This window comes from Vanessa cardui, chromosome 29 (assembly GCF_905220365.1).
Source record: "Vanessa cardui chromosome 29, ilVanCard2.1, whole genome shotgun sequence".
Lineage (NCBI taxonomy): Eukaryota > Metazoa > Arthropoda > Insecta > Lepidoptera > Nymphalidae > Vanessa > Vanessa cardui.
The window spans coordinates 2,778,194-2,850,282 of record NC_061151.1 but is presented as its reverse complement, the minus strand read 5'-3'; the positions used below and the strand labels follow the sequence as shown (position 1 = coordinate 2,850,282).

Below are 72,089 nucleotides of genomic sequence, written 5' to 3'. Positions count from 1 at the left end.
AATAAAATCGTCTACAGTTTCTAAACGCACCCTAAAAGTCATTGGTCCGTTTTGGTGATACTATATTTGTAACATATAATCAATAAATACAATAATATTATTGAATAAAATAATATTTTTCCATCTGACATATTAATAAAGAGATATTTGACGTATACTTTATTAATATCGACGCCTTAGTGGGAGAAATCCGAATTAATTGATGACTACTGGAAAAATATTGTATTTAATACATTTTTTTTTAATACAAAGGTCGAATGTTGCCATTAATCATAGAGAAATAGATATTTTATTGTATTATGTTTGGTTATTTTAAGTTAAACTTGTCACATTACTTTTGACACATGCTTAAATAGTTTTTATATTAATTTAAATCGTGTCCTGTCAGCTTAATAAATTTGCCATTTTTTGTGTTGTCTAGTCTGTCGTAATTCGCCGATAGATGGCGTTGATTGCCTTAGTATTATTACATAGTATAAAACAAAGTCGTTTACTGTTGTCTCTATGTATGCTTAGATCTTTAAAACTACGCAACGGATTTTGATGCGGTTTTCTTTAATAGATAGAGTGATTTAGGAGAAATGTTTATATGTATAATAAATGTATAATATAGTAGATAACACTGATAATTTAACAGTTTCTAATATTATCTTGGCTGAAGCCTACGTATATGTCGATCTTTTAGGGATAATCCCCTTTAATATTTGTTTTACTTTTAGTTTTTAGTTCGAGCCGAGATGGCCCAGTAGTTAGAACGCCTGCATCTTAACAGACGATTTCGAGTCCAAACCCAGGCAAGCACCACTAAATAAATATATGCTTAATTTGTGTTTAAAATTCATCTCGTGCTCGGCGGTGAAGGAAAACATCTTGAGGAAACCTGCATGTGACTAATTTCATCGAATTTCTGCCAAATGTGCATTCCACCAACCCGCATTGGAACAGCGTGGTGGAATATGTTCCAAACCCTCTCCTTAATGGGAGAGGAGGCCCTAGCCCAGCAGTGGGTAATTTACAGACTGTTACATTACTTTTTTTTACTTTTAGTTTTGCAAGATAATGGTTTCTTTACGAACAGATTTTGAGCATTACAACATTCATACTTATCCAATTAGGTAACTTAAATACATCATGCATTTAGTATAGATCAATATGTCAAAATATGTATTATGATTACATCATTTTGACGACCTCCGTGGTCGAGTGGTGTGTACACCGGCTTTCATGGGTACGCCACTTCCATGTCCCGGGTTCGATTCCCGGCCGAGTCGACGTAGATTGTTGTCTTGGGTATGTGGTAACGTCGTTACTTCTTATTTTCCATAACACAAGTTCTTTAGCTACTTACATTGGAATCAGAGTAATGTATGTGATGTTGTCTCATATTTATTTATTATTATTTATATTTTGACAGCGAATATCTTTGTTTCGTATAATAACTATCAACTTCAAAGCACCAAGTCAAAATATCAGTAAAACAATATCATAGAGTTTCGAGCCGAGATGGTCCAGTGGTTAGAACACAGACATCATGGGCACAACCGATGATTGCGGGTTCAAAACCCAGGCAGGCACCACTATATATATGTGCTTAATTTGTGTCTATAATTCATCTCGAGCTCGACGGTAATAGAAAACACCGTGAGGAAACCTGCATGTGTCTAATTTTAATGAAATTGTGCCAATATTAATCAATTGGAGCAGTATGATGGAATATGCGCCTAACTTTCGATTAAAGGTAGAGGCCTTAGCCCAGCGGTGGGAAATTCACAGGCTATGCATGTTGTAGTCCGCTATTCTTACTGATATTTTAAATTCGAAAGAAAATCTGTTCATAACGATTTTAGGTATTAACTAATTAATCATTATGTAATATTGCACTTACATAACGTATAGAAAACGATAAGAGGTAACTAATCGGATCATCCCCTGTGTGGGTAGACGAAACTGTGCTTATGATAATGATTTCAACGTATAATAAGTATAGGTTTATTTCCTTAATGAATACCATTAATAATAAATGAACAAATATTGGACACATACAGACATTACTCTGATCCCAATGTAAGTAGCAAAAGCACTTGTGTTGTGGAAAACCAGAAGTAACGAACTACAAACACACAAACCCAAGATAACATAGGAAACTAATGAATTTTCTACGTCTACTCGACCGGGAATTGAACCCGGGATGGAGTGGCGTACCCATGAAAACTGATATACACACTGCTCGACCAAGGAGGTCGTCATATATATAATATAGAGAAATCTAAGGTAAAAAAATTTGATGCTATGCACAAAGGGGGGAATTATGGCTTATAAGTTGGTATGTTGTACAAAGGAGGTAATAATGGCTTAAAAGTCATCCCTTCCACACAACCCAATCTGGGAGATTTTACATAACGTAATCTGTATGTTGTACATAAAATTACATAAAAATATTTACACGGTAATACTTATATTTAGTATTTACTTGGTGGTAGGGCTTTGTGCAAGCCCGTCTGGGTAGGTACCACCCACTCATCAGTTATTCTACCGCCAAATAACAGTACTCAGTATTGTTGTGTTCCGGTTTGAAGGGTGAGTGAGCCAGTGTAACTACAGGCACAAGGGACATAACATCTTATTTCCCAAGGTCGGTGGCGGATTGACGATGTAAGGAATAGTTAATATTTCTTACAGCGTCATTGTCTATACGTGATGGTGACCACTTACTATCAGCTAGGTCATATGCTCGCTGATAGACTATACCATAAAAAAAGGTATTATATATGAGTATTACACCCTAATAAATATTATATAATTATGTAAAATAATTTGTCGTATACATAAAAATGCAGACATAAATAACATATACACACCGATTTTAAATATATACTAGTTTTAATTGAATTAATGACTGATCACGGTCTGCGATCAATAATTCAATATTGAATAATATATTGAATAAAGATGTAGAGAATTTAAATAAAAAACATATAAAGTTATTTTTTAAATCATTTCCATTGGATATTTGCGATTTGATAAACAGATTAGACTGTCGTCCGCAAAAACTTGTGTCATAACGTTTTGGAAATAATATTAAATAAATATGAGACAACATCACATACATTACTCTGATCCATATGTAAGTAGCTGAAGCACTTGTGTTATGGAAAATTAGAAGTAACGACGGTATTACAAACAACCAGACCCAAGACAACATTGAAATGATAATATACGTTGACTCGGCCGGGATAGAACCCGGGATGGAGTGGCATATCCATGTGAATCGGTGTACACACCACTCGACCACGGAGGTCGTCAGAAGCGTTTTGCACATCCTACTAATATTATAAATGCGAAAGTTTGTAGTACGTATATTTGTTACTCGTTCACGAAAAAACTACTGAACGGATTTGGATGAAATTTTGCAGTAATATAGGTTATACGTCAGAATAACACATGGGCTACAATTTGTAATGATTTTATGTAATTTGGTTATTATTTAACGATATGTATTATGTATCCGTGCGAAGCCGGGTCTGTCAACAACAAACAACAACAACAGCCTGTAAATTTCCACTGCTGGGCTAATGGACTCCTCTACCTTAGAGGAGAAGGTTTGGAACATATTATGTGTATATAAAATTAATAAATAACCTGTCTTTATGTACGTAAAATTAAATGAATGTAAAACCATTTTAATATTAATGTATTGGAATAGATTTTATTATATAATAAGACCTATGTTTGACATTGATTTTTCTTCGATTCACCAACCCACTTTGGATCAGCGTGGCCCAATAAACTCCTTACAACAACAGCCTGTAAATTTCCACTGCTGGGCTAAAGGCCTCCTCTCCCTTTGAGGAGAAGGTTTGGAACATATTCCACCACGCTCTTCCAATGCGGGTTGGTAGAATACACATGTGGCAGAATTTCTATGAAATTTGTCACATGCGGGTTTCCTCACGATGTTTTCCTTCACCGCCGAGCACGAGATGAATTCTAAACACAAATTGAACACATGAATCAGCGGTGCTTGCCTGGGTTTGAACCTGTAATCATCGGTTAAGATGCACGCGTTCTAACCATCGAAGCCGGACAAGTAGGTTGGTATATAAAGTAGTTTCAATACTTTTTGTTCTGTGCTCCTGTTATAAATAAACGGTTTGACAGGGGAATGTTTGAATATACATATTTAATTCTATCACCTCCATTGATGATAATGATGTTGTCTTGATCTAACCAACCAAATATGGAGGATCATATTGTGGTATGTTGATGTGTGAAATACGCATGTACTCCGGAAATGACATGAATGACTTATGGAATAGGTCATAGATTATCAGCCTCTACTCGAGCTGTCGGAAATTCCTGTCAAAAAAAACAGATATTTTTTATGGACGCAATTGTATCCAGGACCTTATGATTTGTTATCAGGCCTCTGAATAGACAGTCATCCCTCCCATTAATAGTAATGTGATGTGGGCTATTTAGACGAACTGCAAGGTTACATTTCAAAGACAATTTTCTCCCCACAATTTTACGCCATAACAGAACATAGCGGAAGACTATATGTTATCCTTATTACCCATAAATAATATCTTGGATATAGTTCTGTCGTATTTTAAAGAGAATATTTGAATTTATTTATAAAAATATGTATTTAATATCAATCAATGATATATGCCCCGTTATTTGTTACAACTTTTTGCTATCTTTCAGGTAATATTACTACTCACCTGGTTTTTGCTTTTTCAAGAAAAATTACCTGGTTATTTCAAATATGGCAGAACTTTCCCTCCAACATAGTAGTTCCCAAACTTATTTTTCTCGTGGACCACATTCAAAATTTTATTGATTTCGTTGGACCCCTGCTGCTACATTTATACCAAATCCTTAAAGTCGCCAAAAAATAAAAATTGTGTCGCTTCCGAGTTCCGTCCCTATATTCCGATACGTCAAATAAAAGCGAAAAATAGTAAATTTTCTAAAACTTTACTTATTTAAAGAATAGAATTACCTACAAGAAAAAAATAATAAGGTAATATAACCATACTTACAATTGTGCTCTTTACTATCAAAAGCAGATAAATTTTCGGTGACCCCCATTAATATCTTATGGACCCCCATTTTTATTCACGCCTACGTAGACCCTCATCATGACTCCCGTGGACCCCTGGTGGTCCACCTGGACCACTTAGGGAATCACTTCTCTAAACCAATATATAAATAAACCCCCAAAGTCAGGTCTCCCTGACCCTGCCCGACCTGTATAGCTCCAAGGATTTTATCTTCATAAAAATAAAGAGGCATACAATGAATATTTCCAAAAAATAATCCTTCCTTTATGTTAAAGATGTAGTTTGACTAGATTGAGTAGTTTCGAATATCAGTATAGATAAAACATCAAATAAATAAATACATTTTGTCGAATCAAAGACAAGCATAAATTAAGACTTATAATATGACATCCTGTATCGTAAGATAGTAAAAAAAAAAACATTCTTATTTTTAAATCGATGTCATTTCGAATATCGAACGTATTCTTTTAAAATTCCTTCCCACAAAACATTTATATTTTTAAATGTTTTCGTAAGTATAGCGCGCTCGTATGATCGTGTACGCTTCAATTATTTGACAGCGTAGCGTGATGTAGTCGTCTTGATCGTTGATCTTTTTTTTTTTCGTTTTATTTCTCTCAAGACGGGATCTTATTGTGATTTTATTTTGTTTCCTTCGCGTCTTTCGATTTGCAATTGAGGTGTGAAGGCTGCGAATTGCAGTGTGTTATTTTTTTCATTACTTTATGATTTTGAACTGAAGTGACGTCACAGACTAAGAATTTTTATTAAATAATATTTTACTAATTGTCACCCTCGTCTTCGGTCGAGTTTTGTGGTTGGTTATTATATGTTAGGCAATAAAATAGCCTACATCCTTACTTGAAGTTCAAGTTTGCTTCACACCAGTTTACTTGGTGGTAGGGCTTTGTGCAAGCCCGTCTGAGTAAATACCACCCACTCATCAGTTATTCTACCGCCAAATAACAGTACTCAGTATTGTTGTGTTCCGGTCTGAAGGGTGAGTGAGCCAGTGTAACTACAGGCACAAGGATCATAAAATCTTAGTTCCCAAGGTTGGTGGCACGATTTAAGGAATAGTTAATATTTCTTACAGCGTCATTGTCTATGGGTGATGGTGACCACTTACCATCAGGTGGCCCATATGCTCGTCCGCTAACCTATACCATAAAAAAAAACCAAATTTCATCAAATTCGGATCAGTTTGGTCGTGACAGAGCATCAGACAGACAAACAGACTTACTTTCACATTTATAATATTAAGTATAGATTTGTTTAAATAACTTTAGCGAAATTTATAAGCTTATTATCAATAAAAATTTGAAACAAATGAATGTGTTTTATTCGTGAAGACAAACAGGTTGATTTTATATATATTTAAAACGTCTGGCCTTATCAGATGAATATATAATAATAGCTTGTCTCCTATTGAAGACACTGGCTGCTCTGAGTTAAATCTTTAAACAATTCAACGTAAATGTTTGACATCGCAGCTTTAAAAGCTGAAAGTCATATTATGAAATTTTCGGTAATTATTTGTCAGTTTATCAACTGCCTGGTACCACTCACCAAATATTCTACCAACAAACATTTTACAATACACGAAAATGTATCATACATATAGAACTATTGGTATTTGTTCCAATGTAATTTAGGTACCAAAATCAAATGCGCTTTCATAATCTTTTTTTTTTTCGCTGGAAAAACGCACAACGCGCTTCTCCCACGTGAAGGAAAGTGGGGGGGTGTGTGGGACTTCCCGGAGCCCTGGACGCCGAGAGGCCTAATTTGAAAGGTTACACAGAGCTCTCATGTGCACAATTTAATTTAACAATATATCATTCTAAGCATGAAAATCGTGGAGAAAATCGTAAAAATCTCGAATGAAAGGCATATATACGATTTAAAGCAAGTGATGGAATAAGAACTATATATTCTTAAGGGGAGAGTAAACTTGAGCCCGCGAGAATGCTCTCTTTAAATAATTAAAAAAAAAAACGGACTAAAATAAACGTCCAATATAATAGACGCATTTGATGTGTAAAATTCAACATCTTAACTTTACCAAGTTCCCATTTTCCGAGCAAGAAATTTCGCTTAGATAAGGTTCTTCCCATTCGACTACCAACTCTAACACCGCGTGCTTTCATTGGTCAATTCAAATAGAGCGGGGGAATCATGTTACATAATTCCATCCCTCACGAAATCAATCAAAGAGAGCGTGACGGCGAATAGTACGGCACAACTCAGATGTAGCATCGGCAAAATTCGTAAAACCAATCACATCCGAATTGAGTACGCTATCCCAAATTATCAATATTTATTTCTCATGCGAATGTGGTCCTTGCACAAATGTAATAACTTGTAATATCATATGATCTAATATATTCGTCAATTTGACGCGTCGATTTACATGCACTTGCTTTCTCTGACGCGTGAATCTATAGCGACGAGTAGCGTCGAGTGGCGCGATAGGGAGCTATTTCTATTGGTTGTGTAAATCGACAATAATCGGTTTTATTTTCATTCCATTGCATTTTCCGATGCTACATCTAATTTGTGTCGTACTATACCTAACTTAGATAAAAAATGATCATATAAATATGAGTTTTTGTTTTCGAAAAAATCGTGGACAAACATACACTTACGAAATTACGAAATTGACGATGTAAGGAATAGTTGATATTTCGTATAGGATCTTTGTCTATGGATGATGGTGACCACTTACTATGCCCTATGCTCGTCCGTCAATTTATATCACAAAAAATAAACAAAAGCGTTATTGGTGCCTAAATAGATCATACTCATATCTTATTCAATTCTAACAATGTTTTATATATTTATTTCGAACTGATAACTTAGTTTTTCTGAGAAGTTAAAATAAGGTCAACACTGGTATTCGAGAAATGTCGTACATGGAAAAAATGGTTTTTTGTTGTTGTTATTAGACTATTCCTTTCTTGGAGTTCAATCTTCAAACAGACAGACAAAGCAAAAGGTGGAATAAGTTCCAAATATTCTCAGAAATTAACAGGCTGTTGTTGTTTTTGACGCCAGTTCTACACCAACTGAATTATTACAAACGCTTGATGCTGACAATACAGGACTTAGCATTTGTTTTCGTAGATACATTAATGGGAGCGTATTTCTTGTGCGAATATGATCTTTACACAAACGTAATAACTTGTAATGTCATATGACCTAATATATTCGTCAATTTGACACGTCGATTTACATGCACTTGCTTTCTCGGGTTGAACTGACGCGGGAATCTATAGCGTCGAATGGCGCGATGGGGAGCTATTTCCATTGGTTGTGTAAATTATGCCAATGCTACATCTAAGTTGTGTCGTCCTTATCAAAATAATATAAAATATACATGTTATTTTTCTCAGCTTATCGTTTGAATAATAATTCATTCATAATGACTTATTATTATATAAAATTCACATCTTTTATTGCACATCAATTAACATAACAAAGACTAGTCTAGACATACAAATATTTACTATTATCTAATTTATGTAATGTCATTGAACGTGACATTCAAAGTAATATGAACTTTATACAACAACAAATACAGGTGAAATTACATTGAATAAAATTGTCTATAGAAAGCAGGTTTTTTTTTTAATTTACATAATAGAGTGCGTTTAAAAAATATGTAGAGAAATATATTATTTTATAGAACAGGGAATAATTGATTTCTGTGCTTTGGATTTCATTTGAGGATTGGTCTCTGTGCAACCCTATATACAACCTACTCATCAGATATCAGGGATAAATGGCAATACTTAGAACTGCTGTGTGCCAGTCTGAAGAGTAAAGTATAGTAACAGCCTGTAAATTTCTCACTGTTGGGATAAGGCCTCCCCTTCTTTTTAGGAGAAGTTAAAGGGTTTATATAGTGGTGCTTGCCTGCCTTGCCTCGACTCACTGATATGGCCCGGTGGTTAGAACGCGCGCATCTTAACCGATGATTGCGGGTTCAAACCCAGGCAAGCACCGCTGATTCATGTGCATAATTTGTCTTTATAATTCATCTCGTGCTCAGCGGTGAAGGAAAACATCGTGAGGAAACCTGCATGTGACAAATTGGGTTGATAGAATACACATGTGAAATTCTGTCACATGTGTATTCTATCAACCCGCATTGGAACAGCGTGGTGGAATATGTTCCAAACCTTCTCCTCAAAGGGAGAGGAGGCCTTTAGCCCAGCAGTGGGAATTTACAGGCTGTTGTTGTAAGGAGTTTATTGGGCCACGCTGCTCCAATGTGGGTTGGTGAAACGAAGAAAAATCAATGTCAAACATAGATCTTATTATATAATAAAATCTATTCCAATACATTAATATTGAAATTATTTTACATTAATTTAATTTTACGTACATAAAGACAGGTTATTTATTAATTTTATATACACATAACTTGTTTAAATTTGCACAAAGATACTATAGACTTGAAAGTCTGCAATCTTGTTCCTTATAAATATGTCGTAAGAATTATTTCGCCATCGAAATATATATTATATGTTAATAAATATATTAATAGTGATAATTTAAGTTCCGTTGACATTGATTTAAGTATATCTTAAAATAAATTGATAGGTAACAAATAAAATACTAGAAAATCGAATTTAACAGGCATATACTTTTTCAGTGTTTATATAATTGGAATGTTTAGACTTAAATAACAAAATATAAGGGCGGATATATGTATACTTGGTGGTAAGGCTTTGTGCAAGCCTTTGTAACCAAACAGTAATACTAAGTGTTCGCGCCTACGATGTTGATTGAAATGACATCTGTATTATAAAAAAAAGTATTTGCTATACAATAAAACTTTTTTTTAAACATTTAAAAAGAGAAAATAATGCGTCAAAGCGAATGTTCTGTAATTTTCTTTTGTTTTTTTGTTTTTCATTTACTGACTACTAATGCCGACGATACAATTTATATATTACTAGCTGTGCCCGCGACCTTGTACACGTTTGAATTTAACAAAAAAAAACATTGTAGCCTAAGTTACTCCCTATTATATTAGTTATCTGCCAGCGAAAGTCCCGTCAAAATCGGTCTAGCCGTTCCGGAGATTAGCCGGACCAAACAGACAGACCGACAAAAATTGTAAAAATGTTATTTTGTTATATATTTACCTCGTATAAATACGTATGCATTGAATAATAAAGGGCTATTTTTAATATTACAAACAGACACTCCAATTTTATTATATGTATAGATATGAAAGAATATTAATATTAAACTACTATTCGAAGCATTTTATTGTCTAATTGAGTTAGGTATCGGACTCCAGTGTCTAAGTAATAGTCACTAAGTAATATTATTGCTGGTTTTGTGTGTGTGTCTGTGTAATAATCGGCACAAGGGACATGACATCTTAGGCCAAAGCCATTGGGGGTGGAGTAACCATTTACTATAAGGTGGTCAATAAAAATTAAATATATCATATCAAAATTAAATATAGCATATCACTCTAGGGCCACAAATATTTGTTGACGACCTCCGTGGTCGAGTGGTGTACACCGTTTTTCGTGGGTCCGCTTCGAGGTCCCGAGTTCGATTCCCAGCCGAGTCGATGTAGATTATCATGAGTTTTAGTTTTAGTTTTAGAGTACTATGTTGTCTTGGGTCTGGGTGTTTGTGGTAGAATCGAGATGGCCTAGTAGTTAGAACGCGTGCATCTTAACCGATGATTGCGGGTTCAAACCCAGGCAAGCACCGCTGATTAATGTGCTTAATTTGTATATAATTCATCTCGTGTTCAGCGGTGAAGAAAACATTCTGAGGATACTTGCATGTGACAAATTTCATAGAAATTCTGCCACATGTGTATTCCACGAACCCACATTGTTCCAAACCTTCTCCTCAAAGGGAGATGAGGCCTTTAGGTAAGCTGTGGTATTTTACTGGTTGTTGTTGTTATTGTTTGTGGTACCGTCGTTACTTCTGATTTTCCATAACACACGCTTTAGCTACTTACATTGGGATAAGAGTAATGTGTGATGTTGTCCCATATTTATTTATTATTTAATCGGATTCTGGAGTTTCAAATATGTTACAGATAATTTAAATTGACAGCCACAACAATGATCCCATAATTATTGCCAGACGTAAAAAAATAACATACGCCTAAATTAACTACGCCCTGTTAATTATATATTGACAAAACAAATTCACGGTGAATAAAATATAAATCGGGCAATTCCATAAACTAGGCGTTACGAATTAAAAAAATCGAATCACACATTTGAAAAGTCGATAAAAAAGGTTATTTTAATTATTTAGTCGATAACGGAAATCGATGTTTTACTAATTCGTTACGTCGTTACGTTTTATTATCTGTGGCGACCTCCTGCGATTCATTTATACTACTGTACATTTTTATAGCCAAGGTTTAAAAAAAAAATGAAATCGAATTTCATTGTGTAAATGAAATATATTTTTTTAAATATACTTGTTCTAAGATGATAAATTAAGTATATATTATTTTGAGTGAATGAAAACTAGTGAAACTACATTTGAAAATAGACGCAATATCATTGGATAGCTTGATTAATTTATGATATTCTCTATGGACTTGTGAAAAATTAAGGTAGATATAAAAAGTTAAGTGTAGTAATTATATATAGTAAACTAATGTATTATATATAATTGTATTATATATAGGGTTGGTGGAATGCACATGTGGCAGAATTTCGATGAAATTAAACACATGCAGGTTTCCTCACGATGTTTTCCTTCACCGCCAAACACGAGATGAGTTATAAACACAAATTAAGCACATATAATAATATGTGCTTAATTTGTGTTTATAAGTGTGGTGCTTGCCTGGGTTTGAGCCCGAAATCATCGGTTACGATGCACGCGTTCTAACCACTGGGCCATCTCGGCTGAATTTAATAGAGAAAGGAAAGTATATTTCGAGGACAAAGGCTACTTTTTTTAATTAAAAATTATGGAATTTTATTAACTGCTCTTTAAAACTAACACATTAATTTAATTCATTTCGAAAATAAGTTTAATATACCAAGATTTCCCTACAGTTCGAATATAATCCGCCGGAATTAAATAGCTCGCAACGATTTCATTATGTTTACGGAACTCGGTACCGAATTCAATGGAATCCGAATTCCAACTCAATCGAGGCGGTTTAAATCACGTTCCTTTTTCAAATGAACTTTTTTTTTTCTATTCGATATTTGACAATAGTTGAATTCGGTTAGTTAGAGCCCAGTCACACGTATTTTTTATTTTTCGTCTTTACTTATATATGTGCAAAGGATTATGAACTTTCTGCCGTTACTTTAAATATGAATTTGGTTTGAATTTAAAATTCTATAAGAGAATTTTCGTACAGACGATTTTGTGATTTATATGCACTGTAATTAGATGCGAATTTGCTTTGGATATTGAAGTATGAATAACTCGATATGTGCCAGTCATTTCTGTGTTCATTATGAAAGGGTTGCTTGTTAAAAATAAACTTAATTTCGTTGCCATTGTAAAGTATACCTTATCAATTTGATTTTAAGTCGAAAATCATTTGACAATTAATTCTCTTTTATAAAGTACCACCATTCAGATTTTTTCCTTTATTGGCTTTTATGGGAATTTTTCTTTTGAAATGGATTTGCAAAATAAAAAAAGGCCTCACGTCATGTCTGTATTTAAAAAAGGCATTGAACTAATTAATAGTATGTCATCTGATTGCATTAAGAATGTTTAAGGTTTGTTTAAACAATACTAACCGACTTTCGAGAGGATTTGTCATGCGTTTATCATTTCTGCTTAAATTATTAATTGGCTGTTTAAGTTTTTTATTGAAATAATTTTATTTTTACGCGGGTTTTAGTAGAGTGACCATAATACCCCCTACGCGACGTTCCCCCTCCCCTTTCTAATTAAAAACATTGTAATTTAATTATTCTTACATAATTTGATTTTATTGTGTCCGTTATTTAATCTATACATATAATAAAATTGGAGTGTACCTTTGTAATATTAAAATAACAGCTGTTTACTATAGTTACATATAGGAGTTTTTTTAAACTTTTGTTTGTGTAACTGTTGGTTGTTGCGGCTCTGTAATGGCTGTACTGATTTTGAAGGGACTTTCACTGACAGACAGGTGATGTAATAACGCTTAGGCTACTTTTATTTTAGAACAATATGCACATATAAAATTTGTGTTTAATTTAAACACACAAGAAACGCGTACTTTTTTGCTAACTTTCTGTTTTTGTTTTTATTTTTAATCCGAGCCCTCATTTGTCTGTATAAATTTTAAGTTGAAACTTAAGTGATTTATGTTTTTCTTATATTTGTTTTCTATAATTGTGATTATAATTGTTTGATTCCCAAATAAATAAAAAGTACAAATGAAAGCTGGTTCCACAGAAAACGCCTTGGAAATATGTAGTGTTCTGTCATTTGCCAAGATTTATCCGAACAATTCCTCTGAGTAATAACAAGAACAGCCTATAAATTTCCCACAGCTCGTCTAAAGCCTCCCATTGAAGAGAAGGTTAGAAACATATTCCACCACGCTGTTCCAATGCGGGTTGGAATACACATGTGGCAGGTTTCTATGAAATTAGACACATGCAGGTTTCCTCACGATGTTTTTCTTCACCGGCGAGCACGAGATGGTAAACACTGCCTGGGTTTAAACCCCAAATCATTGGTTAAATACACGCGTTCTAACCACTGGTCCATCTCGGCTCTCAGTCCCTTAAAAAATGCAATGGAAGATGCATATTATTGTTACAGCCGAAGTGACCACTATATCTGGTTCAACGCACACCTTATGAATATTTATTTAAATTGTATACTTGTCTTTATTATGTTAGTAGCTAAGGGCGTGCCTCTGAAGGAGGTTCTATTGGTTTTACTTAAGGGGAAGCTCTGTTTAAGAGAAAGAAAACACTGTACACTTAATAAAACAATTTAATATTAAATTACCAATGATTATATGTAATAAAATAAAACATACATTTTTAAAAGTTTATTATATATAATTATATACGAATATAGGCCACATTTGTTGATATACAAAATCAAAATCAAACTAAGCTTTATTCGAGTGGGCTTTTACAAGCACCTTTGAATCTTCGTTTAACAATTTAGTGAAGCTACCACCGGTTCGGAAAGTAGATTCTACCGCGAAGAACCGGCAAGAAACTCAGTAGTTACTCTTTTTCAACATTTAAAAAAGACGGTTTATACTAAATCATCTATCTGTGAACGCGACTTCGAACGCGTTTGTATATAACAAATAAGTTATTGTCCTGTTGGCAGATTTTAGTATAACTTATTAATTATATATTGAGCTTAATCTATATCAATGTAGCTTTTGTGATATGAAGTCCTTGGTGGGAGGCACTCAACGTGATGGCGAGGTGGTGGTATGCGAAGGCTGCGTGCGGTACTGGACAGTATTTGAAAATTACTAATATAAAAGTGGCCTAAGCTGCTCCTTATTACATCAGCTATCTGCCAGTGAAAGGCCCATCAAAATCGGTGCAGCAATTCCAGATATTAGCCGGAACATACTGAGAGACAGTCAGACAAAATTGTAATAAAAAAGCTATTGGTATATGTATGTAGCATGTATACGTGCGTTTAGTAGAAAGCGGTTATTGTAATATTACAAACAAACACTCCAATTTTATTACGTATATATAGATTTAATTGATAAACAGCCAGACTTCTGGGATTCTTGCCGGTTCCTTGGTAGAATCTACATTCTAAATACAAATATGAGTTAATCTCGAATTGAAAATAACATGGGATACCCATCCCGTCCACCCATGGATGATAAAACTAGTCGAATAATTCAGTACATTGACCTCATTGAATAAAGTTATATACAAAACAAATCCAAGTGTCTAACTTTGTATTGTCAATAAATTATGGAGTCAACGACCTATTGATTACCACAGCGTCAATAAACGATTGACTTTTTGCTTAATCGTGACACAAAGTCAGATGTTCTAAACTTAATGGACGATCAACTCTAACTTTGGAGAGGATACACGTAAATTTATAAACAATTACCTTGTGATATGACTTCTATGACGACCTCTGTGGTGGATTTGTGTACGCTGGCTTTCATAGGTCACTCGAAGTCCAGATGACTTAGAAAAAGTTACTGTTTCTATTTTGTCTTGGGTCTGCGTGTTTGTGATATCGTTACGTCTGATGTTCCATAACACAAGTGCTTTAGCTTACATTGGGATCAGAGTAGAGGGATGTCCAATATTTATTTATATTTGTAATATGGTCTAGCACCAACTCTTCATGTAATATATTGCAATAAATAATCATTTAAGTTATTTCAGTTTTAAGGGTGAGTTAGAGTATCAGGTAAAAAATACAAATGATTCAGTTCCCAAGGTTAGTGATAAGAGGAATAGTGAACATACAAAACCAATGTATAAGGCCTTCAGTGGTTAGAACGCGTGCATCTTAGCCAATTATTGCGGGTTCGAACCCAGGCAAGCACCACTGAATAATGTGCTTAATTTGTGTTTCTAATTCATCTCGTGCTCGTCGGCGAGGGAAAACATTGTAAGCTATTTCCATTGGTTCTGTAAATCGGCAAAAATCGGTTTTATTGAATTTGCCGATGCTACATCAAAGTTTTGTCGTACTATAAATACTACTATGATTATATATATAATACCTGACTACTACTATGATTTACAATCAAGAAAGCATCATTGAAATACATTAACTTATGTTTTCAACTAATTTTACTTTTAATTTTTTCTAACCCTAAACCCACTAGAAAATAAAGTATTAAAGTAACAATGATTATAGTAAGTGATAGTGTTTTGCAATCTGTATATATATGTACATATGTATAGTAGAACCTGCGGTTTTACCCGCGTGAAATGCATAAAACTTTACTTATTGCACCCACACCTTTGAGGGGTGAATTAAAAATAGCCTGTCTCTCCCCGGAACTCGAACTATCTCCATATCATGTTTCATCTATATCGGTTCAGCGGTTTAAGCGTTAGATACTCTTACTTTTGCATTTATAATATCAGTGTAGACTTTAGTAATCACTATATAGTATAAAACAAAGTTGCTTTCTCTGTCCCTATGTCCCTTTGTATGCTTTAATCTTTAAGACTACGCAACGGATTTTGATGCGGTTTTTGTTAATAGATAGAGTGATTCGAGAGGAAGATTTTTGTATATAATAAATGGACAATATACTAAAGAAACACTGATAATTTTAGAAGTTTCTAATGTGATGTCGTATATAAACAAATTCTGTAGTATATTTAGTATCAGTATTGTACCCGTGCGAAGCCGGGGAGGATCGCTAGTATTAAAATATGCTGTTCAAAACGGTTATCCCCTTAAGGATACATTATTTATGAGTGCATGACAAAATTCAAACAACAAAAGAATATATTAAAAAGTAATTTTATTTATTATAATTATATATAATATGTTTACATTTATTTACATAACTTAAAGCTTGCTGCAACCGTTATGTTTAATCTGTGACGTTTCTAAATAACATAGTAACATATACACTTAATTTAATAATACATTTTAGTTTTTACAAAATATATAAGTATTATAATTTGAAGAGTTAAGTTCAGCTAGGGGTTAAAAAGCACCCCTATTATCAAATTAATTAGTTTTTTATTCAATTCATGAATCCCAATAATTAAAAACATAAAAGTTAATTTTAGGTTAATTGACATTTGTGTTTTTAATACTGGCAATTATTTGTAACTCTGATTTAATACATTTTTAGACACATATAGGTTATATATTATTTAATACAACAACCTCTAAAGATAAGTTTAATTTATAAGTTTGACGCTTGCATTTGAAATCGGAAAAGATTTCTCAAATGTAACAGATTATACACAACAGTCATCACATATTATACGCATTACATTCGATTCATTTGAAATTGTACAAAAATATATGGAAATTGTCTTGAAACACTCACATTAAAAGAATAATATTATATCTCTAGACTAATTTTCTTATTTTCGTAATCATTTAATTTAAACTATGACAACACACAAATGTTCAATGCCAATCGACCGCAGATTAACTAAGTTCAACGTCAAATAATCTTAAAATCCCAGACATAATTTAAGGCTCAAATTATTAAGCAATTTATTGACTTTATTTTAAGATATTAAATAAATAATATCTATTTATGCATATTATTTTAAAATCGGTTCTAAGTGTCATCATAATATCATTGGCAGAATATGTTATGACTAAATATAAAAACGCCATATTGAAAAAAAAAAGCGTAACAGAGACAATTCATCAGCGCGGGAAAAATCGTAGTACTCAAGTGTTTTCGCAAACACGGGTACATTACTTATTTCCTCAATCTGATTGGACGACAAAATGTCACGATGATTTTACATACAGGCATCGGAATATACGTTGAACCAAATTCCAAATTCAAAAACTTTTAGGATTTTTGTCTTACCATTAACCAGTTAAAAGTTAAATTAATTAAATAAGTAATTAATAGATACTATCAGAGAAAAGTCTATGTAGTCGTCGCGGAATTATCTCTATAGAAAGAGACGACACACTATATGGGCTATATCTGTCTTCTTCCTTTAAATCTGTAATGACAAATTTTCGTACTGGCTACCAATACTATCCTTTATCTTTCTTATTCAATTCATGAATATCTTTTATACCTTCTTGATTCTTTAACCATCTTAATTAAATGGTTTCTAAAACCAATTGAGTTGACAGTTGTATTAAACAATCAACTCTAAGCTTAGTGTTACGAGAGTAACCTTAGCCTTCAATACGGTTTTATCACATTTGATTATATATCATAATTTATATCACATTATTATTTCATATTATGAATATAGCAGGGGCTATTGAATTTACTTTATTATAGACAATTATTATTGTAATTAATTGATCAGTAATGTTTTAAACTGTAATTAATATTATTTTATATGGCGTAGCATTTAATACTGGCATGTACCACTATTTCATATTTGAAATATGATTGAGCTGTCATTAGAAAACAATTGGACGATAGCGTGGTATTGTAACAAAAGATAGATTGGAGCATCATTGTAAAACTATAATATTATTTTGGCCATCCGGAACTACTGAAATTACATTAGTCAGGATATTTTGATAACAATTATGATGCATTTTAAAATAAAACGTGTTCAATGTAACATCCGTTATTAAGATTAAAATCTCAAATTAGTTAATAGACTTTCAAATTTGAGCGCTTTATGTGGAGTAATTTGTCAATAAAATAGAAACGTACACGTATTCAGAGATAAAATATCATTCATTACAAGACAGCTCTCCTGTAAGATCAAATTCGACAAAACACGTTCGGAAACACACACCAGCATAAAATCGTGAAATGTCACAAAATTCAATGTGACATTTAGCTTAAAAATTATAAAATTTGAAGGATTTGAAGAATTGTATTGCAATTATTATATCAACTATTAATACATGAACATTGATTTTTGTACAATTTACAATGAAACGTTTTATAAATAAAACAGTCAGCATATTTACAAATAATTATATTATAATAACAAAATAAATATCACCGCATAAAACAATTACTGGCACATTTACAATAAATAATGTATTTGGTATCGAAACACGCTTATCAGTATCACTTGTCTTTACTCGCACTAAAATAAATAGAAACTTACACAAATATTTACAAAGGCAGAATTAAAAACGATAATTTCAAACAAAAAATTAAATTTTTAATATTGGCAACATTTTTGTTGCAACACACATTGACAGATGTAATTGACAACAACAACAACTTTAAAAATGCCATGTATTTTTAACGACTTTTTGGAAACTTAAATTATTTCTACAATGTTTTCTGAACTATATCGTTTGTTTTTAATTAGTTGTAACTGCAATACAGATAAAAAAGGATTTAGTGCGAGTTAATTAAAAAAAAAAAAAAATAGTTATCTATTAGAAAAAGTCTGTGCACACTTGTCGATTTGACTTAAAACTTTGCCTATTCTATCGTGCAGAACTTTCGCGTTCTTCTCCGGCAATGGCGGCAGAATATCTCTAATAACAGCATTGTTCTTCCTATGAAATATATCACTAAGTTTCGCACCGATCGAACTATCGTGTAAACTCCTCAACGAGTCAACAGTCCTCTTCCTAAACACACACAAATTATCCAGCATCAAACTATGATACACATTGTACTTCTTCAAAAGCCGATAGCCGTGGAGTAGTCCGGATTCATTATCCAGAAACAAAAGTAACCCACTGTCTATTTTCCTGGCCAAATTGTGCGCAGGACCGTCCATTATGTTTATATTCCATTGATAATTGAATAAATTATTTACAATCCGATCTAAATTAGCTGTTAGATAGTCAAATATAATGAGATCTGACCATTGGGCTAGTTCAACGAATAGATCTCTTGTTTTCTTATTGAGCTTAGCATCTATATAATCAAAGTTGTTCATAATTTCTGGCTTCGCTTTGCTTTTCATTCTTAGTTTGTCCAAAAGTATTTGTTTGTTAGTTTCAACAGTATCATTTTCTTTCTGTGCCATTTTGAACACATCATTCTTATTCAAATGACGAGTTGATGGCTTGAAAATCTCCGGTATCGTAGCTGATTCTAAGCTCGGTATATATTGAGTTAGAACAACTGCCCTGTTTGTGTTCCATTGTGCTGAAGCGATGTCGTTAGCGACGCTTTGCCAAAGTTTATCTTTCAAATCGACAACTTTAATGACAGACGGTGCTAGATTTGTCAGGTTCAAGAGTCTAGCGACATAGAAGCTGAATATTTCACCCTGTATCTGATCTGTGTTTTGTCTGTATCGCACACAAGCTTGGATTCCATCTTTGAATGTGATCAAGCGATTCTGCATCCTTCCGCATCCGGGCTCCATCTTCGTCACTTCGCTCTGATCGACGTAACTCTCCCAGATTTCAGCGGAATTTTCGCCGTAACCTTGTGGCATTGAGTTTTCCACTTCCGGGCCCCAGAATATGTTATCGTACAGAACTGTATCAGTATTAGGTACGTGTACGTTTGTATCAACTACGTTTGTTATGGATAGTTTGTGTTGGAATACCTTATTATCTTTGAGAATATCCTTCATATCCTCTGTAAGACCTTTGGGGTAAACGTCTATTTTATGTTTGTGTGGGTCCACAGATCCAGTGAAGGAAACAGTTGAAAAACTGTCGATACTCTTTTGTTTTTCAGGGATGATAAAGTTGTCTTCTAATTTTAAACTTTCAGAATGTTTAAGCGAATTCAAACTTCTAGAATAACCTTCTCTGGTTGTGTTCAATTTCACTATTTTCTTAGGACTAATATTGGATGTGATCACTCTTGTTTGGGGTGATCCGACGATCGCAACGCCGATTACTAATCCTAGTATGAAACTGAGACAGACACTTATAAAACAATAGTTATAAAACCCATATTCCCTTTTAATAACTCTTCTTGATAAATCTTCTTTGTAACGAAAATTATTGTAAAGAATATACGGTTTCCTCATTTTGTAGTTAATACTGAGGGGAGTTATTTTTAATTTATTATCTATGTTTGTTTTATCTGTATAATCTTGTTGTATCTGTTTTAATGTAGGTAGTCTGTCTGTTTCACATTCTGTACTCCTCTTTCTGTTTTCAACATCTGTGTCGAAAGACGCCATCTTTGTTGCATACGCTATTCTTTGCTGAAATCCATCCCGTTAAATCTGCAACAAGAAAGTAATATATGTTTAAATAAAGAACATTTATATGATTAATTATTAAAATTATTTAATTAAAAGAACACCCAAAACAATTAATAAAATGTATGTACGTGTTTGTATGGTACATAATAGCTTTTAAATCGTTAGAATAATTATATCATCCCGATTGATATAGGCTATAAATAATAAACAGTCTTAAAATGAAAGCGATTTTTTATTAATTATATATATTTAACAAAAGTAGTAAAGTATAGTAACAGCCTGTAAATTTCCCACTGCTGGGATAAGGCCTCTTCTATTAACGAGAACGTTTGGAACATATTCCACCTCGCTGTTCCAATGCAGGTTGGGGGAATGCACATGTGGCAGAATTTCGATGAAATTAGACACATGCAGGTTTCCTCACGATGTTTTGAGATGAATTATAAACACAAATTAAGCACATATATATAGTGGTGTTTGCCTGAGTTTGAATCCGCAATCATCGGTTAAGATACACGCGGTCTAACCGCTAGGCCATCTCAGCTGATTATTGATATTTAACAAACTAGACTTAATCTGTTGATTGCTAATTATCTCTTATGCGAATAATTATTTGAAAGTGACAGATGCCATCTAAAAATTAGTCGAAAATTAATTTTTACTCTTCTGATAAAATACTGATAATAAAATAAAAAAATCGACCAATAAATATATACATAAGCATGTTATATACATAAATTAATAAAAAATATATAGATAGAGATGAAATAATTGATATCGTCCGTGTTATCGAGATAATGAAGACAATAATACATACAAACATGATAGAACATTATTTATAACTAAATAGATAGTCGAGCCTTATTAAAAGGTAATTTTGTTCCGTTATATTAAAATTATTTTTATGGTCCTGTAGTGTGTACACCGTTTTTCGGTACGCCACTCCTAGGTCCCAGGTTCGATTCCCGGTTGTGCCGATGTAGAAAAAGTTCATTAGTCTTCTATGTTGTCTTGGGTCTGGTTGTTTACCGTCGTTACTTCTGATTTTCCATAACACAAGCTTTAGCTATTTACATTGGGATCAGAGTAATGTATGTGATGTTGTCCACATCGTGAAAACATCGTGAAAAAACCTACATGTGTCTAATTTCATAGAAATTCTGCCACATGTGTGTTCTACCGACCCGCACTGTAACAGCGTCGTGGAGTATGTTCCAAACCTTTTTCTCAAAGGCCTTAGCCCAGCAGTGGGAAATTTACAGGCGGTTGTTTGTTTGTCATTAATCAAAACGATTGTTTATGGTGTATTATGAAATCAATAATCCCATATACCATAACGTGTCCTAACACAATAGTTTTCAGAATGACCATTAAACAATTTCAAATAGTAAAAATATATATTCTCGTCAATTTAACAAGAAATGTTTAATTAGTTCCATATATTAAAGCGGCCCGACTTTTATGGTGATCGCTGTTAAAGTAAGCATGTGAAATACGGGGACCATAGTGAAACGCCCTGTCTCGTTCTTATTCAACGGGAACGAAAGGGATGGACTACAAATGACTTTTATATATAATGAGGCAGTTAATATCTCGGTACTCAGTTTTGTTTAATACAGGAAATATCAAATGAATATTGCCCACGCTATTCTATTTGGATTTGGGAAAATTCCTGAGTCTACTGGTTTGAAAACAAAAGTACCAAAAGCCTATTCGACGACCTCTGTGGTCGAGTAGTGCGTAAATACATGGTTTCGCTACTTCGAGATTCATGTAGAAAAAAATCATTAGTATCCCATGTTGTCTTGGGTCTGAGTGTTTGTGGTGCCGTCGTTACTTCTGATTTTCCATAATACAAGTGCTTAGCTACTTACATTGGGACTGTAATGTATGTGAAGTTGTCCAATATTTATTTTTTCTAAGAGATTGAGAGGAAAGGTAAGGCTTGGGTGTTGGATATAAGATACTTTCATTGCTAAATCAAAGAATCCTTTGTAGATACTCTCAATAACATAATTATTGACAATTGCCAAGAATCTCGAGGTTTCTAAGCTTGGACCACCAAATTGGTCAGGTCAGTGGTAGGCTTTTATGCAAGCCCGTTTAGGTAGATACACCGTAGATCACATATTCAATTAACAACAAGAACAAACAACAACAGCCTGTAAATTTCCCACTGCTGGGCTAAGGCCTCCTCTCCCTTTGATGAGAAGGGTTGGAACATATTTAATCACGCTGTTCCAATGCACATTGGTGGCAGAATTTCTATGATATTAGACTTGCATGTTACCTGGCGATGTTTTCCTTCATTACTGAGCACGAGATGAATTATTAACACATATTAAGGACATTAATATTCAGTGGTGCTTGCCTGGGTTTGAACCCGCTATTATCGGTTAAGATACACGCGTTCTAACCACAGTTCCATCTCCTCTTTTTTTCTATGTAATGATAATGATAGTGGCAAATTTTTTTAGCAACAAATATCTCAAGCATTTTGACGATTTTCCTACACGGTATTCCATCAAATACACCATAATTCCCAAAACTTCATTGATTTTGATAACAAAAGAAGATATAATAAATATTACACCCAAACAGACAACGTTACGGTACACTGCTAGTTCACGGATAAAATATTTAATTTATGACATTATAGTACTTCTTCAAAACGTAACATACACGGTTTCGTATTACGGAGACATGAATCATTTCGAATTTATTTGATTTCCCGCTCGAGATAACGAGTCAAGATAATGTGTTTATTTTTTTTTTCAAATATCATAATATGTTTTATATATATGTATATATATTACTAGTGACCCGCCCTGGCTTCGCACGGGTGCAATGGTGATACTAAATATACTTAAAATTAATTAGAATTTATTTATTTACGACATCACATTACAACGAGCTCAGATGGCCCAGTGGTAAGAACTCATGCTTCTTAACCGATGACTTCGGGTTCATACCCAGGCAAGCACCACTATATATCCTCACTATATATCGTGCTCGGCGGTGAAGGGAAACATCGTGAGGAAACTTGCATGTGTGTAATTTCATCCAAATACTACCACATGTGTATTCCACCCGCATTGGAACAGCGTGGCGGAATATCTTCCAAACCCTTTCTTTAAGTGGGAAAGGAGCTCTAGGCCAGCAGTGGGAAATAAACGGGCTGTTACTTTACTTTACTATCACATTACAAACTGCTAAAATTATCAGCATTTTTTTATTATATTGTCCATGTATTATATATAAAACCTTCCTCTCGAATTATTAAAGCTCGACCAATCACATCGCGTTGATTCAAGGTCATATTTTGTTTATTTATTTTAATTAAGTTAACACTATAACATGACAGTTCGAAAGCTTCTAAGATTCATTATTAAATACTACTTTTTATTATTAATATAACAAATCTTCATTATTGAATATAGTATAAAACAAAGTCGCTTACCGCTGTCTGTCCCTATGTATGCTTAGATCTTTTAAATTACGCAACGGATTTTGATGCGGTTTTTTTTAGAAAATAGATTGGTTCATGAGGGGCGTTTATATGTGTAATACATGCACAATGGAGAAGAGAAACAGTGATTGCGAACCCTATGAGATCATAATGACTAATTAATAGTAAAGGTTTTCAAAACAGTCAGTATAAAACAGAGTCGCTAACCCCTGTCTTTCAAATTAAGCAACTGATTTTGATGCGGTTTTTTTTAATAGATAGAGTGATTCGAGATGAAGTTTTTTGTATATAATATATGGTAAAGAAACACGAAAAATTTCGTAGTATATTTACAGGGGCGGTTTGATAGTGTACCCTAAAAATTAGTTATTAAAATTAACAAAAATAATAATGTATGTTACGATGTTATGTCGTAACATGTAAACTCACATCGTAATGAAGTGGCTTGTCAAATAACTACATAATCCTCGTTCTGATTGACACATGTACTTCTGATTGCGTTAATATTATAATTGCTCCGCGTTTAAGATAGCCTTTTTTTTCATCTTACCGGATTTAAAACACGTTTAATTACATCGTTATATATGTGTGATGTGTTTATATACAAAAGGCATTTGTGAAGTATTTCTAATAAAGAAACAATGTTGTTTGTTTTTTAAGGTAGCTCGGCAAAATGGCATAAGTAAAAGAAATTCAATTTTACAAAAACGAAAAATGCTAATTATTTACTTATGTTTATATACTTATACATACATGTTTCATTGGTCTAATAACTCTATGAAGGGTTATTCTGTGTGAGACTCGAAACTCATTACGGACACTAATGTTAATCTTTTATTAACAATTTACAAGTGAGTTACGAAGTGACTTCTTACACTGAAGGTGAGAGCCGAGGCTTTTGTTAACTAAATTTATCTGTAGTTTGTCAGTTTGACATAAGGCGGTGTCTACACTTGCGTGCATATATTTTTGAACGTGACAAATTGTCGTCCTATCGGATTGTAAGAGAATAGAGATCCTGTGCTCACACACACACACACACACACACAAACATACACACTATTATACCTTTAAAGAACATAAAAGCAAGAAACAATTACATCAGTGCTTTTTTTTCTTTGCGATTTAAGGTCACTTACAACCTTTTTCATATAAAATAGTATCTTATCAAGACATCATATATCTATATTATAAATGCGAAAGTATGTCTGTTGCTATTCTGTCTGTATTTTCCGCTCAAAATTATTAAACTCCAATGCATGCGACGACTATCCCCTTCAACGCGAGCGAACTTTCAGGCATTAACTAGTTAAAAAAAACATCTTAATACAAGTAAAATTACAAAAGATTAAAACGAATTCGTACAGAATATACCCGTAACAAACACACACACATACATTAAAATATCAAATAAAACAATAACATAAATTCGTATAAGGTATCGCTTGCAGATTTGACATTCCAACAGATATACAAATGTCGGAAATTATATGGTGCGGTTATTACCCCCCATTTTATTGGAAACCAGCAATCTTCCTGATAATAATTCAATTAACGTCACTTATTGTTTTTATGAAACAGTCTTCACGTCCACTGGATATGCTATGCTATAATATATTTTGTATAATTTATATTATACTAGCTTTGCCGAGCTTGTGGTGGTAATGTGTTACCCCAAATATATTCTGCAGGTACTTTGAAATACTAAGTATTGTGTGTGTGTGTGTGTCTGTGTGAGAGTGAGCCAGTGTAACTACAGAACTAGAGAAGAAGAATATCAAACCTACTATATAATGTATATATACAGATGACAAAAAAGCGTGGAATTAATACTTGTTGACTTCCAAGCAGGATACATTACATACATATATAATTGTATTTAACTAATATGACTGTATCTTTTAATGTTGAAAAAAGTAACTATGTAGCTTCTTGCCGGTTCTTCTCGGTAGAATCTAGAATTGTTAAATGACGATTCAAGTGCTTGCAAAAGCTTACTTGAATAAAGTATGTTTCGATTTTGATGAAATTTTAACAATTAAGGTAAGCACTCTTTTAATCAAGACAAATGATTGATATTTTTTATTATAATTATTATAAATTAAACGTTAAAATGAGCATGTATTCAGTCAAATTTCAACTAAATCCGTTCCGTGGTTTTAGCGTTAGTAACGAACATACTTCCAACATCACAAATTATTCATATTATAAAATACTAAAGACATAATATTTATAACAAGTTATTTGAAACAGAAGCGAATTAAAAACAACATATATACTAGCATCGCGATGTACGTTGGATGGACGGCCGTCCTAAGCAGAGGTCGCGTGCTAAGATTTTATAGAGATGTTATTACCACTTAAACCTTATTTTTAACGAGCTTAGAAACAAATCGTAAAATCGTAACATCTTGTATTTTAGTTCGATATAATGAGATGAGATTTGGGATTAAATTCTGCGTTATATATTATGGTTATGTATACTCTGTATGTCCGTCGCTCTTTCACGACGAAACCGCTGAACCGAATTTGATGAAATTCAGTGTGAAGCAAACTTGAACTCCAAGAAAGAACATAGTTTACTTTTTTTACATTACACATGAGAAACAGCATCCGTAGCCGAGGGCGACTACTAGTATAAAATATACTGTATTATATAGCTTGTTTTTGTTAAAATTATTGAATACTTATGCTTGGTGGTAGGGCTTTGTGCAAGCCCGTCTGGGTAGGTACCTCCCACTCATCAGTTATTCGCCTATATACCGCCATACAACGGTACTAAATATTGTTGTGTTCCGGTTTGAAGGGTGAGTGAGCCAGTGTGACTACAGGCACAAGGGACATAGCATCTTATTTCCCAAGGTTGGTGGCGCATTGACGATGTAAGGAATAGTTAATATTTCTTACAGCATCATTGTCTATGGGTAATGGTGACCACTTACCATCAGGTGGGCTATATGCTCGTCCGCTTGCCTATACAATAAAAAAATTTTTGCGATCCTGCTTTGCACGGGTTCAATACTGATACTAAATATAATACAGAATGTCTTACAAAGTTCACAGCTTCAAGTCATTAGACAATACAAACCGCTATATGTATCTGTATTTTAAATCTGTAATATCTTCTAAAATGTTTATTTAAATTAAACATAAAGGGCTATATTTATCTATAGGAACTGCACAATGTATTTAAGGTTCATTGGATTAGGATAAAGGCTGTATTGCTTAAAATCACTTCGAAAATAAACCTTTATTTCTTGTAAAATGTAAAGTAGAAAAAAATGGTCATTATTGGTTGTACCAAAGGGATATACATAATGTATATATGTATATGTAGGGTATAAATACTGTAGTACTAGTGTGTAGTAGTTTTAAATTTTAAATGAGTGTAACTACTGAGTTTCTTGCCGGTTCTTCTAGGTAGAATCTACTTTCCGAATCGGTGGTAGCTTCACTTAATTTACAATTAATGATTCCCATACCAGGTAGCTATTAGCCCAAGGATTTCTTTTGATGTACAGTCAGAGTAGGAAAACCTTCGTCGGTTTTCAAATTAATTCCTTTATCAAGCCTTAAACTCTTAGTACCTTTTGTAACTAAACATCAAATCACTGCGACGCAACATGTCATTCTCGATCGGTAAAGCAGATTATCGCTCACACTGAGCACGCGAAAATAGATCTTAAGGTGACGAACCTTTTCTTACTCAAACTGTACGAGGCTTTCTTGTTAGTCTAAGCGTTAATATTAATTATTCTATTAATTATTACAACAACACTATAGAGATATCTTTATTAATATGATATGACGTCATAACGTTGGAACTGTTTTTTGTTAGTCGTCAGAGTTTTGAAAGCTTGTTACGTCACGATCTGTTTTAGACATATTTACGATTACTAGTAATGGCCCTCGGTGTCGTTCGCGTTATATTAAAGTATTTCTTTCTTTAATTCTTCACGTATTGCTATAAGTTGTATGGTTTAAATTTTCTTATTGGTATATTGTTATACATAAAACTTTCAAAGCTTATTTTATTTATATAACTAGCTGTACCCGCGACATTGTACGCGTTTGAATTTAACAAAAGATATATTAATGTAGCCTAAGTTACTCCTTATTATACCAGTTATCCGCCAGTGAAAGTCCCGTCAAATACGGTCCAGCCATTCCAGAGATAAGCCAGAACAAACAGACGGACAAAAATTGTAAAAATGTTATTTTGGTATATGTACCGTGTATACATATGTATTGAGTAAAAAAGGGCTATTTTAATACTACAAACAGAGTCAAATTTTATAATATGTATAGATTTCTATAAATTAATTATACAGTGTATAAATAAACATGTATAATGTATATTTCTAATAAAGTTTATACAAAAGACACAAGACTTATCCACTCAAGATGATTTTAACTAGAAGTAGCCCGCGGTTTCGCTCTTTTAGGGTGTTGTCATGTGTTAGGCAAATAGCCTATGTCCTTTCTTGGAGTTTACAACAACAACAACAACAACAGCCTGTAAATTCCCACTGCTGGGCTAAGGGCCTCCTCTCCCTTTGAGGAGAAAGTTAGGAACATATTCCACCGCGCTGTTCCAATGCGGTTTGGTGGAATGCACATGTGGCAGATTTTCTATGAAATTTGTCACATGCGGGTTTCCTCACGATGTTTTCCTTTACCGCTGAGCACGAGATGAATTATAAAGACAAATTAAGCACATGAATCAGCGGTGATTGCCTGGGTTTGAACCCGCAATCATCGGTTAAGATGCGCGCGTTCGTACCACTGGGCCATCTCGCCTCTACTTCTTGGAGTTTGTTTCATACCAAATCATCATCAATCGTTCAACGGTTTGATCGCGAAAGAGCGACACACAGACAGAGTTACTTTACACATTTATAATTAAATATAGATGTTAGTTAGACCACTTTGCCTTGGATACTAATTATTTTATTCTAATTTGCGTTCGTTCAACCGCGTGGGGTTTTGACAATGAGATATTCAGTTGCATTTTTCTCTGTCTGTCATTATTGATTTAATATATGTAAGAAGGAGACAGCATTGTTTTACTAACTTCGAATTAATTCGTATATCAACACTAGACTATTCCAGCCAATGAAAAACGTTTTTCAGCAAATTGACGCGATATGATTGGTCGAAATTAATATCTAACTATGAAATTCGTTTTGGATTTGCGAAGATGTTTTAAACGTCGACGAAACTGTTATTGCATTTTAGGAATAAAATAAAAACGGGTATAACCATGGAGGCACAGGTGGATATAAGTTTTTAATCTGTAATTTAATTTTATTTGACGACCTCCATGGTCGAGTGGTGTGTACACCGGTTTTCATGGGTACGCCACTCTGAGGTCCCGGGTTCGATTCCCGGCCGAGTCGATGTAGATTACCATTAGTTTTCTATGTTGTCTTGGGTCTGGGTGTTTGTGGTACCGTCGTTACTTCTGATTTCCATAACACAAGTGCTTCAGTTACATATATTGGGATCAGAGTAATGTATGTGATGTTGTCTCATATTTATTTATTTATTTTTTAAACTTTATTTATATTATTTATGTTGTTTTTTCCGACATATTAAACAATCCTTATTCTGTTTCGACTTATTTACACAAAAACCTTAATTAATTATATACCTAAGCCTTCCTTATAAATCCCTACGTCTATAAGCGAAAACTTCATGAAAATCCGTTCAGTAGTTTCTTAGTTTATAGCGAACATACAGACAGACACGCGACCAGGGAAGATATAGTTATTAATAAAGATATATTACCCAATAACTGTTATTATTGAATTAATATAAAAGGTTGATAATTTATTTCAATCTGTATGTCATTTAACAAATAATATATAGCGAAAGCAACGCCGTTTCGAAACGATAAAGATATTCTCTCGAGAAAACAAACAGTTATCTCTAAACAAGAGGTTCGTTTTTGAATCTGTAATATTTTGACAGTTAACTGCGATGATTACATACGATGACAAACTGTTTTAAACACACAACGGATCTTTCGAAAGTCGGTAAAGCACTTGACCTGGTATAACTGTTTTTTTAAATATCAACGTATACATAAAACTATATTTTATTTTAAATCTTAAAACGCATATAGAAACTTTTTGGTGTTTTATGTTTTTTAATCTTAAAGTATTGTTGGGGAATGTATGATATGACATCACATTAGAAACTTCTATAATTAACAGTGTTTCTTTACTAAACTGTCCATGTATTATTATAAAAACCTTCTTCTGGAATCACTGTATCTATTTAAAAAAAACGGCATCAAAATCCGTTGCGTAGTTTTAAAGATTTAAGCATACATAGGGATATAGGGACAGAGAAAGCAACTTTGTTTTATACTATGTAGTGATTTTCAATTTCATTACAAATAATGTATCTTAATGAGTAAATATTTAATATTATAAATGAGAATTTAACTGTGTCTGTCTGTATATCGCTCTTTCGCGACCAAACCGCTGAACAGAATTTCATGAAATTTGGTGTGAAACAAACATGAAACCCGAGAAAGGACATAGGCTACTTTTTGTCTAACACATGACAACACCACTACTACTACTACTAGTAGTAGTAAACTATGAAAGATATATCAATCAACTGTTTGTACACAGTCGAGATGGCCCAATGGAAAGAACGCGTTCATCTTAACCGATGATTACGGATTCAAACCCAGGCCTCCACTGAATATTCATGTGCTTAATTTGTGTTTATAATTCATCTCGTGCTCGGCGTTGTGTCAGGAAACCTGCATGTGTCTAATTTCATAAAAATTCCACCACCATGTGTAGTCCACGTTCCAAGCCTTCTCCTCAAAGGGAGAGGAGGCCTTAACCTAATAGTAGGTAATTTACAGGCTGTTTTTTTAGGTACGTGCTATACATTCTACAGTAATGTCTTATATGGTCTCGGTATTTCGTCCAGTAATGCCTAGTTGTATGTATTCACAATATAACTAAACAAAGTAGGATGAGATAGATCGGTCAGGAGTCGATAAGACAACGTCTGATAAATAACGGTTATATAAAGCTCAGTGCACATTGATTGAAGATTAAAACATTTAAGAGCGCACTCGCTGTAAAAATTAAAGTTTGATAATGTCTTGTAAAAGTAACTACTGAGTTTGTGAGATAGTTTTATAATTATCATTACATAGTATAAAACAAAGTCGCTTACCGCTGTCTGTCGGATTTTGATGCGGTTATTTTTAATAGATAGAGTGATTCGAGAGGAAGGTTTTTGTATATAATACATGGAAAATATAGTAAAAAAACAAGAAAAATCTGTAGCATATTTAGTATCAGTATTGCACATTCATATTATAAAACAAAGTCGCTTACCGCTGTCTGTCCCTATGTATGCGTAAATCTTTACAAATCAATTTTGATGCGATTCTTTTTAATATATAGATCGATTCCAAAGGAAGGTTTATATGTATAGTACATACACAATATAACAGAGAATGTCTGAAAAATTGTGAACATTGTAAGACATTCTGTAGTATATTTAGTATCAGCATAGCAACCGTGCGAAGCCGGGGCGTGTTGCTAGTATTCTGTAGAAGTATTCTCATGTAGCTAATACAAGGAAAAAAGCCTCAACATGATTCTGCTCGCTCTTTTTTACATATAAAACATTGTTAAATCATTTTTTAATTGAGTTTATTTTGTGCTGAGTAAACAATTATTTCACTGGTCAAGATCGACAAGAAGTTGGACAAAATTGGTCACAAACTCGTCCAGACTAGTGGCATGAGAGCCAGAAGATGCTTTGACGAAATATGGGTAGGTGAACATAAAAAAACATGATTGAATAGACTGGATGAATAAAGCACTTTTAAGGGAAACCTGGAAACTGGTGGAGGCCTATACCAGCTGAAATTAGTTGGAAGCAACAGATGGCCTAGTGTTTAGAATGCGTGCATCTTAACCGATGATATTTAGTGATTAATTTGTGTTTATAATCGTGCTCGGCGGTGAAGGAAAACATCGTGAGGAAACCTGCATGTGTCTAATTTCATCGAAATTCTACCACATGTGTATTATTCCAACCCGCATTGGAAAAGCGTGGTGGAATATATTCCGAACCTGCTCCACAAAGGGAGAGCCTTAGCCAAATAGGAAATTTACAGGCCGTTGTTGTTGTATACAAGGGGCTTTAACAGATAAAAAAGTATGTATTATTAGGTATTTTTTTAATTTCTATGTATGTCACAGAAAAAAAGGCTTTATTATTATTATGTTATTATATATATTATTAACCTCGTGTTGTACCCCGTTAAATAATATGCGAATCTTTGCACCGCACTCGCGCTACGCGTTTTTGCCCCAGCCTTAACTTCAAGTCACAGACATCAGACATATCCTACACTTTTTTATATAATTAAAATACCCCGCCTCTAACTAAGGGACCCCCGGGTTGTGTCGGAAACCGTTTGAATGTCTGTATCGCAGAACAACGTGTTTTGGAAATGGTATGATCGTGTTTCTCAAAATCAAAATATACTTTATTCAAGTGGGCTTTTACAAGCACTTTTGAATCGCCATTTAACAATCAAGTGAAGCTACCACCGGTTCGGAAAGTAGATTCTACCGAGAAGAACCGGTAAGAAACTCAGTAGTTACTCTTTTTCAACATTTAAAAAAATACAGTCATGTTAATTAATACAATTATTTAAATATTAATTTAATTTAAATAATTGTATTAACTAACTTACTTCTCAAAATCAAAATAAACTTTATTCAAGTATTTTACGAGCACTTTTACGTTTACATTTTAACAAGTTAGGATTTTTTTTATGCTAAGGATTGACGGACGAGCATGTGGGCCACCAACCTTGGGAACTAAGATGTTATGTCCCTTGTGCCTGTAGTTACACTGGCTCACTCATCCTTCGAACCGGAACACAACATTACTGATTACTGTTATTTGGCGGTAGAATAACTGATGAGTGGGTGGTACCTACCCAGACGGGCTTGCACAAAGCCCTACCACCAAGTAAAATGGACACAAATTCTTGTTAAAAATTACTGCTGTATACAAAGAAATATCGTATATGGTGTTATTAAAAAAATTTACCGAAATGCCATATGTCATTAGTTTTTTTTTAATATTGAGGGTTATAAATACTTTTATGACATCTATCGCAGAAACTGTTTCGAATAAAAAATCAATAACGCATTTAGAAACATTATTATTTAATAACCTAGCATTTGATGTAGATGATTTGTATGTATAGTAGGAAAACCTTCGTCAGTTTTCAAATTCCTTTATCAAGTCTTAAACTATTATTACCTTTTGAATCTAAACATCAAATCATTGCGACGCAATATGTCATTCTCGATCGGTAAAGCAGTTTATCGTTCGTACTGAGCACACGAAAATAGATCTTAAGGTGACGAACCTTTTCTTACCGCGACTGTATTTCTCAAATTAATTATGGAGTGTTACTATTGCGTTCCAAATATTTACATAAAACACACAACTGGTGAACCGAATTTGATGAAGTTTGGTGTGAAGGTAACTTGAACTTCAAGGAGGGACATAGGGTACATGACAAACAACCCTTTAAAACGCTAGCAAAGCCGATAACTAGAAGATAATAAAAAAAAAAATATTGCCATTTCTAATAGATTCCATGGTCTATGGTGAACTTTACGACTTACGACATCCTTCTATGGACCGAATCGCATGCTTGGATGTCGTGAGGTATAGTTCTATGAAGGATGTACTATGTAGGCAAACATGCTATTAATGTATTTACATGTAATTATAGAATTAACTACATTGTAACTAAGATGCTGTCTCTTTCTAACTGATAGATTAACATGTCATGAATACTTCTGACACTTCTGGGCGGTTGTCACGTTGACTGTTATCAGAGTTTAAGGGCCAAGATGTTATCATGATATAGACTGGCTTATGGGCTACCTCATGATAAGACACCACCCTTTGGCTCTGCAACGCAACAATACAAAGTATTGCTGTTAGTAGGATGCGTGGGTGGTACCACCCATTAAGAGGTTTTGAGTTTCTTGATCTAAGTGTACTTGGCATTTATTATTTATATACTTTAAACTATTTACAGTACTTGAAGTCAATATTTTTAAGGGGATGCTGAAAAAGTACTAAGTAACCTTACAGAAACTCCCCACTAAGTAAATTAGTAGGTATAATCTATACTAGTATTGTAAATGTGACAGTAATTCTGACTGTCTGACGCTATTTCAACCCCAAATCGCTGAACCGAATTTGATGAAATTTGTTATGAAGCAAATTTGAACTCCAAGAAAGCATTTAGGCTATTTAATTGCCTCACGCGTGAAAACCAAACCACTAAGCAAGTAGTATACATATATATACTATTTGTCGACCTCCGTGGTCGAGTGTGTACATCGGTTTTCATGAGTCAGCACTCCGAGGTCCTGGGATCGATTCCCGGCTGAGTCGACGTAGATTATCATTAGTTTTCTATGTGTTTGTGGTACCGTCGTTACTTCTGATTTTCCACAACACAAGTGCTTTAGCTACTTACATTGGGATCAGAGTAATGTATGTGATGTTGTATCATATTTATTTATATTTATATTACGCCCGTTCAGTACAGTCCGTAACTTTACTTAAAAAATTAGTGTCTTATTAAGGCTGTCCTTGTCTTTTGAATGTAAAAACAAATATATCCGAAAGAGACAAACATATTTCCCTAAGCAACGACTCACAGTAGTATTTCTCTTGTTTTAAAACGCAAAATCCGTCAAATAGCGAAACGTCTGCCCTTTAAGATTTAAACAAGTATGTCGCAGTTGTAATGATTAATGAGTCAAGCCATATAACGTCCGGTTTTAAATTTTATGACTTTATTTCAGTCCGAGATAGTTTTGTTCCTGGATAATTGTACAATGGTATCGCAAGGCTTTATGTTAATTAGCAAATGGGTTAATTACTATTGCTTAAGTTATCCCATCGATGATTAAGCTTCGTTGCTTTGCATGAAAGATAAATAACTTTTTTTTTTTTAACTTGGCCTTTTTAAGATACGTTTATATACTAATCATATATAATAATAAATATATATACATATTACTCAGTATAAGATTATATTAAAAGTAAAAATAAGACTCATAGAATATATGAAAATTTAATAGTACTTTTCTGATATACAATGAAATTGATAGTTAAGATATATAAGTTTCTAGCCGGTTCTTATTGGTAGAATCTACTTTCCAAACTCTAGTAGAGTTACATAATTTCTTGCTTTTTTCCGTGATCTATATATAAAAAGCCCGCTAGAACCTTCTAGAATGTTATTTGATCTGATTGATTTTATGATATTGTTTATATTTATATGTATAAACAATTGGTATAACAATGAAATATGAACACGCTGTCCCAACGTGTGGGCGCGCGGCGTTATGGCTTTCTGTCATTTTGATAAAATTATTACTTTATCGAACGCAATATAATACTATTTCAGTCCAATTTAAATAACATATAATACATGTATAATGAGGAGTCGATATAGCCCAGTGGTTAGAACGCGTGCAACTTAAGCGATGATTGCGGCTTCAAACCCAGGCAAGCACCGCTGATTCATGTGCTTAATTTGTCTTTATAATTCATCTCGTGCTCAGCGGTGAAGAAAAACATCGTGAGGAAACCTGCATGTGACAAATTTCATAGAAATTCTGCCACGTGTGTATTCCACCAACAGTGGGAAGTGGCGCCTTTAGCCCAGCTGTGGGAATTTACAGGCTGTTGTTGTTGTTGTTTGTTGTTGTTGCATAAAGTCCTACAGTGGTATATAAAGTGTCCACGTCTGATACTGAAGGTTGTTACTGTCATATGTGTATGCATTTTACGAACGAAACCTCCTAAACGAGAATTACCTCGAAACTTAAAAATTTCACCAAACATAAGATTATCGTGATCTTGATATAAAATGTGTTATTTTGTTAAAAATTATCGAACGACCGACCATTTTGTTTAAATTATACGTTTTACTGTCCCGAGGGCATTATGAATGTTAATTTTTTTTATTTTTCCACGATATATATGTATATTCGTGTAAAACGATTTCGTTTGAATGAAATTTCTTAATACGTTCGTGTATTCGATTCGTTTTTATTTCGACCTTTTCCGGTTTTCATTTTAAATGTATAATTTCGAATTACATTTTGTGTGAAAACTTTTTTTTTTTTGTTCCGATACAGGATGTTTTTGCCTTTTTTATTAATATCAATAATTGTATTAACTAACATGACTGTATTTTTTAAATGTTGAAAAAGAGTAACTATTGAGTTTATTGCCGGTTCTTCTCGGTAGAATCTACTTACCGAACCGGTGGTAGCTTCACTTAATTGTTAAATGACGATTCAAAAGTGCTTTTAAAAGCCCATAAGAATAAAGTTTATTTTTGATTTGATTTGATGGTAGGTGTGGACTCTTGTGGGTGTCTTTTACTTGGTGGGAGGACTTTGTGCTAGCTCGAAAGTGTGCGAAAGGTGAAATACAATTAGTGAGTTAATGATTGATAGCAGTCACAGCCTCCTGGCTATTTCTATTCATATACAATATGTGTATAATAAAATTGACAAAGAAAAGACCCGCTGAGATTCTTTCGTGATTCTTCTCAGGTCAGGGTGTTTCTATTTCCGAACCGGTGGTAGTGTTTAATTTGACCATCAATAAGTGTATGCTACATTGAATAAAGGAATTTGAGTTTGAGTTTATTGTTTTCCGGTTGGAAGGGTTAGGCAGTGTAACTAAAGGCACAAGGGACATAACATCTTAGTTCCCAAGATTAGGGGTGTATTGTAATGGGTAATCAGGGTTAATATTTCTTACAGTTTACTTGACCATAATGTATTTGGCGGTCTACCATATTTAAAAAAAAGAAAACAACGTGAAAATTTTTCGCGGAAATTTTCACGGCACGCGTCAGATAATGGCAATATTCAATTGTATTATTTTTGTAACATTAAAATAACCCTGTATTCACAGAATATATATGTATGCACGGTACATTTACCAAAATAACAATTTTTATCTATTTATTTTAGCTAATCTCTTAACGTAACTTAGGCTACAACAATTTATTTGTTAAATTATAACGCGTACGAAATCGCGGGAGCAGCTAGTATATATAAATAAAATTAATTCCATACCCAACATCGTAACGGATCTATAAAAGATAAAATTTAAAAAAAGAACTCAGAAATAAACGGATGTCGGACGCGAGTCTGTGGTGAGAGAAATGTACGGGAAAAATGTAAAAATAGAACCTAGTACTTCTTGATCAGAAGCCATACAAGCTAGACCGATGAGGTTGCAAAAAAATAGTATTCAATATTGTCGAGTCGAGATGGCCCAGTGGTTAGAACGCGTGCATCTTAACCGATGATTGCGGGTTCAAACCCAGGCAAGCGCCGCTGATTCATGTGCTTAATTTGCCTTTATAATTCATCTCGTGCTCAGCGGTGAAGGAAAACATCGTGAGGAAACCTGCGGAAACAAATTTCATAGAAATTCTGCCACGTATGCATTCCACCAAATCGCATTGGAACAGCGTGGTGGAATATGTTCCCAACCTTCTCCTCAAAGGGAGAGGAGGCCTTTAGCCCAGCACTGGGAATTTACAGGCTGTTGTTGTTGTTGTTGTTGTATTGTCGGAATAAAGTCCACAAATTTTATGCAAGGATGTTTTCTAGGTAGGATTTGCAAGCTCGTCTGGGAACAAAGAGACAAACCTTCTATTCACGTATATCATGTGTTTTCAGCTATATTGCAAACACAGTCTCACAGTTCTTAATTAATATATTATCTTCATTACATAGTATAAAACAAAGTGAATTTATCTGACCCTATATCCCTATGTATGCTTAAATCTTTAAAGATACACAACGGATTTTGATGCGGTTTTCTTAGTAGATAGAATGATTTGAGAGGAAGGTTTTGTATCTATATATTACACGGACAATAAGTAAAGAATCACATATAATTTTAGATGTTTCTAATGTGATGTCGTAAATAAACAAATTCTGTAGTTTATTAAGTACTAGTATTTCATCCATGCGAAGGAGAGACTCCGGAGAGGGTCACTAGCTATTTATAATACAAATCTATTACTTAACTATTTGCACTTCCAAAATTACGTTAACAGTTTCGTTGACGTTCATATCTTCTCCCACATCCATAATTAGAGTATTTATCATAGATTCATCAAGCTTTCAACCAATGATGTAAAATCCATTTGGGATATTTTATCAAAAAATAAATCTAGACACATTGTAAATTGTCGATTTTTGAACGGAGCATATTTGATCCAGTACTCAGTATTGTCGTGTTCCGGTTTGAAGGGTGAGTGAGCCAGTGTACAGGCACAAGACATAACATCTTAGAACACATGGTTGACGGCACACTGAAGGAATAGTTCATATTTTTCATTATAGCTTAAGCAATGGTGACTACGTACCATCTAGTTGTCCAATTTGCCAGTTAACTTACTTACATGACTTAAAATAATAGTTTATAACTTGTGATTTTCATAATTTAACTGAAGCTTAATAATAATTAAACGACAGTTAAAAATTTGTATAATGACGATCATTACAATGATCTCGTAACATATCAATATGCCAGTTGACGTCATAATTTAGACATTGTGTTATGGAAAATGTACTAGATTTATCAGCAAACATTGTATTTAAAAGGGTATGTACAACATCGACTTAACAAGATCCATAATTATCAGATTACGTTAAGCGCCATCTTATTTTTGTCAGGTTAAGATTGTTATAATTAAACTACAGTTACTGATTAAATGCATACCTGTATTATTTCAATTAAGATGACGTCACTGACTTACAATCTTTTCTAGTTGCGCAGGATTCTTGTGCTCAAATATATGTTTAATTGGTCTAGGTCTATTTCAAAAACAAAATGTCTTAATCGGTTGAATTCGTAAGATGTGAAGCATACAAATAAAGATATATACTCCCTTTGCATTTAGGATTTAGTTCGAATATAGTTTTACTGTGTTTTTGTGCCTGTGGTTTTGCTTATTTTTAATCGCTTTTAGGCCTAAAACTCGGTTTTAGATTTCTTGGGGTTTAAGCTTCTTTTGTCACAAATTTTATCAAATTCGGTTCAGTGATTTGTCAGACAGATAATCATTTACGGCGTTTATATTATTATAGATAACCAATAATGTCTTATTCATCCTTTTTTTAATGTAAAAATGTAACAAGACTAATAAAACTCCAGTTTAAAATAAAATGGAGATTACTTCATGGCGACATATGTAAGGTTTCGGACCGAAGACGTTTTTATAAACAAACATAAGTGGTTGAAATAAACAAGCAACTCTAATCTTTATGTAAATCGTAATAAGGATTAAAACTGCTGTTAATATAACTTTGTTTAACACGGACCGTTTTGTATATAGTCTTACACAGTTTGTTGTTACAATGTACATTGTTTTTTTTATTTAAGAATGAAGAATACGTATAGCTATAAAAACTTTTTTCATAAATTACATTTAAAATCGGAACATAAAAATAATATTAATTATCTGTCTCCGAAAAGAATTATTCGAGGAATAAACTTCAAAAATCGAACTTTACCGAGAATTTAAATTAAAAATGCCGAAGCGGTTTTGGAAAAATATATTTAAAAAAAAAAAATTAGCTACGATCCTGAGATAGCTGGCAGCCTAAATGTTAAGACCATACTCGCATTAGGGCCTTTGGTTACAAAAATAAAAAAGCAGAGAACACAGGTAACCAAACAAAAAAAGTACATCAATGATATGCCCTGACGATTTAAGTAGCGTCAGCGTGACAAATATTAAAAACTTAATTATTTAACTGATTTTTTTTATTATTCTAATAAAAAATAATAATAAGTGTCGTAGAACACACAGTTGGAATGAATTTATTTTCTATATTACTAGCGACGCGCCCCGGTTTCACACGTATGCAATGCTGATACTAAATATATTACAAAATGTTTCTTGTTTTTCGAATCACTCAATCTATTAAGAAAACTTTTACGTATAAGCATATATATGGACAGACAGCAGTGAGCGACTTTGTTTAATACTATGTAATGATTTGTTAAATAATAGACAGTAATTAATTAAAATGCCATAACAAACAATTAGTTTCATTATTAATATATAAAACCTCATACAAAAGAGACATTTAAAAAGAGAAAGACAGGGAAGGTTATTGCCATTTCACTCTACTTAAAAAAAAAACAGCTTTTTCTTTCTTGATTCATGGTATCAAATACCACTTTTAAATACTATGTCTTTATTTCAATTACAAGAAAAAAAAACACTAACACTATGCTTTCTTCAGAAATGGAAAAAAAAGTAGTTTTTGCAAGTACATGATTCCTCGCATACTACTGGTCAGGAATGTAGATTCTACTGAGAAAGACAAGAAATCTTTGAACTCCCTCTGATCATATATAGAGTATATGTATATATGTAAAGTTTTAAACCAATACTAAACTCTCTATTAAAAAACATCATTTACATTTTATTTCAATTTTTTTTTATTATGTTGTCTTTTTTTTATTAGTAACTTTAAAACTTCTCTTTAGTTACCAAACTAAAATCATTGAACGAACAGACATACTAACTGTTTACTGTTACTCATATATATACATATATAGATAACTAGTTTTCACCTTTTTCACGCGTTTAAATATTAAGAATAAAAGAGATTATGTACTTTACTCAAAGCAAAATTCATCAAATTTGGTTCAGCATTGACCGTGAAAAGGCAACAAACTGACAGACACTCGCATTTGTAATATAAGTAGAGAAATTGAGGTACATTGCTATGTATTTACTTAAGTTATCTTTTGAGCAAATCACAGACTCTATATAAGCTGTCTCAGATCGTAGTCAAGCTATACAAAAATAAATTTTACTGTAACTATTTACATATTCTTTTGTATGCTGTTTACTTGGTGGTAGGGCTTTGTGCGAGCCCGTCTGGATAGGTACCACCCACTCATCAGTTATTCTACCGCCAAATAACAGTACTCAGTATTGTTGTATTCCGGTTTGAAGGGTGAGTGAGCCAGTGTAACTACAGGCACAAGGGACAACATCTTAGTTCCCAAGATTGGTGGCGCATTGACGATATAAGGAATAGTTAATATTTCTTACAGCGTCATTGTCTATGGGTGATGGTGACCACTTACCATCAGGTGGCCCGTATGCTCACCATAAAAAATGCATGCATAACATAAAAAAATGCACTTATGATGTAACTAGTAGTCTCCCGCAGCTTCGCTTGTTTAAGAGTGATGGTTGTCACGTGTCAGGCAAAATATAGTCTATGTCCGTTCTCGAAGTTCATGATCACACAGAATTTCATCAAATTCGGTCCATCGATTTTGTCTTGAACGACAGTTTTACTTTCACATTTATAATATTATGATGTAAATAAATATTGTTTTTACTTTTTAATTCGATTGAAATAATACATTTTTACGCAAACCGTACACGATGTATCAGTTGAAAATTTTTGGAATACCACAGGACCGACGATCATATCTACTAAATAAAACTTCGATTCACCTTAACCGGTCTACGACGACTCTATTTAATATAACATATATTGTTTAAACAACTAACAACATATTTATAATTTATCATCATTACATAGTATAAAAGAAAGAAGCTTACTGCTGTATGTCACTATGTATGCTTAGATCTTTAGAATTACGCAACGGATTTTGATGCGGTTTTTTTAATAGATAAAGTGATTCGAGAGGAAGGTTTTTGTGTATAATACATGGACAATATATAGTTATTCATTACATAAATAATCAATAAGATATTAAAACGAATTCAACAAAATAAACAACAAAAATATATGTATGAAAGCACTACACCGATTTTAATGAAACTTACACTGTTTCATAAGCTGAAGTGTACCTTAACTAAGATTAATTATCAACTCAATACGACTTTTAGTTTTCGAGAAATTTGTGGATAAACATACAAACAAAACAACAAAATTAAGCACACATGCTTGGAAGCTTAAATGGATCATTAGATTCAAATATAATTAAATTCCAACAATGTTACATACATACATAAGAGCAACATAGTCTGGTGGTCAGAACGCGTGCAACCGATGATAGCGGGTTCAAGTCCAGGCAAGTATCACTGAATATTCAACTGCTTAATTTGTGTTTATAATTCATCTCATCGTGATCTTCGGTGAAGCAAAACATTGTGAGGTAACGTGCATGTGTCTATATTCATAGAATGCCTGACACATGTGTACTCCGCCAGCCCGCATTGGAACAGCGTGGTAGAATATGTTCCAAACCTTCTCCTCAAAGGGAGAGTTGGCCTTAGTTGTTGTTGTTTACATACATACATGTCGAACTGATAACCTCCTTTTTTTAGAAGTCGGTTTAAGAGGAAAGATAAACGATTCTGTTGTTAAGACAGATTCCTTCGAAGCCGGAATCGAATCCGCTACGAAAACAAAGAGTCTGTACGTCTGTGTAATACGACAAATCGTTTTGTATAAGGGTGCCTTGAATAGATCAGGGTCAACCCACGCTACGGTTCAAATTTAACCGGAGTTCATTTCAACTAGATATACAAACAGTAACTTGTCTGTTGGTGTTACATTAAACTTTATTTTTATATGTTCAAATATGTACTACGCGCCGGCTTCTTACATGTGCTATGCTGATACTAAATATACTATAGATTATTTTTATTTACTATATTGTCCATGTATTATATACAAAAATCTGCCTCTCGAATAACTCTGTCTATTAAAAAAACTGCATCAAAATCCTTTGCGTAGTTTTAAAGATCTAAGCCTACATAAGGACAGACAGCGGTAAGCGACTTTGTTTTATACTATGTAATGGTAATGATATTGTTGTTTTATATAAATAAAGTATTAGTAAGTCATCTAGGTAGGTACCACCCACTCAAATTTCTTACCGCTTAACAGTAATACTCAGTATTGTTGTGTTTCAATTTCAATTTTGTAATTAATGGTGAATATTTCAACGAGCGATGGTGATCACTTACCATCGTACATTCTACATATTACATAATTCTATATACTTTATATAAGCTTCTTTTGAAATTGTCCTACCTACTTTTATCATAGTTTTCGTTATATATAAGATAATTTTAATAGATTTCCACAATTATGTTCAGTAATAAACGAGTATATAATTAGTTTGTAATTACAGAATGAAAAAACTGTATGGCAATTCGCAGTTATGACATCAACAAAAGCCTTCAAAAGCACAGAAGGCACAGTCAAGCATCTGAATTATTTTTGTTCGCATCGAATTTGTACGAGAGAGTCAGACCTAGAAATCATCATTTCGCGAGAAATTTTAAGGCATCGCTGTATCAACGGCTGTTGTGTTTAATATAATGTTTATACAAAAGAATATAAAAAAGAGCAACTATGCGAGTTTCGTGCGTTTCTTCTCGCGCGAAGCTGCTTTCCGAAACGTTGGTAGTATTTAATTACTGACGATTCAAAAACGCTTCATTGTGAAATTTACTTGAATAAAATTGATTTGATTTGATGATAGAGTAAGGTGAGCTTCGCAGTTCCCCAGTCTCTAAAGCACTTGACTATTAAAAGTTTGAGATTGTTAATAAATAAATAAAAGTCCGAGCAGACATAGTCGCATGAAAACAACAGTTACAAAATAAATCCCAACGTAACTTGACCTCGCCTCTATAAAAGCCATTTTGTCTTCATGCTGTCCTGATTGGTCGAAATAAGTTTTGTTAGGCTTGACCTCCATTGGATATAGCTCCGTATAGCTCGCGTTAAATATAAAAAATAAATAAATATTGAACAACATCACATACATTACTCTGATCCAAATGTAAATAGCTAAAGCACTTGTGTTGTGGAAAATCAGAAGTAACGACGGCACCACAAACACCCAGACCGAAGACTACATAGAAAACTTCTGAACTTTTCTAAATCGATTCGGCTGGAAATCGAACCCAAGACCTCGGAATGGCGTACCCATGAAAACCGGTGTACATACTACTAGAGCATTATTTATTTATATTGCCTTACTGTATATATATATATTACAGCATGTTAAACATAAACATGGATATTTCGTATTCTGTGACGTATCATTATTTATATTATGTTATACTTGTAGTCGGTTGTCATGTGTTAGGGAAAAAAGTAGCCTATATCTCTTGGAATCCAGATTTGCTTCATACCAAATTTCATCAAACTCGTTTCAGCGGTTTGATCGTGAAAGATCGACAGACCGAGTTACTTTCAAATTTATAATATTAATATATATTGTTTTATCATTAATCAAAAAAATCTAAATCAAACTATTCAAGCGGGCTTTTACAAACACTTATGAATCGTCAATTAACAATTAAGTGAAGCTACCACGGGTTTGGAAAGTAGATTCTAGTGAGAAGAATTTCAACTCAGTATTTACTCTTTTTCAACATTTAAAAAATACAAAGTCATATTAGTTAATACAATTATTTAAATTAATATATCCTGCGTGGAATTCAAATGGTGTTAATTCCACGCTTTGTAATAATATCTTCGGTTTTGCGTTGGAACCTTTACCTTATCCGTGACACGAGTTCTGAAGAGACATATAACTTACAACGCTGGAGGAAATTGTTAAAAATAAATTTATAACTAGATGTTGTCTCGAAATACACGTGTAGCGAATTACCTATTGCTAAAACACGACAATGCGCTCCGCGTAAATCAATCTCTTTATTATTTTTTCATCTTCTCGACTGGAGATCTGAAATGGACGTTAACATATCCGGGGATGATGGGGGGAACAGTATATTTGTCAAATGTTTAAAAAGAGTAACTTATATACGAGTTTACGTCACTACATGGTATAAAACGAAGTAGCTTTCTGTGTCCCTATATGCCTATGATATTGATGCGGTGTTTTTTAATAGATAGAGTGATTCGAGAGGAAGGTTTTTTGTGTATAATACATGGACAATATAGTAAAGAAATACTGATAATATTAGAAGTTTGTAATGTGATGTCGTAAATAAACATATTCTGTAGTATATTTAGTATCAGTATTGCACACGTGCGAAGGCGGGGAGGGAAACTAGTATATGTATAAAGTAACATGCAATTGCTATCCCACTGCTGGGCAATATCGACATCCCTTTTGAGTAGATGGTTATGCTTGGCAGATTATCATCTACCACAGTGCACAGCATGCAGATTACCTCACGAAATTAATTATAAATACTAATTAAGCTCATCAATTTTTGTCTCGATTTGAACTTAGAATCATGTTTTAACATGACTGTATTTTTCAATGTTGAAAAAGAGTAACTGCTGAGTTTGTTGCCGGTTTTGATCGATAGAATCTACTCTCCGAACCGGTGGTAGCTTCACTTATTATAGTTGTTAAATGACGATTCAAAAGTGCCTGTAAAAGCCTACTTGAATATATTTTGATTTTCATTTTGTCATTCAGACAAAGAGGTTGCTTTCAATAACGGTGGTAGTATTCAAATATCAACGATTCAAAAACACTTCATTGTGAAGTTTTCTTGAATAAAATTGTGTAATATTTTTTTTTTATAAAATGGTTATTAGTTGCCGTTGCCCATCGCTGTAAGAAATATCAACCATTTTTCAACGCCCTACGTCCTTTGTGCATATTACACTGGCTCACTCATCACCTACTATACGATACTGAGTACGATACAATATCAATTATAATATAAACTCGTGCTCGTCGGTAAAGGAAAACATCTTGAAGAAACCTGCATGTGTCTAATTCCACAGAAATTCTGCCACATGTGTATTCCACAAACCCGCATTGGAACATCGTGGTTGAATATATTCCAAAACCTCCTCAAAGGGAGAGGAGGCCTTGGCCACATCATCAGCCCGTTTTTGTCCACTGCTGGACATAGGCCTCTCCAATTGCACGCCACTGTGGTCCTTCTCCGGCTACTCGCATCCAGCCTGGCCTTAGGCAAGCAGTGGGAAATTGACAGGCTGGCTGCCTACCAAGAGAACATATCACGTGATATCTTTGCAAATTTTCGCACACACATATTCTGATATCTCTAAGATAGCAATTCAATCGTTATCGACAAACAGTCGACGACAAAAACTCGTCCGTTTGCTAACGACGAGGAATCTCTTTGTATAGACTCGGTATTTATTCCGCGAAGCGACGTGCCCCACAATTATACGTTTTGCGGTGACAGAATTCATCGGACCCGATTGTTTTTAATTGTTGCCGTTTTTAGGGTTCCACGGCGGTACGCATAGCTTGGACGCTCGTTTCTTAAACGATTCTCGACGTATGGGATTTTTATATTACTATATATATTGGAAGACAAGAGCTGATGGCCCTGTGGTTAGAACGCGTGCATCTTAATCGATGATTTCAGGTTCAAACACAGTCAAACACCACTAACATATGTGCTTAATTTGTCTTTATAATTCATCTCCATGTGTCTAATTTCAAAGGAATTCTGCCACATGTGTATTCCACAAACCGACATTGGAACAGCGTGGTGGTATATGATTCGAACCTTCTCCTTAAAATGGAGAGGAGGCCTTAACCCAGCTGTGGGAAATTTACAGGCTGTTGTTGTTGTAGATTACTATATACAAAACACAAGTATAAAACAAAGTCGCTTTTTCTGTCCCTATATCCCTATGCTATGTATGCTTAAAATATTAAAACTAAGCAACGGATTTTGATGAAGTTTTTTTTAATATATACAGTGATTCGAGGTTTAGTGTACACCAACCCGCATTGGAGCAACTGAACTCCTCTAAAAGGAGGTTTTAGCCCAGCAGTGGGAAATTTAAAGGCTGCACATATATTTGTTCCATCGCCATGCAGTACTAACATTGGGAGCATACATATATGCGTATCTACTTGGGTATTAATTCTTCTAACAAATTGGTATCGTAATTAGAACGAATATTAATAAATGCCGTATCTATAATACAAGGGACATTAGTGGTTCAGTATATCTTGTATTGCAACTACAAATTTTTGTAAGAAACAGTTGAAGTCCGATCGAAATAGAATCGTGAACCTATCGTAAGTTATTAGAATTGATTCCCTGGTACGAAACAATAGTATTGCGGCTATAGAGTTACGAACTAAATAGAGGTGACGTGAAATTAAACAGCACATTGACACCAATAGTAACATCAATATTACGTACACCGGTTTTCATGGGTACCCCAATCCGAGGTCCCGGGTTCGATTTCCAGCCGAGTCGATGTAGAAAAAGTTCATTAGTGTTCAATATTGTCTTGAGTGTGTTTGTGGTACCGTCGTTACTTCCGATTTTCCATAACACAAGTGCTTTAGCTACTTACATTGGTATCACAGTAATATATGCAATGTTGTCAAATTAAAAAAAAGCGAACTATAAAAATATAAACAGCTCATTGACTTCAAAACTATTGCTGTTATAGAGTTACGAATTAAATAGAGTTGACGTGAATAAAAACAGCACATCTATTCAACTACCCTATATTCCCGCGCTCGCTAATTTAATATTAATACTATGTCAGAAAAAAATCACTTACCAAGAAAAACTGTACTAAGTTACATTCAATCGGATATGCGATGCGTGACTTAAAAAATTAAGTGATAGTTCAGTGGTTAGAATGAGTGAATATTAAAGGAAGAAGGTTCGAATCCGGCTAATTAATTAACTATTGTGCGCATAATTTTAACTTTAACTTTGTCGATTCACCAATTCAAATAATTTGTAAAAAAAATACATTGGTAAATAAAGCATATTATTCAATACAAGATTATATAAATGATAAAGCGTTGAGCTAATACTTGATTTCCATGCAGGGAAGGGGGGTTATATTATATACATATAACATTGTATTTAACTAACATGAATTTGTTATTTTAAATGTTGCAATAGTGTAACTATTGAGTTTCATGCTGATTCTAAAGAATCTACATTAGAAGCCGGTGATAGCTTCACGTAATATAATTATTAAATGACGATACAAAAGTGCTTGTAAAAGCCTACTTGAATAAAGTATTTTGTGACTTTGTTTTTTTATGTAAATCTGTATATCATCGCAAAATTATCGATTCACTTAATAATCTAGCCTTATTATAGTTATACCTGAATTACATTTAGCCGATACATTCCCCGTTCATAATTCATTGAATAGATGGTAAGTGGTCACCACCGACCATAGACAATGGCGCTGTAAGAAATATTAACCATTCCTTACATCGTCAATGCGCCACCAACCTTGGAAACTAAGATATCCCTTGTGCCTGTAGTTACACTGGCTCACTCACATAAACCGGAACACGACAATACTGCGTACTGTTGTTTAGCGGTAGAATATCTGATGAGTATGTGGTACCTACCCAGACGGGTTTGCACAAAGTCAAGTAAAAGCTCATGTTAGTCTAGTTGTCATAGATTCTGTTTTGAGAAACTTGAAAAATATCATCATGTATAAGTTTGACATAACAAGCTGACATAACATTGATTAATATGCTCGTCAACAATCGTTTCCCACGCTGGAATAAGTGATTCCATGAGATAATTAGCTTTCAACAGCAGCACTGAATATCAACATGTACTATTGTGTTTGTTTTATAGAAAAATAAAGGTTTTCCAGGACATCAGGCGACTATCAATAATACATATCTACTGACCGAATCATGACTAATATAGCCGAGATGGCCCAGTGGTTAGAACGCGTGCATCTCAACCGATGATTGCGGGTTCAAACCCAGGCAAGCACCGCTTATTCATGTGCTTAATTTGTCTTTATAATTCATCTCGTGCTCAGCGGTGAAGGAAAACATCGTGAGAAAACCTGCATGTGACAAATTTCATACAAATTCTGCCACATGTGTATTGCTCTAACCCGCATTGGAACAGCGTGGTGGAATATGTTACAAAACTTCTCCTCAAAGGGAGAGGAGGCCTTTAGCCCAGCAGTGGGAATTTACAGGGTGTTGTTGTTGTATATAAATCTGTTTGTCTGCAAAGCAAGCTTGTACCCAAAGAAAGGATATAGTCAAGTCTTTTATATCTAAGACTTACAATCACACCCTCTACAATGTAGGGGGGGAACTATTCACCATATTGAATATACATAATACATGCAAACCCACCCGCACTAACTGTTCGGAGAACAAAATGGACGCATTTTAACAAAATATCAAAACACGTTCGACGGGTAACCGCTAAATTTGTCTCGTAAGAAATAATTTGTCGACATTAATCGGCCATTTTTATTTAACGGTCCTTTACGTTTCGATGTATCGCAATAAAAATAACACACCACACAAAGATATGTCACATTGTTCATAAAATTTCGTTATCATTATCGTTTTATGATGGCGTTCGGGTCGGTTGGATTTTTAGCGTATTTTATGTATTTTATGTTCGTTTGTATTTGCATGTGTCAGGATCGCAAAACAATTTGGCAAATTTGCCGTTTTTTAAATCAAAATATGCAGGCTGACTCCATAGACCTCGATACTTTTAGAGATATTAACCATCCCTTATATTGATGATCCCGATGGTCCGTGATCGAGTAGAGTGTACACCGGTTTCCATGGGTACGCCACTCCGATGTCCAGGGTTCAATTCCCGGCATTTCCCGATATGTTGTCTTGGGTCTGGGTGTTTGTGATACCGTCGTTAATTCTGATGTTTATGTTGTATGTGATGTTTATGTTTGTGTTGTATGTGATGTTGTCCAATATGTATTTATTTATTTAAGATGTCATATCAATTTGTGTAGTTCTAAAAGAATAAATTTAACCAAACATTAATTAGACTTTACGGTAGGGTCCATACCATTCTAAGACCCCTAGGGTCATAGACGCCACGACAGCGATGATTATGCTGAGATCGATTTAATTATTAAATCAGTCCATTGACTTAAGTTATAACTGCAAATGTATATGCACAGTGTACACATGACAGTTATACCAAAATAACACTTTTCCATTTTCGTCTGTCTGTCTATTTGTTACAGCTAATATCTGGAACGACTGCACCGATTTGGACGAGAGTTTCACCAGCAGATATGTAATAAGGAGTAACTTACATTAGCTACTAGTATATAATATCATAACAGCCTACACAAAAGTGTATTTAGATAAGAAAAAATATATTTTTGTAACATGACTCTAATTTACTTGGTGGTAGGGCTTTGTGCAAGCCCTTCTAGGTAGGTACCACCCACTCATCAGTTATTCTACTGCCAAATAACAGTACTCAGTATTGTTGTGTTACGGTTTGAAGGGTGAGTGAGCCAGTGTAACTACAGACACAAGGACATAACATCTTAGTTCCCAAAGTTGGTGGCACATTGACGATGTAAGGAATAGTTAATATTTCTTACAGCGTCGTTGTCTATGGGTGATGGTGACCACTTACCATCAGGTGGCCCATATGCTCGTCCGCCAATCTATACCATAAAAAATATCGAAATAACTTTTCGTTCATGAAATATTTAAGGATCGAATTTGATTCCTTACCCCAAGATCTTCAACGATTCAAATCTGGCCCTCTGTTCAAATGTAAAGAATTCACTTGCACACATACATAACGTTATAATAATTTATACATAAGGTATTTTTCAACGATAAAAAATACATACAGAAAAGCTATAAAAAACATATTGTAACATATATTTACATCGAGGGTCAATTTTGTGGTTCTGCAAGTGTCCGATCTGATCGTAAAATGTTCAAAATCGACGTTGATATCATATCGAGAACCTTTTTTGAATATTATTGTAATCACACGTCACATTTCACAATACACGAACGAGTTATACGTCGAGTTTGTTTAAAGTAACAGCCTGTAAATTTCCCACTGCTGGGATAAGGCCTCCTCTTCCATTAAGGAGAGGGTTTGGAACATACACTAACATACATCCACCACGCTGTTCCAATGCGGGTTGGTGGAATGCACATGTGGCAGAATTTCGATGAAATTAGACACATGCAGGTTTCCTTACGATGTTTTCCTTCACCTGAATGAAATGAATAATAATATGTGTGTATGTGTGGGTAAAACTAATTAGTGAATTTATTCTGTGTTACTGATACTAAATCTATTGTAATTGTATGTAAACTAAGAAATTCCGCGTTTTACGGGACAATACTTTCCCAAAGTGTGGAGGCAAATGATTTTATGTCAAATTTTGAGTTATAATTTGAAAGATTTTATATGAATATTCATGTAAGCACATGTCGGCACATGAATATTCAGTGGTGCTTGCCTGGGTTTCAACCCGCAATCATCGTTTAAGATGCACGCGTTCTAACCACTGGGTCGATCATCACAGAAACGATTTTACACGAACGACGTGAAATTTGGTATGAACAGACTTGAACTCCAAGGCAGGACATAGGATGCTTTTTTTGTCTAGCAACCGCATATAAAAAGCAAGCGAAGTCGCAGATGATAACTAGTACTAAATATATTATAAATATTCGAAACTTTCTTTTCATTAAACAATACAAACCGCTATGACCATATAATAAATCTGTTATATCTTAGAATATATTTAAATTACATACTGTAAAGTGTAACTGACCGTACTGATCTTACCACCGGCGAGAAGAACGGGCAAGAAATTCAGTAGTTACTTTATTAACATAAGAATTAATAACATTAAATGCTTAAATATATAATAATATGAACTAAAAATAAAGTAATGTTCAATATAAATACTTTACATATATAAAGTATATATTTATGTAGTTTAAAGAAGTTCAATGCCTCCAAACCATTCTTAAATCGAATGGTTTTTGTGTCATTCATTCTCGAAACTAGAATGACGTTTTTTTTAACTTACCGTGTCAAAGGGCGACGGAAAATCATTCTAAAATCGGTCAAGGTTGATCTGTTATATAATTAGTTTCCTTTCAATCGTTTTCAGAATTTAATGAAATTAAATAAAATAAATAAAAAATTATGAAGGCACTTAATTATTTATCGTCAATTAAAAGCTACTGGTTTGAAAAAGCAAATGTCCTGAAAAGAAGTGCCGAATAAACCAGCGGCTTATTTATCTGTTTTTGCCGAAGTGAAGTTGCGTTAGTAATAAGCCATTTTATACCTGAATAATAATTATTATTAAATAAAAAAAATACTCCATCATATATAAGACTTAGGCTCGGGGAAAATTGGCAAAGTGTTACCATATCGAAAAAATAGTTGTGTACATAATTTCCCTAATTGTCTTCTAAAATAAATTAATCTATAAACTACAAATCTTAATATATTTGAATTTAAAATGCATCCAAGGGACCCTAAAATCATCTCCAGCCTCGTGACCCCGGTATCCTGACCGGCCTGGTCAGCCGTCACGACATCGTCATTGTTGTTTGACTTTTTGTCTTTCCGTCTGTTCCCACGCAGCGACAGATTAAAAATGTTACCAGACTACATAAATTAAGAAAAATATTTATATATTATCTGTTATATTATTGTCCATTATAGCTAGTTGCCACCTGCGACTCTGCTTTCTAACTGAAACTCAAACTCAAATTCCTTTATTGAATATGGAAGCATTATTACTTATTGATAGTCAGATTAAACATTACCGGTTCGGAAAAGAAAATACCCTGACCTGAGAAGAACCGGCGAAAGAAACTCAGCGGGTATATTTTTGTCAAATTTATTATTAACATAATTTATTAAATATGAATAGAAATAGCTCATCAGGTGTTATGCATAAAAGTAGCTTGTTTTTTCCAATACTAAGAGTTCGAAATCGAAAATGAACTAGAATTGTTATATTACAGAAGTATAACAAAAGCTACTACCACAAAGAAACTTAGTAGTTACTCATTTCCAATATTTAAAATTAAAATTTTCTACGGCAACGGACAGATAGAATTAGTTTCAAAATCAAAATATACATTATTCAAGTAGGCTTTTATAAGCACTTTTCAATCGTCATTTTACAATTAAGTGAAGCTACCACCGGTTCGGAAAGTAGATTCTACCGAGAAGAACCGGCAAGAAACTCAGTAGTTACTCTTTTTTAACATTTAAAAAATACAACGTCATGTTAATTAAATACAATTATTTAAATTAATGTATCCTACTTGGAAGTCAACAGGTATTAGGTAGGTTTTGTATTATAATATTAGTATATATATTATTGGAAATCACTATTGTGTATTCTAAGCTAAAAAAATCAATTTGTACTCGGAATCTAAATTTATAATAAAATATCTAAGACGTTGATATATTATTGAAATTAATTTTATCACTAAAACATGACGCTGTGAGCTTTTGTCCTCATTTTTTTTTAGAATTCTTTCGAGGCAAATGTCATGACATATAAGTCTCATAAAAATTACAGTATATAAACAAAGTGATTATAACAAGCTTAAAATATGAACCCACGATCCCCAAAGTAGAAGCCGTTGGACCAAATCCCAATCAATCAAAAATTTACAATAAACTTTGACCTTTTTTTGATTTTACTTATTCGTATTAACATTTAAATTAACAATAAATACATTTAATGCATTTAAAATACAATAAAATTTCTTATATTCACTCCCATAAATTAAGATAAAAAAGGTAATAAAAAATCCGTGGAATGTTTTTTTTATGCAACCTAGCAACATTTGTATTTAATCTGTGGTGAATAATGTCGCGAAGAGTAACTTTTTTTTTATGATACGACTTAGTTCCAAGTTTAATTTATTAGTCTAACATTGACATGTTTATGGTTTAAATAAATATCAAATATATCCTAAAAATGTAATCCATACGAAATTATAATTATATATTTAAACTTGTATAACTCGTTTTAGGTGACAACACGTAATATATTTAATACTAGTTTCCGAACGCTGCTTCGCTCGTTAGAGAAAGAGACAGAGAATGTTAGGGATAAAAAGGGATATGCTGTTTCAGTTTATAATCTATCTATCTAACAAATCTCATTCAAATCCGTTCAGCCGTTCTGGTGTGATAGACTTTTTTTATGGTATAGGTTGGCGGACGAACATATGGGCCACCAGATGGTAAGTGGTCACCATCACCCATCGACAATGACGAGAAAAGTTAAGAAATATTAACTATCCTTTACATCGTCAATGTGCCACCAACCTTGGGAAGTAAGATGTTATGTCCCTTGTGCCTGTAGTTACACTGGCTCACTCACCCTTCGAACCGGAACACAACAATACTGAGTACTGTTACTTGGCGGAAGAATAACTGATGAGTGTGTGGTACCTACCTAGACGGGCTAGCACAAAGCCCTACCACCAAGTAAAAGTGGGCATGTTATATTTCATTAATAAATCAGATGCAGTATTATACACAATCTATATATCTATAAAGAAAGACAAATTTTTGAAAGCCTAATTGAGAATATCAATAAACTAATATACAAAAAACTTGTAACAAAAGATGTAGCGCGTTTCGGAGACTTTAATATATGATAATATTATATTTTTATGAGTCCAGTTTTATTATTTCACTGGCTTTAAACTTGGACTACGACATTACAACCGTGAACTTATATTTGAATGACATTTAAAAGTCTTTCTGACGTATATTTTTAAACATACAATTTCTTTTACTTAATTGCTAAATAAAATCCTTTCGTATCGATTTCTTTGTAAATAAAAAAAAAATAAGCTGAAAGAAACATTCAAACATTATGTTCAAATTAAGTACTTTATTTTAAAACGCCTTAAAAAGCTTAAAGTCGTTTTATTCCTTTCAAACGAAACCTTTTAACAAATTTATTATGTGTTCCGTTTGACGTCTGAAGTCCATTATGAGAGTACATTGTACTTGTTCCGCCGCTAGCCGCCAGAGGTCTCCGTTTTCCCTCCAAAAATGACTGCTCAGTGGCGCCCTCAACTTTCTTAGCGATGTTTCGTTCCACAAGCCGCCATATTTTTTCGTCATTTGTTGCGTTGTTCTTCGAACCGCGTGCTAAAGCTGCTTATCGAAATTTGTCTATAAATTATTTTGAACTTTTGAGAAGTGAAGTAAAAAGTTCTGTTTTCGTTTTTCCTATTTCGTGGTCGTGATTATCATGGAAACTAACGACCAAGAAAACGTGACTGCAAATTCGCGAAAGCGTCGTCTTAGCTCGATTTCGGATTCTCGCGCCGGTATCGTTAACGATAAAATGTCGGAAGGTGCTCTGGGCACCACGCGTTTGACTGTTCGTTCTAGACGTTCATCGAGCCCTAGTGACAGTGATAGTGACGAAAGTGTTGTGAGTAAGGAGTCACAGCCTACACCGAAGCGCGTGCGCCGCTCACGCCGCACGCGCCGCTCGCGCTGCTCGCGCGGCTCCCGCAGCTGCGTTTCGGGCTCTACGGTGAAAGACGACGAATTGCATCAAAGGTTTGAGGCCCTCTCTCAACATCTGGTGAGTTACATCCAAAATATTATGCAACCGGGTGCTGCGCAAACACCTAGGGCAGTAATACCCTCACAACCTGCATTAGAGGAAAGATCGACACCTTTTCTCGTTAAACCTATTCCTGACAGTCGCGGCGGTGACCTACCCGCAAATATTAATAAGTTAGTGGTAGGTGATATAGCGAAGTTGGATCTTACTATCAAAGAACCCACAATTGCAAGAGCCAATAACGAACGCGTTGCTAAAATGATGTCAGTACAACGTTTGGATTCTGAAGACTGGAACTCTGTGCGCTATACCGAAACTCAAAAGAAGTACGTCGCGTTCCCGGGCTTCATGGAACTAAAAGTGAACGAGGAATTGCGAAAGTTTGATGATCCTAAGGCTCCATTGCGATGGTTTCAAATGGAGCGGAGTTTTGCAGCGTTGTCCAATGCTGTTATGGCTCAAAATGAGTCCGTAAATGAAGCTTTACAATCTCTCATTGATTGGTCGGCGGTAAACCAATCTCAGCTCTCTCCGTCATCCATTTATGAGAAACTGAAAGAACTTTTCGGAACCGATTCGCCCTATAAAAGCGTAACACACGATATTTTTCAAATAATTTGCGGAAAACGTGCAGAGGTGTTGGAACTTCGTCGTCGTGCTATTGTCAAGGCTATTAAAGGTACGTACGTTCGAGAAGACATAGAGAAAATACCTCCCTCGGCCGAATATATGTTCAACCCTCAGGCTTTATCTGCGTATGTGCAAAAAATAGGGGGGGTGGACAAGCTACACAAACAATATGCCGCATCAACAACTTCTTCGGTTTCTCGGCCTGTGTCCTCTAGCCCGTCAACGTCTAAAGACAATTTGAATTTTCGTATCCGCCCTGCAAAGCCGGGAACCAATACAACCTTTAAAAAAGATAGAAAAGACTTCAGTGCTCATCGCAACCAAATCAATTCTAGCTCAAGCCAAAAGGGAGGACATAAAAGCCACAAGCAAAGTAAACAAAACTTTAAAAGTAAATGACTCGAGTGGTTTTACGGGGGGGTGTCTAAGGCTCTTTCAAAAGAAGTGGGCCGCCTTGAATCCTCCACAGGCTATATTAAAAATGGTATCTGGTGCCCGCATTCCTTTCAACCAAGCGCCACCATTAATTCTTCCAACAAAAGAAGTTTTGACGGAATACCAGACTCCAAAATCGACGTTAATGTCAATCGAGTTACAGAAGATGATTCAAACTCGTGTTCTAGAGCCTGCACCCCCTACCCCAAGTTTCATTTCCCCGTTGTTCATCATAACAAAGAGCAATGGAAAAAATCGAGTAATTTTCAATCTGAAAGCCCTAAATCGATACCTGACACCAAAACATTTCAACTTGATAAATCACCATCAGACCCCCAACTTCCTTCAATCAGGAGACTGGATGGCCAAGCTAGATCTCAGCCAAGCCTATTACCACTTGCCTATCAAAGTACAGCACAGGCGCTACCTACGCATCAGCTACGAAGGCAAATTGTGGCAGATGACCTGCCTCCCGTTCGGCTTAGCGGCGGCGCCAAAAATGTTCGCATCCCTAACGAACTGGACTGCAGAAATGCTTCGAAAGCAAGGACTCCGTCTAATTGTCTACCTGGACGACTACCTCCTAGCTCATCAGTCCAGGGAACAGCTGGAAGCCCAAGTAAAAATTGCTATCAAATTCCTAACCAGTCTCGGATGGTATGTCAACTTGGAAAAATCCATCCTCACTCCGACGAGGTCAATAGAATTTCTGGGTATAAATTGGGACACACAAATCAACACCAAGTCCCTTCCCCAAGAAAAGGTCTCAAAAGTGGGTCAGTACATTCAAGCTCGGCTTGCAACAGGCAATTGGACCCTCAAGCAGGCTCAACGCCTCTTAGGGTATCTCAACTTTGCAACCTTCATCACCCACCGGGGAAGGTTGCATTGCCGAACTCTGCAACGCCACAGCAACAAGCTTCGCCTGAACCCTCGAGCCCCAATGAAGTTCTCGGAGGAAGTCCATCAAGATTTGGAATGGTGGTTGGACAACATACATCAAGTGACTCCAATCCATCACGAGATGATGACAACGAATTACATCGTTACGGACGCATCCGATATACAATGGGGAGCTCTAGTCAACAGCAAGAGATTACAGGGTGCTTGGACTCGACAACAGCAAAGTTGGCATTGCAACATGAAAGAAATGTATGCAGTGATCGCTGCAATATCAGCCGAAACAAAGAATTTGAAAGACTCGACTGTGATCCTGCAGAGCGACAACCGGACTGTGATAGCCTTCATAAGAAACGAAGGCGGAACCAGGTCAGGGCCACTCTTAGAGCTGACCAAGGTTCTGCTGACGTTAGTGGACAGCCTCAACATTGTACTCCTGCCACACCACCTCCCGGGAGTTTACAATACGGAAGCCGACCACCTCTCGCGCAAGCGCGTCGCTCCCGAGTGGCATCTATTGCCCGAGGCTACAGAAAAGATTTTCGGCGTTTGGGGAACACCCGTAATCGACCTATTTGCGTCAAATCTCGCACATGTTGTTCCAACATATGTCTCATTAGACTTGGCAGACTCGAACGCTTGCTTTCACGAGGCTTTCAGCAGGCACTGGCATTACGATCTGGCCTGGATTTTCTGCCCACCCAGCCTCCTGCCTCGAGTGCTCCATCATCTCAACTCAGCATCAGGCAGATTTATAATAATAACGCCCAAGTGGAAGAAACCATTTTGGCGCCCAGACCTCAAAAACAGATCACTGACTCGACCGAGGAAGATTCAGGACTTGGAGACAAATCTCATAGACACATCCACAGGGCGTCCACCGGCTCAAGTGGACAGACTGAACCTGGAAGCTTGGCTCATTTTGGGTGGGATTCGTTGACCCACAACTGGTCTGTGGAAGAGAGACAGCTTTTGTCATCCTGCTGGCGCGGTTCCACATTTAAAACTTACATCCCGATATGGACGAAGTGGTCGCGCTGGTGTAAAAGCAGTGGCATCGATCTTCGTATGCCCACGCCAGCCGAGGTCGCACGCTACTTAGCCCACCTACACATAAAAGATAATTTAGCTTATCGTACCATATTAGTGCATAAGAGCGCAATATCAACAATCTGTGAGACTATCTCCACCGCGAAGATTTCTTCCAGCCACATAGTTAAGCACGTGCTAAAAGCTATCTCCATAGCAAAACCTCCTGCGCCCAAGATCCCTATTTGGGATGCAAGAATAGTCATCAGGCATCTAAAACTCGTTAACCCAGATCCTACTAACCTTTACGAGGTTTCGAAACACACCGCCACGCTTTTGTTGTTAGCATCGGGGCACGGGGTAGGGTGCACTATCTGACCCTTTTACATTGTGATGCAAATCATTTCGTGGACAATTCAGACTCAATCACTCTAACACCTTCGTTTGGGTCGAAAACAGATTCCAGATCACATTGTCAATCAGACTGGATACTCTCAGCTGCACCTGAAAGAAATATTGATCCGGTATTTTGGGTAAGAACTCTAAAAGAAATATCAGGAAGCTCGAGAGGGTCTATAACAAATCTTTTTATTACTACTAGAGGCGTCGTAAAGCCAACCACACCGACTATAATTGGTGGCTGGGTAAAGAAAGTTTTATCTGAAGCTGGCATCCAAGCTTCACCAGGTAGTTTCAGATCGGCGGTTTCATCCTTGAACTGGCTGGAAAAGTATAATATTAATGATATTCTAAATAAAGCTAACTGGCAACACGAAAGTACATTTAGAAAATTCTATTGTAAACCAATTCAATCCGCCATGATTGTAGATTCAGAAAAATCCTTATCCCGATTTTTCTCTTCTAATTAATCACTTACTAATTCACTGATTATTATTAACTTAATTCTTTAATTTTGTTCAATTGAGTGTAAATTTAATTTTTCTTTGTAATCATACATTATATTTTTAATATAAGCAACCATTATCACATTGTTGCGTTGTTTATTTTTTAATAAAATTTCATCCACAAGCCACCAGGAGATAACAAACAAGTCTCTCATAATGGACTTCAGACGTCAAACGGAACACATAATATACAAATTTTACCTAAAAAATAAAATTTTTATTATGTTTCCTGGGACGTCTGAAGTCCAGGTGATGTCTTCCTGGTGAGCCATCATCATTATGAACTCCCAATGACGAAAAAATATGGCGGCTTGTGGAACGAAACATCGCTAAGAAAGTTGAGGGCGCCACTGAGCAGTCATTTTTGGAGGGAAAACGGAGACCTCTGGCGGCTAGCGGCGGAACAAGTACAATGTACTCTCATAATGGACTTCAGACGTCCCAGGAAACATAATAAAAATTTTATTTTTTAGGTAAAATTTGTATATTATCTGTAAAAAAAAAAGTTGATTTTGTCGAAAGTCGGCAAATAAATCAATTAACCGTAAAATAAATAGCAGTCATTAATCTTAACTTGCGCAATCATTCGCCGACCTTAAATTATGCTTACTGTAATTTGTCAAAACAATGGCGGACATTTTCGGAACAGATAAATAATGTTATTGGATATGTCATGCGAGCGCGGGAATATTTTTCGTTTTGACAGCTGTCAAAATATTTCCGTTGTTTTTTTTTTTCTATTCAGCCTAAATATCAGGCTAGGGATATCAATTATCAGGTTTAGCTAATTTCGCAGCTATAAATAATTGTTCGACTCACTAACGCTTTGATAACAAGATTTATCTAATAAAAAATACGTACAGGGAAATTAATTAACAGAACAATTCGTCTTAATTAAGATATCTATGTATTATTTTATCGGATCGAAATATCTGAAAGCGGATTCCAATTAAGGGAAAATTAATTTCTTAATCGCTTGAAAATTAACGGTTTACGAATTATATGTAAAGAACGTTTGTGTTTTACTGTTTTGAATTAACGATTCGATCACGAACTGGTTTTAAAACGTAGAAAAAACGAGATACAACGAGATTGTTCACGGGGCTAATTGTAATTCGTTTTAAAAATGAAAGCGATCTTGATAAGGAAACAATGTCATTTACTGGTAGAAGGGCTGTTGCGAGCCAAATGGTACCACCCACTTATCAATAATTCTACCGTCATCAAAATCAATTTCATTTGTAAACTTCAGTTTGGAAATCGAATCAGTCAGACTCAGGAAATATTGTTAAGATAATATATTATATTATATATATAATCAATTTGTTAATTTTTAAGTTTAATTATTAACAATAAAATAGATAAATATAATAAATATGAGACAACATCACATACATTACTCTAATCCCAATGTAAGTAACTAAAGCACTTGTGTTATGGAAAATCAGGAGTAACGACGGTACAAATACCCAGACCCAAGACAACATAGAAAACTAATGATCTATATCGACTCGGCCGGGAATCGAACCCGGGACCTCGGAGTGGCGTACCCATGAAAAGCGGTGTACACGTCACTCGACCACGGAGGTCGTCAATAATTCAATTATTATTTAATATTGTAACTTTTTAATTATTATCATCAATAAAAGTTTTCATTGAAATTACAGTCTATAAAAGAGCCACTATTCGGCTTAGGCCTCATCTCCCTTTAAGAAAAATACTTGGAGGTTTCACACCACGCCGTTCCAATGTGGGTTGGTGAACACATCAACCATCGTTTAACATATCATTATCATTCTTTGCCAAAAATTTAATCAAGATTATTTAAAAAAACATCCCTTAGACATTCCATGTAGGTTTTATTATAATCTCCTTTCATCCTTACCTCCTTTGTCCTCTCTCCACAAACGAGTTTTTGTCAACAGTCATTATCTGTCGTTCAGCATTCATAGACAATTCTAGATTTTGCGAAAGCCTTAACTGGTTTTATTATCTACAATTACGTAAACATTGAACAATGCTTTGATCTGATATTAAAATGAATCATAATCTATTTCTAGCGCTATTTACGTTTGAATAAAATACAAGAAACTAGTGTTATAAATGCATAAGATTATATTTGTAATGCTTGAAGTCTTAACCACTTCATAAGGCTATAAAAGAACATATAGTATCTAACTCGTCATCCCAAATGGGTGAAGATGACTAGACTCTGAATTCAAAAAATCAAAATAAACTTTATTCAAGTGGGCTTTTACAAGCACTTTTGAATCGTCATTTAACAATTAAGTAAAGCTACCGCCGGTTTGGAAAGTAGATTCTACCCAGAAGAACCGTCAAGAAATTTAAAAGTTACTCTTTTTCAACATTTAAAAAATACAATATTAATAATGAGAATGCTTCTATATATGTACGTATTTATTTAATAATACACAAATTAAGCTAAACAGAGAAAACATTAACAGATTAAAAATACAAATAGCACAGATAAAATCATTAAAGCATATAAGTTGCGTGAATTGATGATTGATTACAGATTAAAAATTCTTTAGATAAAGAAAAGACATTAATTAAGAATCGATGTATAAATTACGACATGATCATTATTTTTAACGAACTTCCTCCTTATATTGTGGGCGTTTTCTATTGTAAGACTTATCAAAATCTGTTCAGCCGTTTTGCCAACTTAGTCTTTAATAATACTACTATTAAAATGATAAAAACATCAAAATACTGTATCAAAGTATTTTACCACCTTATGGTAAGTGGTCACCACTATTATTTTAATCGCTAATGAACCACCAACTTTGGAATCAAAGATGTCTGTTGTACCGTATTTACACTGGCTCACTTACCCTTTAAACCGGAACATTCCTTAGTGGTAGAGCTTGCTAGGGCAAGGAATGTGATTCTAAATTAGCCCTTACACAGTAGGACATAAAGTTGTTAATTATTTAAAAATATCTTTTTTTACTTTTAAATTATGTTAAAGTATTTTTAAATGACTAGATGGAAGTGTAAATTGTTTATAACTTACACATTATTTGTTCCAGGAAATGGTTTCTTACACTTAACTAAACTTTATAAGCTGCCAGTGAATTGATATAACTTTGTAAGCGTCAAGAAGTATCAATGGCGCAATGGTTTACAGGGAACTAGCGATGTAAAAAGTCACCAGTTCGATCCTGACTACCGTAATTCCCAAGCACAAGCATAAAATGGTGCAATGCATTTAAAAAAATCAATTTCACACTTAAAAATAACTTGTAGTTACTCAAAGATTCTGCTTGTTAAATTTCGATGCTTAGCTTTAGCTTTGGGTACAATCAAGAGCTTTTAAGCTTTAAAATATTAGCTTCTAGTAGTACGCAATAGGCTATTTAACTAGTTTTTAAAATCGGTTTTATATTATTTAGTAGACGTTAAGGAACTCAGTAAAAGTTTTTTTTTTATTTCTAGTACATATTTGCCGAAAAATACCATATAAAAATTCCACATTTAAATAGCGCGCAAAAACGCTACTTGGACAATATGGCGCTGCAACGGAGTCGGTGACGTTACTTTCTTGTATTTTAATCTGTGGTACATATAGTAGAAAAGCAAGGTTAACAAGCAAGTGACTTCATCATAAGCCCGGCCAATCAGGAGCGTTTTTTATGACGTGACAAACGTTTGAAAAAATGCATTTTTATTTATGGATTTTTCAATAAATTAAGTATAATTTTCAACTTTCGTTGGTAAATAACCATTTTTAAACTCATATTATACACTGATTACGATAATTCACAATTTATTTTTCGCATTGTCAAATAGCTATAAAATCAAATATTGATTGTTGTATTGTTGCAACAAATCCGTAATTATAACTTGGGAATCATTACAGAATTATCTGTAATATATACAACAATCTGTCCACTTTATAACCTGAGATAAAATGGCGACTATGTTTATCTCGTAATATAAAGAAAGGTACGAACTTCATCAAAATTGATAAAACCGTACGAGATATTATCTCGTACATTTATTACAGACATTGCCTTGCACTAAACAATATTGAATCTTTGTAAATACACGTAAGAAACCGTTTAAAGTTTGTAAGAATTATGTAGTAAAAGTAAAGCCTGTAAATTTCTCATTGCTGGGTTAAGGCCTCCTCTTCCATTAAGAGGATTTGGAACATATTCCACCACGCTGTTCCAATGCGGTTTGGTGGAATGCACATGTGGCATAATTACGATGAAATTAGACACATGCAGGTTTGCTCACGATGTTTTCCTTCACCGCCGAGAACGATGAATTATAAACACAAATTAAGCACATATGTATATATAGTGGTGTTTGTCTGGGTTTGAACCCGCAATCATCGGTTAAGATGCACGCGTTCTAACCACTGAGCCATCTCAGCTCAAGAATTATGTGTGTGTTTGTAAAAATAATCAGTGAATTTATTCTGTGTTACAGATACTAAGTCTATTGTAATTGCCCGTAACCTAAGAAAGTCAGCGTTTTCGGAGACAATACTTTCCCAAAGTGTGGAGGCATTTTGACAAATGATTTAATTCAAAATTTTGAGTTATATTTTGTACGATTTTATATTCTATCAAATAATTTAAAAGTATTATATGTTTATTTGTATGTAACTAAATGAAACACCTTGAAAATTATGGACAAAATTATACCAAGATATTTATTGTGATAGAGAGTATAATACAAACATATGTTCAATAATCATTCGTAAAACTTAACTCAACAAAGTGTCCTTAAATAAATATGCAACCGCTTTATCTTTTTATTTCAATTATAACACTTTTCAGACATTACAATTACAGTAATTCATATATATCATTATTCATTACATAGTATAAAACAAAGTCGCTTACCGCTACCCTATGTATTGTTTATATCTTTAAAATTACGCAACAGATTTTCATGCAGTTTTTTTAATAGATAGAGTGCTTCGAGAGGAAAGTTTTTGTATATAAATGGACAATATAGTATAGTTTAATGTTCCGCCACGGTAGAACTGTACTTATTATTAGCATACTCACTGAGTATCAATTTTCTTGTATATTATCGATAAAAATACTAGCACAACATTTTGAAAAACAAGAGCTGAAGCGATAACTTGCAAAATGTACGAACTCTCTCTAAAATACAGCTGATTAAGACAAAAGTTCCTTTAAGAGCATATTTCATCACAACAGCCTTAAATAATCATAGATTCTGGAATCAATCTATACATATAATAAAATTGGAGTGTCTGTTTGTAATATTAAAATAGCCCTTTTATACTCAATGCATATGTATACACGGTACATATACGAAAACAACATATTTTACAATGTTTTTCTGTCTGTCTGTTCGTAATCTCTGGAACGGCTGGACCGATTTTGACAGGACTTTCACTGGCAGATAACTGATATAATAATGAGTAACTGAGGCTATACTAAAAAAAATCCTGTTAAATTTAAACGCGTACAAGATCGCGGGCCAGCTAGTGTAGAATATAATCTTGTGTAGGTCCTGAATTGAAGATTTACATTTTCTATAATAGTTTGCCTAGGAAACACATAAAGTACTAACCGTCCTAGATTATGAAAGAAAAGAATAGAAAATGCACTCGTGTGCTAATTTTATGCACATATATGTGCTCTATGTTTTCTGTGAAATTTGATTATTGGTATTGGAGATAACAATTTCATCAAGATTTCATCAACAACAGTCTGTAAATAAAACTAATTATAACGGATGGATCGCGTATATTAATTATTTTTAAACATCCCGACGTTTCGAGCACTTTGCAGTGTTCGTGGTCACGGGTAGGTCTACCCGTTATAATTAGTTTTATTTAAATGTGTAATAATCGCGAAAATTTAAGACAACATTAACAGTCTGTAAGTTTACCACTGCTGGGCTATTGTCTCCTCTCCCTTTGAGGAGAAGGTTTGGAACATATTCCACCCCGCTGTTTCAATGCGAGTTGGTGGAATGCGGGTTCCATCATATGGTTAAAACGAAAAACGAAAAATTTAACAATTTAACATGAATTCATTTTTGTTTTGAGTATCGTTTGATGTTTGCTTTTAAATGATTAAGATTTGCATTAAGATAAATAGCACCTCCAAGATATTTGTCATTTGCGACAATTTATCTCCATTTAGTTCTAAGATTTAGACAAACATTTAATTATGAGCTAAAATCAATTAAACTGGCCACTGTACGGTCATAGGTGCGTAAGCTGGACTTATGTTGTCTATGTTATAATCTGTTAACTTCAAAAAGCTAAACAACGAAATTTCCAGTTTTATAAGAATTACGATTGGATTTTGTTAAGCCGTAATTATTTTTATTATATGTTTGTACTGAAAATTTGTATAAAACCGCTGATATCTGAATCGCGCGTACGTTTGGTTCGCACCGATATATATAGGGTCTCGACATCAAAAATATAATATTAGGATTTTTGTATTGGGTATAAGTGTCAATCTAGGGATATATCTATCTTTTGAAAGATCGTCGCTATAATCTTAATCTAGATCTATCACAGCAAACTTGTAATAAATATTCTGGGATCTTTTACAGTTAGTTCAACTAGTTACACAAATTATAAGAAATTAACCCTGTATAACTCACTTCGACTAATGTATAAAATATCAAACAAAGTATCATAATATATTTAATTTAATTATATATCCAATTCATCGAAACTTTCTGTGACTTTTCCGTTTTATATAAAAATTATGTTAATGAACTTATATTATACATTTATAACTCGATATTTATAAAGTTATATATGTATGTATGGTTCAAATTTATTTGTTACGATACTATAATAACGACATAGTTAACGATGTATTCAAAATATATGACATACAGATTTTAATGTCAACTGGTATTTATATTAACATATTAAAACTTTGTTTTAGGCGGATATCATATAGAAACATACCATACAGTTATGTGACCATATTCTATATAATAGAGTTGTAAAATGGTACTTTATATTCAGTCTCATTATTTTATTACTAATAAATTATTTTTAAGTGCAATTATATACATATACATTATTAATATTTATTATTATTAATAGACAAATACGAACCGTTTTTCATAGATCTGCTACACGAAATCCCAAATCACCAAAACACAAATTTTTAACACAAAACACTCTTCAAAAGAATTCCTCGATAAATTATAACATATATATTGTTATATTATTTGAATCACACAATATATAAGTCAATAGAATTAACGATATCACTAAATTAAAGTTTTTTTATGATGAAAAAAATATATATACGTTTCACAACGGACGAAATCAACGTCCGTCTTCGACGACGTCTAGTACAAGACTGCTTAAAGTAAAAACATGCAAGCCTGAATAAAAGATGCCCCGTCTCGCTCTTGCGTTGTCAAGTGGCTGTGTGGGAAAGAGACAGCAACAATGGCATGCATTATGGTTGTGTCTCGTTTGACTTTTTTCCGATGATTTCTTTGAACGATCGAGCGCTGGTTCTGTAGATCATTATAGTATGCGTGAGTTATGCTTCTGATCGGTGATTCATTGATAGGGCAGTTAGTTATAAAATTATAGTATTTGCTTTGAATCTAATATATTGATGCCGATACGGCGTGTTTTATCGTTTTAGGCTTATTCAATTATACAAAACGTTACGTTTTAAACTATATGTATAATGATATATGATTAGTGATAATGCTATACTAATATTATAAATGCGAATGTAACTCTGTCTTGATCTTTGACGCTTAAATGCTGAACCGATTTGGATGAAATTTGCAGTGGAGATAATTTGAGTGCCGGGGAATGACATAGGCTACTTATATTAATTCACCCCTCGAAGGGGTAAATTGGGGGTGCCCATTTGTGTGCTATAGGTAAAATATCAATTTTATTATTTGTTTTAGATTTGTACTGACATAAAAACTTTTTTTTTCACAACAGATTAAAAAAGATGCCCAATATTATTATCATCTTAAGATCGCTCTACATTTACACATTCAATAGCAACATATTTAATGTTATTAATAAAAACTGTCCGTGTGTCCGAAGCTATCGCCTGAAGCGATGGACCGATTTAAATAAAACTTTGCACTTGGTATTTCATGCGAATACTTTTTTTCAATTTCTCGACTAAATAAAAAGATGGCGTTTCATTGTAAATGTTCTGTGAGTTATTAATTTTTTTTTAAGGCCTGAAGATGCGTCTTAGTATTTTCTATAATATTTTTTACTATCTGTTAAATGTGGTGGAGATTGGATTTGTCTTATTAGTTAATTTTATAACAAAATACCAACCCTGGCTTCATTGCTGCTGACAATGCTGATACTAAATATACTTACTTATATATTTACTTGGCGGTAGGGCTTTGTGCAAGCCCGCCTGGGTAGGTACTATCATTCATCGGAAATTCTACCGCTAAACAACAGTACGCAGTATTGTTGTGTTCCAGTTTGAAGGGTGAGTGAGCCAGTGTAACTACAGGCACAAGGGACATAACGTCTTAGTTCCCAAGGTTGGTGGCGCATTGACGATGTAAGGAATTGTAATATTTCTTACAGCGTCATTGTCTATGGGTGATGGTGACCACTTACCATCGGGTGCCCATATGCTCGTCCGTCAACCTGTTACATAAAAATATATATATATATATATATACTACATATTTTTTTCTTGTTCCTTTACTATATTGTCCATGAATTATATACAATAACCTTCCTCTCGAATCACTCTATCTATTAAAAACAAACCGCATCAAAATCCGTTGCGTAATTTTAAATATCTAAGCATACATAAGGACAGACAGCGGTAAGCGACTTTGTTTTATATATATTTATGATATGATTATATATATCTATGCAGTGATCATGGCTTGCAGATAACCTTAGCGCCAATATTCGTTCGTCAACATATCACTATGACATATAATATACACTAGCTGTGCCCGCGACCTTTTACGCCTTTGAATTTAACAATAAAATGTTATAAGCATAAGTTGCTCCCTATTATATCAGTTATCTGCCAGTGAAAGTCCCGTCAAAATCGGTACAGCCGTTCCAGAGATAAGCCAGAACAAACAGATAGACAGACAAAAATTGTAAAAAACGTTACTTTGGTATATGTACCGTGTATAAATACATATGAATTGTAAAAGGGGTTATTTTAATATTACAAACAGACACTCCAATTTTATTATATGTACAGAATTGAGAACGGAAAATATTTGAAAATCTTTTCGTATATAAGTCATTGAAAGATATTACTACGCTTCCGTACATTAGCTAGTATTATGTAACTACAGGCACAAGGGACATGACATATTAGTTCCCAAGGTTGGTGGCACATTGACGATGTAAGGAATTGTAATATTTTCTTACAGCGTCATTGTCTATGGGTGATGGTGACCACTTACCATTAGGTGGCCCATACGCTCGTCCGCCAAACTATATCATAAAAAAATTATAAAATACAAGAGTGTCTCATGATAAAGGGATGTCTTAGTTTATGTTGGCAACCTAAAAGCCCTACTCCTACTAGCCCTAAGGCCCTAGGGCTCCGCTGTTGTCATGTCATTGATGTTTTCAAACTTTGTCAATTTACTGACAAAAACATACATACGCATACATTACTTTAAATCTTTTTAATAATTTTGTGAAATAAGGTCCTAGATAGCTCAGTGGCTAGAACCAGTGAACGTAAATAGAAGGTTTGTGGTTCAAATCCGATGAAAGATCGAGTGGTTAATTCTTGCCGGTTCTTCTCGTTAGAATCTACTTTCCGAACCGGTCCAAAAGTGCTTGTAAAAGTGTACTTGAATAAAGTATATTTTGATTTTTGATTTATTTTTTGAGTTTCTTTAATTCATCTCATACATGTCCGTGAAGGATAATATCGTGAGGTAGCCTACGTATATTGCCTATTACATAGAAACTAAATAATTATAAGCGTGCTGTGATAAGTTCAAAAACCTATATGCCCCTGATGAGTACCACGACGCCTTCGAAGCGAATAAGGAGACAAGCATGGAGAGGCTTCCACGATCCTGTTGACAGACATCGCAGTGGTTTTAATAATAATAATAAGTTTATTTCGCTTAATAAATATTCAATTTACATTCGGGTGCTGAGAACTCCTAGTAAGTATAATAATACCTGTATCACGTTCAAGAGTTCACGCTCTTCCATAACAGTTACAGTGATTAATTGAAATAAACCATAGAAAAAAAAAGACATAAAAAGGTATTACAAAACTATTACTAGACTTAAATACTATACATAAGTGAATGGGTATGTGCTTGAGTGTGTGCGTGTGTGTGTGTGTGTGTATGTATGTGTGTGTGAGACAGAGAGAGAGAGAGTGTGTGTGTGTGTTTGTGTGTATCTGAGAATTCGATATTAAACTTTTAGAAGTCTTTCTGATTCTTCGTAGGTTAATTTACTTAACCACGTGCTTACGGTTTTTTTACAGTTGTATATTAATGAACAACAATTCCTCACATCTCGGTCCTTCTGGGTGCCTTCCAGAAGGTAACCACTGGATAACTTAGACTAGAATAATGCCGATTCTACTGCACCTGAACTTCCGGTCACCTGGGATATTCCGTACCATCGTATTGTGAGACGTAATACACCCGTGCCGCATAGACACTACAGCCTTTGATTTCTTTACTTGGTTGGTTCTCTTTATTTTACTTGGTGGTTGGACTTTGTGCAAGCCCGCCTGGGTAGGTACCACACTCTCATCGGATATTCTACCGCTAAACTTTTTTTATGGAATAGGTTTGCGGACTAGCATATGGGCCACCTGATGGTAACTGGTCACCATCACCCATAGACAATGACGCTGTAAGAAATATTAACTATTGCTTACATCGTCAATGCGCCACCAACCTTGGGAACTAAGATGCTATGTCCCTTGTGCCTGTAGTTACACTGGCTCGCTCACCCTTCAAACCGGAACACAAAAATAGTGCGTACTGTTGTTTAGTAGAATATCTGATGAGTGGGTGGTACCTATCCATAATAGGTATACATAATATAGTAAAGAATGACTGAAAAACTGAACATTGTAAAACAGTATATTTAGTATCAGCATTGCAACTCTGCGAAGCCGAGGCAGGTTGATAGTATATAATATTTTACATACCTTTTTAATAGGTACTACAAATGTGAATTAAAGGATACCTAGCCCCTTTCCCCCCTTCCGCCGCCATGATTTAGCTAATTATATTTTAATTAAACATCACTTTATACGGCCTCCAATCAAATAAAATACTGTTCAAAGATCGATTTTCATTAAAATTCCACTCAAATAAAATTTTAATATGCGAAAGGCCAATACATTATACAATACCTCGGGTTTTTTTATATTTATTTTCCAAATCTAATTATAACAATGAATTGGGAATTCGCAATAATGATTGATGACTAAGGCTGCGTTCATAATGCCGTCGAAATTATTATGTATATGTTATTTTCATTGACGGTAAGTAATTACCGAAAAAAACGGTGTTATGCTAATTATTTATGTTTTAGAAAAAAGTTTATATTTGTAACTATGATTTGAATAATAAAACTGTATTAATTGTATTAAAATTTCATATAACGCACCTTTACATCTGACTTTTTTTTGTGTTTTTTTAATTGTATCGTTAAATTATTTTTGTGAAATAATAAGATACACAGATTAAATAACATTATTGGCTGCAATGACCAAGTGATTAGTACACGTGTATATCAAGCGGTGACTGCGCGTTCGAATCCAGGTAAGCACCACAATCAATAAATGAATCAAAATAAACTTTATTCAAGTAGGCTTTTACAAGCACTTTTGAATCGTCATTTAACAATTAAGTGAAGCTACCACCGGTTCAGAAAGTATATTCTACCGAGAAGAACCGGCAAGAAACTCAGTAGTTACTCTTTTTCAACATTTACAAAATACAGTCATATTAGTTAAATACAATTATATATGTATGTAATGTATCCTGCCTGGAAGTCAACTGGTATTAACGCCACGCTTTTTTATCATCTACAAAATCTTGTATCGAATAATATTCTTCGATATTCTTCGATCATGATTCAGGAATAAGTTTCCCTTCTCCAAAAAGGGAGATTAACCTTAGCTCAAAAAAATAGATGCTACATTGACTGAGTACAGAATACCTCTGCCATGTAACGTTAAAAATTAGAGATTAGCTAATAGTTAATTGATATTTCGTCTATACAGTGAAACTACCATTCAAGATTAGAGGCAGGATTATGTCGTGAGGAAACCTGCACGCAACCAGAAATTCTGACAATGAAGCTGCTTGGTAAAAGCCAAGTCATTTCCATCACATAAGTTTATCTGGAAGCTTAAATATCTTGTGTATAATTCTATTAATCGTTGAATTACCATGGAGTCTTTATATATTTTTTT

General features: G+C 34.2%; 2 protein-coding genes across 2 annotated transcripts; one reads left to right on the top strand and one right to left on the bottom strand.

The window, feature by feature from the left end:
* Window positions 1-18,174: 18,174 nt before the first annotated feature.
* LOC124541902 (extracellular serine/threonine protein kinase four-jointed) lies at window positions 18,175-66,989 on the bottom strand. Its single transcript, XM_047119824.1, has 2 exons — window positions 66,752-66,989; window positions 18,175-20,839 (listed from the first exon to the last, which is right to left on the bottom strand). The coding sequence occupies exon 2, from the start codon at window positions 20,792-20,794 to the stop codon at window positions 19,067-19,069; it is 1,728 nt and encodes a 575-aa protein (XP_046975780.1). The 5' UTR covers window positions 20,795-20,839; window positions 66,752-66,989; the 3' UTR covers window positions 18,175-19,066.
* LOC124541901 lies at window positions 56,774-59,092 on the top strand. The gene has a single exon (XM_047119823.1). The coding sequence runs from the start codon at window positions 56,862-56,864 to the stop codon at window positions 58,653-58,655; it is 1,794 nt and encodes a 597-aa protein (XP_046975779.1). The 5' UTR covers window positions 56,774-56,861; the 3' UTR covers window positions 58,656-59,092.
* Window positions 66,990-72,089: the final 5,100 nt, after the last annotated feature.

Bases quoted from the DNA above. Each gene is read 5' to 3' on its own strand.
- LOC124541901 (XM_047119823.1), top strand. From the start codon at position 56,862: ATGGTATCTGGTGCCCGCATTCCTTTCAACCAAGCGCCACCATTAATT.
- LOC124541902 (XM_047119824.1), bottom strand. From the start codon at position 20,794: ATGGCGTCTTTCGACACAGATGTTGAAAACAGAAAGAGGAGTACAGAA.